Source organism: Engystomops pustulosus, chromosome 9 (genome assembly GCF_040894005.1).
Source record: "Engystomops pustulosus chromosome 9, aEngPut4.maternal, whole genome shotgun sequence".
Lineage (NCBI taxonomy): Eukaryota > Metazoa > Chordata > Amphibia > Anura > Leptodactylidae > Engystomops > Engystomops pustulosus.
In genome coordinates, this window is record NC_092419.1 from 28,826,713 (window position 1) to 28,897,179 (window position 70,467).

The 70,467-nt window shown below is 43.3% G+C and overlaps 7 protein-coding genes across 9 annotated transcripts in view; 2 read left to right on the top strand and 5 right to left on the bottom strand.

Annotated features, from left to right (window-relative positions):
* LOC140077142 (uncharacterized) overlaps positions 1–3,392 on the top strand; it is a 3,624-nt gene extending 232 nt beyond the window's left edge. Inside the window, exons 2-9 of one of the 2 annotated variants that reach the window (XM_072124051.1) lie at positions 888–983; positions 1,084–1,188; positions 1,325–1,402; positions 2,091–2,186; positions 2,335–2,439; positions 2,602–2,682; positions 2,813–2,999; positions 3,293–3,392. In XM_072124051.1, the coding sequence (XP_071980152.1) occupies positions 888–983; positions 1,084–1,188; positions 1,325–1,402; positions 2,091–2,186; positions 2,335–2,439; positions 2,602–2,682; positions 2,813–2,998 (747 nt within the window). In that variant the 3' untranslated portion in view covers position 2,999; positions 3,293–3,392. The remainder of the gene's footprint in view (positions 1–887; positions 984–1,083; positions 1,189–1,324; positions 1,403–2,090; positions 2,187–2,334; positions 2,440–2,601; positions 2,683–2,812; positions 3,000–3,292) is intronic. The other variant, XM_072124052.1, reaches the window with a different exon arrangement.
* A 14,004-nt stretch (positions 3,393–17,396) lies between these two features.
* On the top strand, positions 17,397–21,864 carry POLR2I (RNA polymerase II subunit I). Of its 2 annotated transcripts, none has more exons than XM_072123892.1 (6): positions 17,397–17,556; positions 17,892–17,946; positions 19,579–19,652; positions 20,806–20,880; positions 20,966–21,017; positions 21,726–21,864. In XM_072123892.1, exons 1-6 carry the CDS (start codon positions 17,477–17,479, stop codon positions 21,786–21,788), a joined length of 399 nt encoding a protein of 132 aa, XP_071979993.1. In that variant the 5' UTR covers positions 17,397–17,476; the 3' UTR covers positions 21,789–21,864. The 2 variants fall into 2 exon arrangements, with proteins under 2 accessions (XP_071979993.1, XP_071979994.1); XM_072123893.1 differs by lacking the exon at positions 17,397–17,556 and adding an exon at positions 17,670–17,795.
* Positions 21,840–26,262, bottom strand: LOC140077043 (putative transcription factor Ovo-like 1). Its single transcript, XM_072123891.1, has 3 exons — positions 26,186–26,262; positions 23,689–23,851; positions 21,840–22,298 (listed from the first exon to the last, which is right to left on the bottom strand). The coding sequence occupies exons 2-3, from the start codon at positions 23,801–23,803 to the stop codon at positions 21,976–21,978; spliced, it is 438 nt and encodes a 145-aa protein (XP_071979992.1). The 5' UTR covers positions 23,804–23,851; positions 26,186–26,262; the 3' UTR covers positions 21,840–21,975.
* Positions 26,263–32,720: 6,458 nt separating this feature from the next.
* Positions 32,721–39,767, bottom strand: LOC140076812 (uncharacterized). The gene is made up of 2 exons (XM_072123538.1): positions 39,599–39,767; positions 32,721–36,036 (listed from the first exon to the last, which is right to left on the bottom strand). The coding sequence occupies exon 2, from the start codon at positions 35,928–35,930 to the stop codon at positions 34,404–34,406; it is 1,527 nt and encodes a 508-aa protein (XP_071979639.1). The 5' UTR covers positions 35,931–36,036; positions 39,599–39,767; the 3' UTR covers positions 32,721–34,403.
* A 5,590-nt stretch (positions 39,768–45,357) lies between these two features.
* LOC140076431 (uncharacterized) lies at positions 45,358–47,057 on the bottom strand. Its single transcript, XM_072122961.1, has 2 exons — positions 46,949–47,057; positions 45,358–46,694 (listed from the first exon to the last, which is right to left on the bottom strand). Exons 1-2 carry the CDS (start codon positions 47,055–47,057, stop codon positions 45,934–45,936), a joined length of 870 nt encoding a protein of 289 aa, XP_071979062.1. The 3' UTR covers positions 45,358–45,933.
* Positions 47,058–47,694: 637 nt separating this feature from the next.
* LOC140076613 (uncharacterized) lies at positions 47,695–53,355 on the bottom strand. The gene is made up of 7 exons (XM_072123217.1): positions 53,224–53,355; positions 51,483–51,994; positions 51,319–51,404; positions 49,539–49,595; positions 48,147–48,288; positions 47,937–48,044; positions 47,695–47,822 (listed from the first exon to the last, which is right to left on the bottom strand). The coding sequence occupies exons 2-7, from the start codon at positions 51,982–51,984 to the stop codon at positions 47,710–47,712; spliced, it is 1,008 nt and encodes a 335-aa protein (XP_071979318.1). The 5' UTR covers positions 51,985–51,994; positions 53,224–53,355; the 3' UTR covers positions 47,695–47,709.
* A 5,328-nt stretch (positions 53,356–58,683) lies between these two features.
* Positions 58,684–59,610, bottom strand: LOC140076433 (olfactory receptor 5V1-like). Its single transcript, XM_072122963.1, has one exon. It carries the CDS (start codon positions 59,608–59,610, stop codon positions 58,684–58,686), a length of 927 nt encoding a protein of 308 aa, XP_071979064.1.
* Positions 59,611–70,467: the final 10,857 nt, after the last annotated feature.

Consider the following 70,467-nt stretch of genomic DNA (forward strand, 5'->3'; position numbering starts at 1 on the left):
TATTCTGGAGGACCCTCTTCACATTCAACTAAATAAAAGACCCTTCCAGCATCCAAATTTAGTTATCTTCCGCTGTATCTTTGTAATCCAGTATAAGGTTGGAGCCTGACCCACCGGAGGATCCTCTGATCCTCTGGTGGGACAGTCCGACACGGATCCTGGGGAATATCTGCTCCCATTTTTTGGTTCCTGTTCTACATTTGGGGCATTATTGATAGCGCTGTGTGTCCAGAGGAGCAGGAAGAAGATTTACCCCCCTGACCCCTGTCCCTAAAGGACATATTATAAAACATGGTGACATCATATCCAGGTCCTGATGTCCCCTCCACCCATTCCTGGTTATACTGAGGTCCTAGATCTGTCATTAGGGTGACATTGAGGTGTCTGGGAGGGTGAGGGGAAGATATAAACCCTGTATCTACTGTGCACTAGTTATAATATGTCACCCCCAGACTCATTCTTACACTCCTCTTGCTGATAACAGTTTAAAATTATAAACTTTATGTAAAGAAATTGCAAAAATTGTATAATTTACTCTAAAAGAAAGATGGCGGATGTGTGTACTGGTTACCATAGCAATAGAATCTTTCTCCATTTACTTTCTCTATCACTGCTGTATACAGCCTGGTATTACCCATAATGCTCTGAGAGATAGACTATGTGATATTGAAGATGTTCTAGAGCCGTCTACTACATCTTTACTCATTTCTGGTTATATCAATGTCTCTTTCCACCAATGTCCTCCTATACTCCACTAGTGGTCTCCACCATCTCCGCTCCTGAAGGTCTATGGTTACTTTGCATGATTCCTTCTGGAGACGTCTCCATCATGTGGAACCACAAATAATATCACTGACCCAAAATTCTGTTCTTCTCTCTCCCCATAGGATAAACTTACTGGGCGCACCCGAGTCCAAGTCCTGTCCCGCAGGGCACTGGAGCCGGAGGCTAAGCGCACATGGATCAAATCCTACAACGACGGGGTAAATAATTCTAGAGACGTCATCAGCCATCACCACATTATACATAACATGTGATATGTTATTGATCTGAAAGTAATGTTTCTATTTTTATGTCCCACAGCTAGGTCCTTCTCCTGCCTTTTATGATTTGGCTGCTGCTGCACAGGATGGACCAGGAGAGCTGATGCCGGAGTCACCTGAGCCCCCCTGCTGGATTGTTAGATCGGTAAGGAGGCCATTACTATATAGTCATGGACTCACCATGTCCCATAACTGCTGCTGATGCTATTGATGATGATGATGGAGGTCATGATGAATTGAGGGAAAATGATTCGAATTTGACAATTAATATGTATTGACAGGAGAGTTTCCTACCACTGGATGCGCATCCTGAGTGTAGTACAGGAAAAACGCCGCTGGACTTGGACTGCATCATCACGGTAATGTCTCTTCTCCTCTATGATCCACACACAACTTATAGACAATGGGGCAGATTTACTAATATTCTCTAATAGACGCAAGATAAACTAGAGCGTGTTATCAAGTACATGATTTACAAATTTAGATGTAATAGTTACATCTGGTGTCCGCTGTACGTTTCTTAGATCCAGGCACCGTGACTGTGGTAATCTTCTTATATTTGTTATCTATGGTCTCCTTCCTTCTAAATTCAACTTTTAAAATTATGCCAATGAGCCTATAGAACTCTTGGGGTTGTTACCAGAGACTCTCTGTGCTGCAGCTTCACAGACTATAACACTGTCTTCCCCACCTCCTTCTCCCCCAGTACTTCCCTCCTGGGAAGGAGACTGGGTAATGGTCTGTGAAGTTACAGCACAGAGGGACACTGGTAATACCCCCCCAGATCGCTTCTGGCTCATCAGCAGAATTATAAAGGTTGATTTTAGAAGGAAGGAGGCCATGGATAACACATATGTGTATGAGGAATTGATCCTGGTTTATTGGTTTCCACCAATGTCCTCCTATACTCCACTAGTGGTCTCCACCATCTCCGCTCCTGAAGGTCTATGGTTACTTTGCATGATTCCTTCTGGAGACGTCTCCATCATGTGGAACCACAAATAATTTCACTGAACCCGAAATTCTGTTCTTCTCTCTCCCCTATAGGATAATCTTACTGGGCGCACCCATGTCCAAGTTCTGACCCGCAGGGCACTGGAGCCGGAGGCTGAACACACTTGGATTAATTCATACGAGGACGGGGTAAATAATTCTAGAGACGTCATCAGCCATCACCACATTATACATAACATGTGATATTGGGGTTATCTGGGGTTCACCTCCTCCATGACATCTTATCAATAAGATGTCATTGATCTGAAAGTAATGTTTCTATTTTTATGTCCCACAGCCAGGTCCTTCTCCTGCCTTGTATAATTTTGCCACTGCTACTGATGATGGACCAGGAGAGCTGATGCCGGAGTCACCTGAGCCCCCCTGCTGGATTGTGAGATCGGTAAGGAGGCCATTACTATATAGTCATTTAGTGTGTGGTGTCCGCTGTGTGTACAATTTTCGGTGCTTTTCCATAGTAAGTCTGGACCCATGTTTATAGCTGAATGGACGATTCATTTGCTTTCTATCACTGTAAATTTCTGTGTATCCAAATTCTCAACAGGATGAACCAGAAACCTCTGGGGAGAAGAGAAGATCATCTGCATCAAGATGGAGAAAGAGACTAAGGAGCCTCTTCTGCATGGTGAGGAGATCTCAGTCTAGGACATGTATCTCAGCCTGGTGATACATGTCGTGTATCTCAGGGTCTCATTCACAGATGACTGGACTCGTGATACACACATCATCAGCTTTCTCTTATCTTTCCTCTGTAGAGCCGGGAATCAGTGATGGTGACTCCTTTCACGCCAGCTCCCAGCAGACCCGACACAAAAAACTTCGGATGCCAAGTAACAGAAGAAGAGCTCAGCCTGATGTCACATGGGCCAAAAGTCACCGTGATCCAGGTGAAACCCTATATGGTTGACGCTTCCACCCAGGTCGATAAGGATGAGTTCTGAGGTAGGTGGAACGCATATCAGTACATTGTGACAAGGACAACATCAGGGAGATCTGAGATTCTGCAGATCGGAGTCTTCAGAACTTGTCCCGTATCACACACTATTTTACTATTACACGTCTACAGCTAAGGTGATGCTACTGCTGTTTTCCTCTTAGTTTGGAAAAGTGCTTTATGGGAGCTCAAAAAATATATTTACAACATACACCGACTGATTTTTGGCTTTTGCGTTGGATTATATGACCTAATGTGAGACTTTCCAATGAAGATAATCCAGAGATTTTTTTTTTTGCAGCTTTCATTCGTGGACTTCCTGACTGCTCTGCACTTCATCCCCAAGGATCAGAAGATCTTCTAGACGACCTTTGACCTACCGAACCTGTAAGTCCTGATAGTCTATACTCTGCCACATAGATGGAAACCTATCACTTCTATACTAGTGAGCAATGTCCATAAGATATTCCCATCTAGGCCGATGTCCATGTGGTCTCATCACTGCTCCGGACACTTAGATATGGATCACTCCAGGATGGCCCCAGTCTTGTAGACATGTAGCAGCCACTTGATGAGGAATGTATGAAGTGATATATCTTTGTTCTTTCATTAGGCCAATAGACGTGTCCTCCCGCCCCGGGTGTCAGAGCTGGACGTCTATGACTGAAGATCTGAATATCTACAAAAACCTTTCTACTGAGGTTTTTGACTTTTGACCATTAAACGGATTATGTCAGTGTCAGGAGACTATGGTCTGCTGTACTGGATCCATGATAGGCTCCACTAACACTCACTTTCTGGTCTCTCCTTGTCCGCCTTTTCTATACATACACAGTACAGGGGGGGTCTCCCGAGTGTTATACACAGTACAGGGGGGGGGTCTCCCGAGTGTTATACACAGTACAGGGGGGGGGGGGTCTCCCGAGTGTTATACACAGTACAGGGGGGGGGGGTCTCCCGAGTGTTATACACAGTACAGGGGGGGGGGTCTCCCGAGTGTTATACACAGTACAGGGGGGGGGGGGTCTCCCGAGTGTTATACACAGTACAGGGGGGGGGGGTCTCCCGAGTGTTATACACAGTACAGGGGGGGGGGGTCTCCCGAGTGTTATACACAGTACAGGGGGGGGGGGTCTCCCGAGTGTTATACACAGTACAGGGGGGGGGGGGGGTCTCCCGAGTGTTATACACAGTACAGGGGGGGGGGGGGGTCTCCCGAGTGTTATACACAGTACAGGGGGGGGGTCTCCCGAGTGTTATACACAGTACAGGGGGGGGGGGGGTCTCCCGAGTGTTATACACAGTACAGGGGGGGGGGGGTCTCCCGAGTGTTATACACAGTACAGGGGGGGGGGGGTCTCCCGAGTGTTATACACAGTACAGGGGGGGGGGTCTCCCGAGTGTTATACACAGTACAGGGGGGGGGGTCTCCCTAGTGTTATACACAGTACAGGGGGGGGGGTCTCCCGAGTGTTATACACAGTACAGGGGGGGGGGGGTCTCCCGAGTGTTATACACAGTACAGGGGGGGGGTCTCCCGAGTGTTATACACAGTACAGGGGGGTCTCAGCGTTTTGTCTATGTACAACATGGCCAGGAGGAGGTTCCCTTACAGGTGACTTATTATACTATAATCTATGTAAATTATGTCTGTATGGTAATCGATCACGTGATCACATATGGCTGTACACTTTATATAATGATAAAGGGATACATACCTCCCAACTTTTGGATGAGAGAAAGAGGGACAAAAGCCACTCCCTCTTTTTCTAAACCACGCCCATTGTCCCACCCACAAGCATAGTATAATATCAACCTTGACGGTCCCCACGTAGTACAATGCCCCTTACTTTGGCCACCCCCATGCACCCCCTAATATAATATCCCCTAATGCAAATCTGCAACATATAAAACTCCTCTTTAATTTTATCCTCCCTTTACTTTTTGTTTTACACTTTTAGTAATCTCCCCAAACTTACACATAATATTATCTGTGCCCCTACCCCCACCCCTCCTCACATGGTGTGGCCTCCTGCCCTCCAGCCTTCTCCTTTAGCATCCTCCACCTGTTCTCCAGTCCCACAGCCGCCTCCTCCTCCTCCTGTCCCCCAGCCGCCTCCTCCTCCTCCTGTCATCCAGCCTTCTCTTCCAGTCATCCAGCCTTCTCTTCCAGTCATCCAGCCTTCTCTTCCAGTCATCCAGCCTTCTCTTCCAGTCATCCAGCCTTCTCTTCCAGTCATCCAGCCTTCTCTTCCAGTCATCCAGCCTTCTCTTCCAGTCATCCAGCCTTCTCTTCCAGTCATCCAGCCTTCTCTTCCAGTCATCCAGCCTTCTCTTCCAGTCATCCAGCCTTCTCTTCCAGTCATCCAGCCTTCTCTTCCAGTCATCCAGCCTTCTCTTCCAGTCATCCAGCCTTCTCTTCCAGTCATCCAGCCTTCTCTTCCAGTCATCCAGCCTTCTCTTCCAGTCATCCAGCCTTCTCTTCCAGTCATCCAGCCTTCTCTTCCAGTCATCCAGCCTTCTCTTCCAGTCATCCAGCCTTCTCTTCCAGTCATCCAGCCTTCTCTTCCAGTCACCCAGCCTTCTCTTCCAGTCATCCAGCCTTCTCTTCCAGTCATCCAGCCTTCTCTTCCAGTCACCCAGCCTTCTCTTCCAGTCATCCAGCCTTCTCTTCCAGTCACCCAGCCTTCTCTTCCAGTCATCCAGCCTTCTCTTCCAGTCATCCAGCCTTCTCCTGTCCCCCAGCATTCTCTTCCTGTCATCCAGCCTTCTCCTGTCCCCCCAGCAGCCCCACCTGTCCCCCAGCCTCCTCCTCCTGCCCTCCAGCCTACTCAAGCATCCTCCTGTCCTAAGCCTCCACCTGTCTTCCATCCTCCTCCTCTCCCCAGCCTCCACCTGTCTTCCATCCTCCTCCTCTCCCCAGCCTCCACCTGTCTTCCATCCTCCTCCTGTCCCGCAGCAGCCTCCTCCTGTCCTCCTGTAGCCTCCAGCACCCCCTGTCCTCTTCTTGTGCCCCAGCCTCTTCCTGTGCCCCAGCCCCCCTTTCCTCCTCCTGTGCTCCAGCCCCCTCCTTTCCTCCTCCTGTGCCCCAGCCCCCCCCTTTCCTCCTCCTGTGCCCCAGCCCCCCCCCTTTCCTCCTCCTGTGCCCCAGCCCCCCCCTTTCCTCCTCCTGTGCCCCAGCCCCCCCCTTTCCTCCTCCTGTGCCCCAGCCCCCCCTTTCCTCCTCCTGTGCCCCAGCCCCCCCCTTTCCTTCTCCTGTGCCCCAGCCCCCCCTGTCCTCTATGCTCCTCCTGTCTCCCCTCCCTGTGGCCCCATGTCCCCTCAGGTTCTTACAGTCATTCCATCTTCTTCCCTGGAGTCCAACTGACTCGCGGAGACGGCGTGGCCAGCCGGGGGCGGAGCTACCTCCTCACATGATTGGTGCATCCATCATGGGAGGAGGTAGCAGGGGCTGGTTCTGCCTCCTCCCGGCCCCCATGACTCGTCTGCTCTGCAGCTCTAAACTGGAGTCTGGAGGAGGTGGGACAAAGTGGGCAGGGCCCGGAACATTCTTCCAGCCTCCCTTGGCTGTGTGACAGAGCCTAAAAACGGGACTGTCACGCTGAAACCGGGACGGTTGGGAGGTATGGGGATACACTTAGGGCCGTATTTGCCATGAGGCAAGATGTAAATCTTGCGTCAGGCGGCAGATGGCAGCTTCCTGTAGGGGGCGGCATTGCACAGCCAAGTAACCTTAGGCAGACCCACAGCCCGCGCTTCTATAGCCAGTCCTGCTGCCCCACAAGAAGAAGTCCTTGCTGGAGAGCAGGGGAGCGTCACCACAGAGGTGATAATGCTGCTGTGCAGAAGATTCATCAATTCCCTGCCCGACCCAGAGCAGGAGAAGCCGGTGGCTGATACAGTATGTAGTATATAGGAGGATAGTGAGAGATCAGTTCCTGCCTCATTACACTGTTTGCCTCTCCCCCGAAGTCCTTACCTTCTTGCAGAACAAGCAGACACTGGCCCTGGAGACAGTATACTAGAGACTGGAAGGTATGTGAGGACTAGAGGATTAAACAGTCCATGACATGCAGGTCCCCAGCATACATATACATGCAGGGCCGCCGATAGGGCAGTACAACTGGTACTGCCCTATGGGGCCCGGACTCTAAGACACTAGGGGGGGGCCCGCAGGGCCGCATCTGCCATGAGGCGAGATGAAAATCTCGCCTCGGGCGGCAGAATGCGGCCCTCTTTAAAAGCGGCATTTTGCAGCTCCCGCTGGCGCCCGAATCTCCCTTCAGATAAATCGCACCTGTCTCTTTAAGAAACAGGTGCGATTTACATGCGGAGCGGCGCAGCGCCTTTACGGCTGCTGGCGTCGCTCCGTACAGTGCAGTGACACAGGCGGCTGATGATGACGTAACGCGCCTGTGTCACTCAGCCAGAAGAGCCGCTGCCAGAAGAGCCGCGTGAATATGGGAGCCGCGCGCCGTGGGAGCACCCTGCCGTGAGGTAAGTACAAGTTTTATTATTTTTATTGTCCAATTATTAATTAAATATATATATTAGGGGGCGATTACTACTGTAACGGGGGGGGGGGGGTTTGTCTTCGATATATACTTTTTTACTAGGGAGGCTGTGTATAGTTAGAAGGGGCCAGATCCCATTTTTCCTGGGGGGGGGGGGGTTGTATATATTTATATGAGGGGCCAAATTCTTATTACACTGGGGGTGGGGTGTATATATTTATATGGGGGGCCAAATTCTTATTACACTGGGGGGGGGGGGGGCTGTATATATTTATATGGGGGGCCAAATTCTTATTACACTGGGGGGGGGGGGCTGTATATATTTATATGGGGGGGCCAGATTCTGTTTATTCTAGGGGGGCTGTATATATTTACATGGGGCCAGATTCTGTTTATTCTAGGGGGGCTGTATATATTTATATGGGGGGCCAGATTCTGTTTATTCTGGGGGGCTGTATATATTTATATGGGGGGCCAGATTCTGTTTATTCTGGGGGGCTGTATATATTTATATGGGGGGCCAGATTCTGTTTATTCTGGGGGGCTGTATATATTTATATGGGGGGCCATACTCTGTTTATTCTGGGGGGCTGTATATATTTATATCGGGGGCCATACTCTGTTTATTCTGGGGGGCTGTATATATTTATATGGGACCAGATTCTGTTTATTCTTGGGGGGGGGGTATATATTTATATGGGGCCAGATTCTGTTTATTCTGGGGGGGCTGTATATATTTATATGGGGCTGGATACTGTTTATACTGGGGGGCCTATAAAAATAAATTATATATATATATTCATTAGGAGGTGCTATATATTTACTTCAATCAGGGTAGTACTCTATATAAATTCACATGTAACATAATAACTGGGTGGGATATATTATTCATAAGATACAATAGATTACTTTGCATCATGTAAACCAAATATTGGGGGGGGGGTCTGTATTAATAAATTAGGGGTGTTGTATATTGATTGGTGCTGTACATGCTATAATTCCAGTAGAATATTTATATATAATGAGGGGATGTGTTCTATGTGGGGTAGCGTGCGGTCACTTGTGTTGTGAGGGTTATTTAGGAGCGCAGTGTTGTTATCCAGGAGACTTTATACTGTAAGTGACTGTGGTATTTTTAGGGACGCCGGGTGGAGATGCTGCACGGAGCTGAAGATATCCAGCTGTGAATTCACCTGTGATACGTCATGGATTGGAGAACCCGGAATAAAGTCCTCCTGATGGAAGAGATTGTCATCTATAAGGTACTAGATGCCACTAATGACTCCCAGATCCTGTAGTCAGTCACACAGTGTCAGGGAGCTGTCTGTAGGGATGTTAATTGTTAGTAAAGTTTTCAGCATTTTCTGAACAGGTAGCGGAGGGGTGGGGGGGGCAGCATTTTAATATTCGCCTCAGGCAGCAAATATGCTAGAATCGGCCCTGGGGGGGGGAGTGCGCAGTGCGCTGCGTACAGTTCTTTCATGCTTACCCTGCCGCCAGCGTCGCGTCGGTCTCTGCGCGCTTCCTCCTGGGCTGGCTGTGTGATCCCGCGAGATCCAGTGCTGGGTCACAGCCTGGTCTCGCGGGATCACACACTGTCTGCAGGAGAAGAAGGCGCGCGCAAGAGAACGAGAAGAAGACCGGAGCAGCCTTTTCCTTTTTGTAAATATATTTTGTGGCTGGGGCCCCGGGGGGGGGGGGGGGGGGGTTGTGGATAGGTCTGATGGGGGCAGAAACGGCTGACCTGAGGTCTGATGGATAGGGGCAGAAACGGCTGACCTGAGGTCTGATGGGGGCAGAAATGGCAGACTTGAGGTCTGATGGATAGGGGCAGAAATGGCTGACCTGAGGTCTGATGGATAGGGGCAGAAATGGCTGACCTGAGGTCTGATGGGGCACATTAAGCTGACCTGAGGTCTGATGGGGCACATTAAGCTGACCTGAGGTCTGATGGGGGCACATTAAGCTGACCTGAGGTCTGATGGGGGGCACAAGACGCTATTTGAGGTCTGATGGGGGCACGATATGCCGACCTGAGGTCTGATTAGGCCACGAGACGCCGATCCCTGTACTGTGACATCACTGTGTTTATTATCCCTGTACAGTGACATCTCTGTGCTTATTATGTCTGTACTGTGACATCACTGTGCTTATTATGTCTGTACTGTGACATCACTGTGTTATTTTTATAGTGTGGTACATGAGTATTTTGTCTTTATATATATCCCTTGTTTAAAGGGAATCGAGCACCAGGTGCACAGCATAGTACCTGAAGGTATCATGCTATGCACCTGATGACCCTGACTTCAGCACTGTAAGTTCCATCAAAATGGCCTCTATGGTTATCCTTTAATGCTTTTATAAAGAATTATGTTAATTACCAGCTTAGGAGCAGTGGGAGTGCTCCAGTGCACCTAAGGGCTCCTTATGTCACCCAGCGGCCAGTCCTGCGGACTGCGGTGATCCGAAATCCCGATACCTGTGCCTGCTCAGCAGCCTCTGTGAATCAGTGTGCAGGTGCAGGGACTTTAGGTTTCCTTGGGGCATGCAATGAACGCTCCTTCTTTTCCTTCCCATTGGTTCTGAGGAAATATGAAGTCCTGACCCTTATGCAGTGATTCACAGAGGTTGCTGAGCAGGCACAGGTACCAGGACTTCAGATTACCTCAGGACTGGTGGCAGGGTGACGTAAAGAGCCCTTAGGTGCACTGGAGCACCCCCACTGGTAATTAACACAATTCTTTATTAAAACATTAAAAGATAGTGGCGGCCCTAGCAATTGCACTTTATAATGTTATATTTGTTATATGTTGTCTGTTAAACACTTTTATATGTTTACTGTTCACCATGCTTTAGTTTTTGATGCCATATTTGCACTATAATAAATATACTTGACCAAAAGTATGACTCCTATTGGCAATCTACCAGAAGAGTGTGCCTTGTCGTAGCAACAGGCCTCAAACCCTGTTTGTGAAAGGTCACTGCGGGGGGCAGGAGGCTTGTTCGGTTTTGGGGTGTGTTGGGGCCCAGACACTTTTGCTGTATGGGGCCCCGAATTTCCTGATGGCTGCCCTGTATACATGTATTACTCCGGGTGACATACATGTCACCCCCACCGCGCGGACGCACAAGCCGCTGACCATGCGCCCAATCTATTCTACCTTATGTCCACCTCAGCTGGCGCAGGTGCGTTCCGCCTTTTTTATTGGTTGGCTTCTACTACGTTTTATATTTCAAGTATAATTTGTGATCTGCCTTTTAGCGCTCTAACCACTTGTGTTCACTCAGTATGGATTGTTTCTTTGGGCTTTGCACTTTATGATGTTACATAATATTATGCCCAAGAGAACCCGTCATGCAAAATAACCCCCTAAACTAAATATATTTTCATAAACTGCCATTAGAGAGCATTGCCTCTATCCCTTCATTGTCCCTCTACATGCCTGTAAACCTAAGCAATGAGGTCCTAAAGCTGTATGCAAATGACCTGTGAAATGTCCAATGAAGCATTAGCATATTCAAGCTGTCCAGCTTATTAATGAGTGGGAGGCACAGCCACACCCCCAGTGCATGACTGACAGCCTGTATAATGATGTGAGGCTGTATAATGATGTGCTTCCTGGTGCTGGTGCCCCCTGCAGCCTGTGTGTGCATGTGTGTGTGTATAGGAGAGATACAGCAGCTCCAGGCAGCCATGTTACAGCAGAACATGTCAGATTCATGTGTAGCTGATGTCTGTGTCTCTCACCTGTATATTAGGAGGATGCAGCATGTCAGCAGATGACATACACACACTAGCAATGCTTTACTATACATTACACACAGACATGAGCAGGGGGAGGAGAGGGGAGGGGTAACAGGGGTGACATCACTGCCTCTGACCATGTGACCAGCCTCATTTACATAATAAAAAATAGATGATTTTACAATGATTAATCTATGAAATAACAAGATAAAGGCTGGGATGGGATCCTTGTGAGCTGCTCCAACAGGTAGAGGTGACAGGACAAGTGACACAGACCTGATGACAGGTGTCCTTTAAATATTGATGCTGCCCAGCACCTTGTTGGCTTTTGCCTTGCAACTACCCAGAATTATGTTCTATTTTTAATGTATACCAATAAACTTTACATTTTTTAGAAACGCATTTTTTTTTGTTGGTTATTCGCTTTCTGAGTGTAGCATTCTTTATATTTTTGGTGCCCTATTCTCACTATAGCAACATTGCTGGGATTTACGTTACGAAATTAGTTCATATTTTGCTCTAATAGGATTTTCTTCTTAGCTGTCTATCACAGCCGACACCGTGCTGTAACACCCGGAGCGTGTTAGGGTGAAGATACACGTGGCGTTTTTGGGCCGTTTTTAGTTAGTGCGTTTTCAGATCGCAAAAAACGCATGCATTTTTGAAAAACGCATGCATTTTTTGAAATGCATGCGTTTTTGACAGGTTTGACCAATTATGTTAATTCAAACTGGTCAAAAACGCATGTGTTTTTTACGATCTGAAAACGCACTAACTAAAGACGGCCCAAAAACGGCCTAAAAAGGCCCCGTGTGTCTTCACCCTGAGGGCGCGTTCACATGTTGCGTTTTGACCTGCGTTTTCATTGCATTTGAAACGCATATACAACAGCTGAGGAGAGGTGATTTGCCTAATTACATCACTGTTAACGTTTCTGTTTACAAAATGCATCGTAAACGTGATGCTAACGCACACGTTAACAAAGCGTTAACGCATGCGTTCTGTTAACGCACGCGCTAACATTGCGTTTACAAACGTAAACGGTAATGTAATTAGGCAAATTACCTCACATCAGCTGTTGTATATGCGTTTCAAACGCAATGAAAACGCAACCAAAACGCAACGTGTGAACGCGCCATAAGGGTGTTCCTCTTCTGGGCAGCCCCGAGGACTGCCAAGTGCCCTGGAGCTGCACAATCTCCCTGGAAGTCGGGCCTCTTTCAGGTCTGACTGTAAACTGTCTGCGCATGCGTCTGCACGTTCAGACAGTTTACACTGCTCTACAATGAAGAAGTATTGTAGAGCAGTGTATTGGACTTGAACGGGTGATCAGAGCATCGCTAGTTCAAGTATGGAAAAGTAAAAACATATATAAAACACTAAAGTTAATACATTAGAATAAATAAAAAATACATAAAAATATAAGCCCCTAAAATGTCACTTTCCCATAAAAACACTTAATAAAGTGTAACACACACAAAAACACAAAACCCTCCCACATATTTGGTATTGCCGCATCTGTAACAATCTGTATAATAAAAAAGAATCGTTAGTGAACCTGCACGGTAAACGCCGGAGAGAAAAAAAACGCAAAAAACTTCAGAAAAATGATAACTTTTAATTATTACCTTTATAAAATGCTCTAAAAAGTGATAAAAAATGTTCTGCACTCTAAAATGAGACCACTAAAAAGAACAACTCTTCTCGCAAAAAATAAGCCCCTAACCAGATTTGTCAGTCGAAAAATAAAAAAGTTCTGCATACGAAAAGATGGTGATGCAAAAATGAACAAGATTTTCTCCAAATTAGTTACTATTCAGTAAAATGGAATAAAATAGACAAAACCCCCACATATTTGGTATCGCTGCGTCCGTGACAATCTGCATAATATAAAACAGAATTGTTATTAGTTCCGCAAAGTGAACCCATTACAAAAAAACCGAAAAACGCTCCAAAAAAAGATAATTTTTAATTAATACCCTATAAAAATGCTCTAAAAAGTGATTAAAAAATGTTATGTACTCTAAAATAAGACCACTAAAGAGAACAGTCCTTCTCGCAAAAAATAAGTCCTTAACCAGATTTGCGACCTTACACGCCGCAGTCCAGGGGGAAGGGGGTGCCGCTCCAATGGTTGCATACTCCTCTCCGGGAGCTGGGTCCTACCTCCTAGCAGGACTCTGCTTTAACAAAGTGGCTTCTGCGGCCGAGGGTGTATGAATGGGGCTCACGGGCTGAGCTCGTTGCATACAGACATGGGGTTTGCTGCATATTGCTGCAATCACCCATCACTAACAGCTGTAATTGTTGCTTGCACCACTGATTGGTGCTGATAGTTAAAAAAAAAAAAAATTAAAAATTCAAATCCCCCCTTTTCCCTAGAACTGATATAAAACAAAATAAACAGTAAAAATCACAAACATGTAAGGTATCACCATGTCTGAAATCTATCAAAATAATAACAGTTATTTCCAGAGTTTAAACCCAATAGCGCCCAAAGTGAAAAATGACACTTTTTGTTGCCATTTTGCAAAATATAAAAAAGTAATAAAAAGTGTTCAAAAGGCCGTACTGTCCTAAACATGGTAACATTGAAAATGTCATCTGATCTCGCAAAAAATGACACCAAACACAGCTCCGTACACTGAAGTATGAAAAAGTTACAAATTACAAATTTTTGTAAAAGTATAAAAACATTATAAAACCTATAATTTTGGTATCCTTGGGGACAGGAGGAGGGGGCTGGAGGAGGCTGGGGGACAGGAGGTGGCTGGGGAACAGTAGGCGGCTGGGGGACAGGAGGAGGAGGATGGAGGAGGAGGATGGAGGACAGGAGGCTACAGGAGGAGGATAGAGGACAGGAGCTAGAGGAGGATGGAGGACAGGAAGCTACAGGAGGAGGATGGAGGACGGGGCTACAGGAGGAGGCTGGAGGACAGGGAGCTACAGGAGGAGGCTGGAGGACAGGGAGCTACAGGAGGAGGCTGGAGGACAGGAGGCTACAGGAGGAGGATAGAAGACAGGAGGCTACAGGAGAAGGATAGAGGACAGGAGGCTACAGGAGGAGGATAGAGGACAGGAGGCTACAGGAGGAGGATAGAAGACAGGAGGCTACAGGAGGAGGATAGAAGACAGGAGGCTACAGGAGGAGGATAGAGGACAGGAGGCTACAGGAGGAGGATGGAAGACAGGAGGCTACAGGAGGAGGATAGAGGACAGGAGGCTACAGGAGGAGGATAGAGGACAGGAGGCGGATAGAGGACAGGAGGCTACAGGAGGAGGATAGAGGACAGGAGGCTACAGGAGGAGGATAGAGGACAGGAGGCTACAGGAGGAGGATAGAGGACAGGAGGCTACAGGAGGAGGATGGAGGACAGGAGGCTACAGGAGGAGGATGGAGGACAGGAGCTAGAGGAGGAGGATGGAGGACAGGAGGAGGCTGGAGGACATGAGGAGGATGGAGGACAGGGGGCTACAGGAGGAGGATGGATTGCATTAGGGGGTATTATATTGGTCCACGGGAAGGGGGGGCAAATTAAGGCACGTTGTACCATTGGGGACCACCAAGTTCGATTTTATACTATGTCTGTGGGTGGGACAATGACAGAATCATTAAAGGGAACCTACAACACAGATTCTACCTATAAAGGTAGAAGGGGGGGTAGGTGGATGGATGGGACGTGAGGATAGCCCTTTTTTGGGCTAATCCTCACGTCCCGGTTGTCTTTTACAAAACTTTATTACATATGCAAATTTTTTTATGTGGCTACTGGGGCGTGGAGTAGCCGGACATTAGGCTACTAGTCGCGGCTACTCCACGCCCCAGTAGCCGCGTTACTCCGCCTACCAGGAAATCTTCGGCGCGCAGCTCCTGCATGCGCAGTATTTCCAGCCCCGGAGCCGCGCTCGCGCAGCTGAAGGCCTGCGTTCTGCGCATGCGCCCGGACGAGGGAGCTGCGCGCCGAAGATTATCTGGTAGGCGGAGTAACGCGGCTACTGGGGCGTGGAGTAGCCGCGACTAGTAGCCTAATGTCCAGCTACTCCACGCCCCAGTAGCCGCATGAAAAAATTTGCATATACATGTAATAAAGTTTTGTAAAAGACACCCGGGACGTGAGGATTATCCCAAAAAAAGGGCTATCCTCACGTCCCATCCATCCACCTACCACCCCTTCTACCTTTATAGGTAGAATCGGGGTGGTAGATGCCCTTTAAATGGGTTTTCCCACGAAGACAAGTTAGGCCTTTCCACAGGATTGGGCCTACCTTACTGATCTATGGAGCTGACGGAAATTGCCAAGCACTGCATATAGGTATATGTAAAAAATACAATGAAGGTGGTTAAAAAAGCTTTGTTTTTATAAAGTGAGTTTATTGAATAAAAAAAGTATATACGGTATATATATATTCGCACTCAGAAAAGTTAAAAACCATATTAATGTCAATTTTTAAAAATTTTTAATCCTACCCGAACAAAAAAATGATTATAAGATGTAGTTTAACCCCTTAACGCTCTGCGCCGTAGCTCTACGGCGCAGAGGTATAAGGGATGTATGAAGAGGGCTCACGGGCTGAGTCCTCTTCATACAGAGGTGGGGGTTTTTGCATATTGCTATTAACCCCTTCAACGCCGCCGGCAAAGTCGCCGGCGGCGTTTAAAAGACGGCGGCGCGTGGGCGCCGCCATCTTTTTTTCGATCGCCACGCCCCCGAACGTCATCGGGGGGCCGCGATCGGTTGCCATGGTAGCCTCGTGTCTTCTTTTGACACGAGGCTATCTGGCAGCTGCAGATTCGTTACAATGAGCCAGTGGCTCATTGTAACGCATGTGCTGCAAAAATGCCATATATTGCAATACAGAAGTATTGCAGTATATGGTAGCAGCGATCTGACCATCTAGGGTTAATGTACCCTAGATGGTCTAAAAGATAGTGAAAAAAAAAATAAAAAAAAAAGTTTAAAAAATAAAAAAAATTAATAAAATATTAAAAGTTCAAATCACCCCCCTTTCCCTAGAACGGATATAAAACATAATAAACGGTGAAAATCACAAACATATTAGGTATCACCGCGTCCCAAAATGCCTGATCTATCAAAATATAAAAACGGTTACAGGCGGCGGTGACCTCCGAGGCGGGAAATGGCGCCCAAATGTCCGAAATGCGACTTTTACACCTTTTTACATAACATAAAAAATGAAATAAAAAATGATCAAAATGTCGCACAGACCTCAAAATGGTAGCAATGAAAACGTCGCCTCATTTCGCAAAAAATGACCCCTCACACATCTCTGTGCGCCAAAGTATGAAAAAGTTATTAGCGTCAGAAGATGGCAAAAAAATTTTTTTCTTTTTTGTACACATTCGTTTAATTTTTGAAAATGTATTAAAACACAATAAAACCTATATAAATTTGGTATCACCGCGATCGCACCGAACCAAAGAATAAAGTAGGCGTATTATTTGGAGCGAAGAGTGAAAGTCGTAAAAACTGAGCCCACAAGAACGTGACGCACGTGCGGTTTTTTTTCAATTTTTCCACATTTGGAATTTTTTTTCAGCTTCGCAGTACACGGCATGTTAAAATAAATAACATTACGGGAAAGTAAAATTTGTTACGCACAAAATAAGCCCTCACACAGGTCTGTACACGGAAAAATGGAAAAGTTATGGATTTTTGAAGTTGGAGAGCGAGAAATGAGCCGGAAAACCCTCCGTCCTTAAGGGGTTAAAAATGATAAACAGTCACCATTGAAAATACAATTCCACTTGCAAAAGAACAAGCCCTCAAACATCTACTTCAATGGAAAATAAAAGTCAACGCGTTTATTATGTGGCTGTAATAATGTGTTTCCCGCAGTAAAGCTGTCTGTTTATACGTTAATACTTCAGACATAAGTTTTAGCTTTTTAAAATGCAATTAAAAAAAGAGAAAAGAATAGCCCCGCCAACAAAATGGCCGAAACACGAACGTAACGGCGACACTAATCAGAGTCCTGGCGCGGTTTCCGGCGTAGGTGTGTTCCGCTCTCATGGGCGGAGCGTTTTTCTACTACTCAACAGCCAGTTTTAGCGGCATTGGGCGTTGTCTGTATGTAAATATCTAAAGCTGGGCGTGGTTACTGTTTCTCATCTAAAAGTGGGCGTGCCTAGGAGCGCGCGTCCTCGTGCCCTGGCAGTAGTAGGTGGTTGGCTGCGCTGTGTGTGCACGTAACGTCCGGCCTCGTCATGTTGTTTCCGGAGCAAGGGATGGAAGCGGACGGGACGTACGAGCAGGGCTTCGTGGGGATCCGTTTCTGTCAGGAATGGTGAGGGCTGAGGATGTGCCGGGGCCATGGATTAGTGGGTCACGTGCTGCGCTATGCAGGAGGAGGGTCACGTGACTGCTTTGCTGCTTTACAAGTCACCTGTAACCGATGCTGCAGTTGTGTAGTGTGAACAGAGCCATAGACGGTGCTGTGTCATTAGTCTGCAAAGTAGATCATCTATGACCTGTCTTAAAAGTTATGGCCTGCCCTCACAGTGAGGAGGCAAACTTAGAAAGCTGGTACAACCTCTTTAAAGGAGTCTCCTCAGTATTACGTCTGCATCTTGTTTAATAACCTTTGTTAAAAATGTATTTTTCTCATCATTTCCCCTTTAGTAACAACATGTTGTATCCTAAAGAAGACAAAGAGAACCGGATTCTCCTTTATGCGGTAGGTGATGTCATTCTCTGTTAGTAATAACCTCTTAGTTCTGCTCAGCCTGGGTTCACATCATGTTATTTGCCATACATTGTCCTCACAACATATGGCACTGACATATCCCACCTCTTATACATCGGTATAGGTCCCAAAACACCCCACCTGTAACCCCCTGAATGCAGGGGAGGAGTGTACATTTGGCAGCAGCCGGAGATTGGCTCCTGCTATGTATGGGGTGTTTCCCCGGTGATGTGACTGTCCTTATATGGACAGTGACCTCCCTGGATTCCCCCTGCCTGCACTCAGCAGAGGCTAGAGAAGGGGTGCAATACTCTGCATCCGCTCCTCATAGGCGGTTACTCTACCACTCAGTCGGCTGGAGCAATGAAATGACAAAGCTGCGTCTTTTCATCCTGCCTTTATGTCGGATAAGATGGATAGTAGTCAGAGGCAAAAACTATGTAGGGAGTTTCCCCGACGTATATGCTGTGCGTATGCAAAAACCGTGATGTGAACCCCGCCTCAGTATGACATTGGTAGGGGTCCCAACATCAATCAGCAGAGCCCAAAGCGGACAGCGACCATTCTCTGTAAAGTGCCTGTGACTGCAGCAAGTGAATAGGAGCAGGTACAGAGTACGGCCGCTATCCTGAGCAGGATTTAAAAGAGAAATCAACCTTCCTCAACTTTTTACTACTTCCGGATACAGGAAGACTATGCTTCTCCTCATTAGCGGGACATTTCTACATAGATACGAGCATACTCGTCCTGCAGATCACAATGGAACTGTCTTTGTGCCTGTACAATCCGATACACAGCCTGGACTTGGCTTAACCCCTCGTTGTGGCAGCTAAAGAGAGGGACCAAGGAAACAGGGTTCCCTCTGTTGGGCCCCTCACAGTGAGATTGCAGGGTTACAATATGAGAAGTCAGATCAAGCTATGGAAGCCTATTAGGCCCAGCCCTGGGTCTAATTAGCAAACTGTCAGCTAGTATGAGGGATGCTGCTGGATGAGGGATGCTGCTGGATGAGGGATGCTGCTGGATGAGGGATGCTGCTGGATGAGGGATGCTGCTGGATGAGGGATGCTGCTGGATGAGGGATGCTGCTGGATGAGGGATGCTGCTGGATGAGGGATGCTGCTGGATGAGGGATGCTGCTGGATGAGGGATGCTGCTGGATGAGGGATGCTGCTGGATGAGGGATGCTGCTGGATGAGGGATGCTGCTGGATGAGGGATGCTGCTGGATGAGGGATGCTACTATTCCAAGTGTAAGTCCTCTAGTGGGAAAGCAGAAAAAAAAAGTAAAATATTTTTTTAAGAAATAAACACTCCGAATAGCAACCATTTCCCTGTTTACAATTATGTTCTGCTGAAAAAAAAAATGGTATTAACAAGTCCATAGCGTCCTTGGCTAAGCAGATATTATTATTAATATCATTATTATTATTCCTGTATTGAAAAAGGTATAAAGAACCAATTCAGAATTGCCATTTTAGTGCTTTCTCATCCCAAAAAGACCCTAAAGCAATTCTATTATGATTTGTAAAGTGCAGTGGTGCTATATAAATAAAGATTATTATTATATGACGAAATGTTGCCGCATTAGTAGTTTTGTTTTTTTTTTGATTATTATTTCCAGTGTCGAAACTGTGACTACCAGCAAGAGGCGGATAACAGCTGCATCTATGTCAACAAGATCACGCATGAAGTAGAGTGAGTACCTATACGGAGCTTCCATCCGTTCACAGCATTGTCATGTTTTATATCCTACACGATATTTAGATATTGGGGATAGTTTCCTCCACTCCCGTCTACCTGTCTGTATAGATCAGTGCTTCACTTTCTCCATGCTCTATGGCAGTACCACAGGGTGAGTGTAACGACTCGCTGCTCCATTCAGACAGAGGACAACCGACATAATGGTGATCAGTGGGAGAACCTATTCCTCAGACCTGCAGCCATCAGCATGTTACCCACTATGCAGCCTCATGAAAACCAGTATAGTCATCCCATAAGTGGGTTGTCTTATTAAAGATGATTAACTCTCAAATTTGGTTGTGTGGGGGTTAATGTTGCTCTGGCTCCTAAAGGAGGATCTGAAGTAGGGAAAAGAACCTCTTCCATGATGTTCATTTGCCATAATGGGGTTTAGGGCCAGAGGTTGTCATAGGGTTAAAAAGCTTCAGTAAGTGATCACTGCAGTTTAAGTGGTTTCTGTAAACTGCTCCATCCTGGTTGACTTAATAAGTGTTCACCTAAGGATACATTCACACAATCAGATCCTGGGTGAGCACAGGGCCAGGTGGAGAAGGTAGGGGGAGTGAGCGCTCCTCGCCCATCCCCTCACAACTGAAAGACAAGTGGCCGCAGTGCTGGCGCCACGTGACACTGGGGGGAATTCACAAAGACTGCTGTTTAGAACCTCAGACTTAAAATTCCTCCCCCATGGGTGTTCTGGTCCAGCCTTATAGTGAATTTGGGCGCAAGCTCTGCCAGTTCTGACCTGTAGACCAGATTGGAACTGGTGCAGTTTTCCACTATAGTCTCTGCTGGTTTTCTGGAGGAGACTATAGTAAATGTGACTCGCCCGCTCTCTGCCCTGACAAGCCCATAGTCTCTTTGGTAAATTAGCATATTACCACAATTAAAGGTTTGTTAAAGATAAAGGGGACTAAAGGATTAGCCCTTAAAAGGGTTATCCTTGCATATATTAGAGGCACCTACCAACAGATCTACCTTAATAGGTAGATCCGTGGTGATAGGTTTCCTTTAAGGCTGGTCGTTGACAAACTTACTTGATGCGCATTCTGGATTATCAGGACCAAACCTAGAACAACTGAACTGACTTTCATGTTTGTTTTTCCAGTGAGCTGACTCAGATCATCGCAGATGTATCACAGGACCCCACACTGCCTCGTACAGAGGATCACCCGTGTGCCAAGTAAGTGATGCTATCCCGCATGCTGTCCCCATAATGTGCTATTTCTTTCCTCTCCATCTCACTTCACTATCTCTCTCTCCTACAGGTGTGGACACAAAGAAGCTGTATTTTTCCAGTCACACAGTGCTCGGGCTGAGGTACACATTAAGTTACATTTTTCTTTTACTGCATTATTGGGTCTTTTAGTCATCCTCTGTCCTCGCTAAGATGCAGTCAAGCCACCCCAACTACTGAGGATGTTTGCACTCCCAACCCTCCCCTGTCGTTGATGTCACTCTCTTACTGAAGTACTTGCACTTGCATATGGCTCCTCTTATCTAGGTGATGGCTCAGCCCACATCTGGCTGCATCATTGCTGGCTAGCTGAGTGAGGCTTGGCAATTGTTGAGATCAGAGGGTCCGTGTGCAAGTGATGTTGGGGTGGGGGGGGGGAGCAGCCTCAGGAGGTGGGGTGGCTTGACTGCTCCTCAACCTCCTTGACTGCATCTTGGCAAGGAGAGCGATAAACAAAAGTGCTTCTTACAGACCACCTACAACATTGAGAAACTATAAAAACACGTTTGTAGACTTGAAAACTGAAAGGCCGGTTACTATTTGGGGTTTTGTAGCGGAGGTGATGGATTCACTTTAATGTTTGCAGACAAGGGAGGTTTCTGTGCCAACCATTTGTCTTACAGCTGGAGGAGTGGAGACTGTGCTGAGGTCCTGGATGCAAAGGAGAGATTCCTGCATGTATTTCATTTATTTTGGTTGCTGAGACAGAACCAATCTTTTCCCTTTTAGTATAAAACAGATCCAGTTGTGCCTTAGTGCCTAAAACTAACCCGGCTCTGCTTTCCTTCTAGGACGCCATGAGGCTGTATTATGTTTGCACTGCTCCTCACTGTGGCCATCGCTGGACAGAGTGATTTTTCTGGGAATGCACAGTTTCTGATTCTTTGTTGATTTTTGTAGTTTTAAATAAATTAATTTTTTTACTTAAAATGTAGCGGATTATTTCTTTGTTTGTGCAGCCCTGATTTACCATTAAGGGTTCCTGGCTCAGAAAGGAGAGTCTTGAAGTTGTGGCGATCAGTCTTTAGTCTGTATTGTCAGTCATCTGGTGGGGACAAGATTTGAGAGGTAACAAGGAGTGGGATGGATCAGAACTCCCATTTCTCCCCTCAGAGCCCCAGATCCTCTTTTCCTCAGGTGTTTGGAGAGTAAGGGGTTGTCTGGGTGCACCTGAAGAACATGCAGGGTGTAGGTGTCAGAATTTGGTGAAGTAAAGCCACACTCCTCGCATACATAGATCTTGGATCGGCGCTGGCGGTAGGCATAGCTCTGTAATACACCATGGATCTTGCGCAGGTGAGACTCGAGTGAACATCGCTGAGTAAAGGACTTGTCACAGGCCGGACACTTGTATGGTCTTATTCCTGTAAGGGGAATTTACAGTGTGATCTACTTAATACAACAAGCAACATTTACATCCAAATCTAATTAGGAAACATAACTAAAGGCTCATTAAGGGCAAGATGGGAGGCCCTCTTCATAAGATAAAAATATACACTTAAATTTGGACATTGATCCGGCCCAGTGCAGTTATCTTAACCCATTCAGAGGTGGGGTTTGCTATATATTGCAGCAAACACCCACCACTAATACCCACAATAGGTTATAGCGCTGATCGTGGGTATTAACCCTTCCATGTGGATGCCACCATTTTTATTCCGGTCATAGGTTACCATGACAGCCTCGGGTCTTCGTCAGACCCCATGCTGAATGGTATCTGCAGTGGCTTATTTCCATGAATACGATGTAAAAATGCCATATACTGCAATATAGTAGTATTCTAGTTTATTTGAGGAATGATTAGACCATCTAGGGTTAAAGTATCATAAAGGGTTTGAAAAAAAAAAAAATTTAAAGAGTAATAAAAAGAATTTGAAGTCACCCCCCTTTCCCTAGAACTGATATAAAACATATTTAGCAGTAAACATCACAAACGCATTGGGTATCCCGTGTCTCAAAGTGCCCGATCTATCAAAATATAAAATCTATTATTCCCGGCCGCGAACCCCATAATGGAAAATAGCGCCCGGATACCCGAAATGCTACTTTTACAAGATTTTACATCGCATTAAAAAATGTAATAAAAAGTGGTCACAAGGTCTAACAGTCCTCAAAATAGTAGCAATAAAAACAGCTCATTTTGTAAAAAAATGACACCTCACACTGACAACTCCCTACACAATAGTATGAAAAAGTTCACCTTCTGAAAAAGCGTCAGGTGACTTGAAACTATTTTTTTTCATACACATTCTTCTCATTTATTAAAACGCATACCTATAAATATATATCCTTATATAAATTTGGTATCATTATCCTGTCCCTAGTGAGAGTGGGGTTTGTATACAGTAATGAGTGCATGGGCCCCTCCATTCCCTGGATGTTCTGGAAACTTTCAGGGTCAGTAATAATATTGATAACCATATTAAGCTCTTTCAATTTTAAATTTCAACACAGTAAACCTCAGGGTGCGGTCACACGTCGCGTTTAACGCATGTGTTTAAAAACGAATTGCAAAAGCTAAAGAGAGATCTGCCTAATTAAACAGCTGTTAAAACTTGTGTTTACAAAATGCAAATTTTATCACATGCGTCAACCATTGTGTTTTGTAAGTGTTAACAGCTGTTTAATTGGGTACATCTCTCCATCTTTTGCAATGCGTTTTTTTTAAACGCGATGTGTGACCGCACCCTTAGTGGCCAAATCCTTTAAGAAGCTGTAAGCAATAAAATGTAAGTATACATTGCACACACTTACCTGTGTGTGTTCTCATATGGCGCTTCAAGTCAAATGTGTCATTAAACCCTTTACCACAGCAGGGACAGCGGTGTCTCTTTTGGATGCTGTGACATTTCAAGTGACGGGTCAACATGCGCTGGAGGGGGAATGTCTTCCTGCAAGCCCGGCAGGGGAACGGACCCTAAAAGTAAAGAAAACTGCTTCTAGTGGAAGGATTTCTACTGCTTGAAAATTTTTTGACCACCTTCTTGTGGAAAGTGGCTTTATAGACAAACTATCCTACAAGCTGTATTTACGGTACATACGCTGGGATGTGCTACATCAGCTTTACCTATTACTCGTACTCGGTTTCCTTTAAAACTATGACCGGGTGCATTGTGTGGCAGTGATGATACTCTCAAACATCACCACCCCAGTTCCGATGTTGCATAATGCACCTGATATACAATGGACAGAGAAGAAGGAATTAATCGTCGATGGCCATACTGCGGAGGGACACATTCCTTTTGGCATGGAAATGGTAATACCCAATCGTGAAATTGATTCATAAATATGACAAATAGTACGATGCAAAGTTACAATTGGAAAATGATCCACTATTGCCACTGCAGTGGCAACATTAAGCCAGACAAGGCTGCTCATGGCCTCCCCTTTAAAGATTTACAAATCTGCAGTGATCAGATGATGCCCACAATCGAGGGGATATATCTGATGAGACAAAGGTATGTAACATCAACTTCCTACACTCTGGCATCTACCAACAAGTTGTTTTTTTTTTTTTTGCCCCACTGTAGACTTCTATTTAAAGGGAACATGTCACCAGATTTTCACGAATCAAACTAAGGGTACATTAACACACGGTATGCCCACCTTGCGGGCATGCCGCCTTGTGCTGTAGAGGAGGAGGAGGTGGCCCCTCCTCCCTCCATAGAGAATAGCGGTACACGGCCGCACACAAGCCGAAAGATAGAGCATGCTCTATCTTTTTGCGGTGTGGCACCGTATCGCCGCCGTGCCGCTATTGCCGTCTATGGGGACGTACATGCTGCCGCATGTACGTCCCTGCAGACGGCCATGTGAATGAGCCGTAATGACAGGTTCCCATAGTGCTATGCTAACTATTGCCCATACTATTCTTAGCTAAAAAAAATGTCATAGTTCCTGTCCCCAGGAAATGAATGAATGAAAGCCTACTTGGCACCCTAACAGAAGGAGCAGCAAGTCAAAAGGGTAAGGTCACTGTGGGGGTCATTTATCTTAGGCCACATGCACACAACCGTATAAAAACAGCCGTATATACGTCCGGAATACGGTCCCATGCATTCCAATGGGCAATGCAGCCATCCATGTACATGGCCGTATTGTCCACCCTACGGTAAGCGAGGTGTATAAAAATATAGAGCATGTCCTATTTTCCACAGTACTCCATTCAGTATGGCCCATAGAAGTCAATGGGAATGTATAAAATACGGGCTAAAATCGAGCATCAGGTGGTTGTGCTCCCTATGCTTTGTACACAAATCAGGTTCAAAAAATAGATTCACGAAAGCAGCAAAAATAGCTCAGAGAAAGGGGAAATAAGATAAACGACTGTCCATGTCTCTGTCAGCCAAAGGGACGGAGGAAGAGGAAAATGCCGGGAAGAGGAAGAGACTTGGGCTGAGTCACACAGTTACTTTTTAACTAAAAACAATGCGGGCAATAGTTAGCATAATGCAATGGAAACCTGTCATTAGGTTCATAAGTGAAAATCTGGTGACTGATTCCCTTTAAATACATTATGTATTAATTCTTGCATATTTTTACGGGAGCAGGCTAAGCAATGCACAGAAGTAAAATTATACAATACAGAGGTCCAACTTTGACTTATGCGTTCAGCGTGCAGTCATGATGCTACAATACTTTAGTGGTAAAGCAGCAGACATATCTTAGGCCTCTGCACACAAACGTTGTTTGAATGGCCAATGCACGTCCCAATTTATTTCTATGGGCTCATACACACGGCTGCAGCTTCCATAACCCACTGTATGAACCAACTGCAGAACCAAAAAGAAGAGTAGGTCCCATGAACGGTCCTCACACTACGATGACACTCGCTGCAGTCTGTAGTTTGTGTAACTCGCATCAAACACTCATTGTTTACTCGCTGGAACGTCCGTCCCGAAGGCTCAGAAACTGGAACTGAACTGACATGCTGGGGCAGATTTATCAAGCTGTCTAAAAGTCAGAATACTCTTAGTTGCCCATGTAAACCAATCACAGCTCCCCTTTAAAATATTTATGAGCACTGGTAAAATGAAAGCTGAGCTGTAATTGGTTGCCATAGGCAACTAAGAATATTCTGACTTTTAGACAGCTTGATAAATCTGCCCCGCTGAGTTCAGTTCTGTTTCCTGAGCGTTTGGACCGAACATTCCAGTAAGCACATGATCCGAGTTAATCTCATCAAACCCGCTCATGGGCAAAAGGCCTTCGAAGAAAAAATAGCCTTAACAGTAATTTACAAACTACTTACCTCAGATGCTGCTGAAGATTGCGCTGGTCTTGGAGTGGAATGAGGCCAAATAATCAAATCTATAGGGTTTAATGGAACTGTTAATAAAGTTTGGAAAACTGAAAAAAAAAATTTCTTTTGCGCTATGAATATAATATGAAAATGGAGCATACGGTTCTGCTAGTTGCATCATCTTATAAAGAGAAGGAATAAAACTAGAAAAAAATGAAAAATGATTAAGGGGTTGGCCATTTTACCTCATGTTTTTTGTAATGTGTGGAGGGAAATATTAGGTAATTTACCAATATATATCTGTTAAATGTTCTGATATTATGGATATTAGGTATTTTGCCAATATACTGTACATCTATTACACCACCTTAGTTAATTTACCAATATACATCTATTAAAAGTCCTGTTTCGCTTGCTTGATATGTAAAGTGAAGTTTCCTGTCTTTTACCTCATTAGGCAAAGATTTCTGTCCATAAAATGGCCGCAGATGGACGGTCATTTGATCTCTCTGTCCATGAACAATCGCCCTGGCAGGACGATTCCTCGGAAAGATAGAGATCACATGACCCTCCATCTGCCGCCATTTTATGGACAGGAATCTCTGGCTGATGAGGTAAAAGACAGGAGACTTCACTTTACATATCAAAAAGCGAAACAGGACTATTAATAGATGTATATTGGCAAATTACCTAAGGTGGTGTAATAGATGTACAGTATATTGGCAAAATACCTAATATCCTGCCCCCGAGACTTACACACACTGTATTTTACAAAAACATGAGGTAAAGCGGCCAACCCCTTTAAACTTGTACCCCCTAAGTGTCAATTCAGAAATAACCCTGACTTCATTGTTCATTTGCATAGTATTAGCGCAGCAGGAAGGGGCACGGGGAGCGCTGCGCGGAGCGTTGACACAGATTTATCATAGTTAATCCCTCTATATAAACAGCAGTCTGTGAATACAATATTGTGTCCTGTTCTTTCTTTACAACTTCAAGGGCCTGAAAGACGCAAAAGAAAATAATACAGAGGATTGATCTATTGTGAAGGTGATAGAACTGGATTTGAGCTTATTTGACTGTAACAGAACATAATGTCCCCCGGCTATGAATGGCATCTGCCTCCTGGAGGTGGAAGGATCAGACCCTTCTCTATACATTTAACCAAACTGGAGGCAGTTTCAATGATTCAGTGCTAAAAGATAATGAATAAATTTATTTTTTTCTTTAATACGTTTATTGTATTTGACCTTTGGGTCCCAACAAATGTTACGATAATATTTCCTTATGCACACCTAAAATCTTAATGAAATGAATGCACCTAAAATCTTAATGAAATGAATGTGTGAATTCTGGTCTGTTATTGTGTGCAATTTTTTTTTAACCCCTTCCTGCCGCAGCCTTTTTTCGTTTTTGCGTTTTCATTTTTCACTCCCCACCTTTACAAATCTATAGCCTTTTTATTTTTACATGTACAGAGCTATGTTATGGCTCATTTTCTGCGTAACAAATTACACTTTAAAATGTTGGTATTTAATATTCCATGGCGTGTACTGGGAAGCGGGAAAAAAATTTACAAATGCAGTGAAATTGGTAAAAAAATCGCATTTGTGCCATATTCTTGTGGGCTTGGATTTTACGAATTTCACTGTATTCCCCAAATGAATTTATTCTTTGGGTCGGTACAATTACAGGGATACCAAATTTGTATAGGTTTTATAATGTTTTCATACATTTACATAAAATTAAAACCTCCTGTACAAAATAATTCTTGGGGATTTTGCCATCTTCTGGCGTTAATAACTTTTTTTTATACTTTGGTATACAGAGCTTTGGGAGGTGTCTTTTTTTGCTGCTTTTGATGACGTTTACAATGTTATCATTTTTAGGACTGTACGACCACTTTTTATAGAATTTTTTATTCTCTAAGTGGCATTTTCGACTTTGGGCGCTTTTTTCCATTAAGGGGTTAAACGCAGTAAAACCGTTATTATATTTTGATAGATCGGGTATTTTCGGACGCGTTGATACCTAATGTGTTTATGAAAGGGGGATGATTTGAGTTTTTGGTTTTTTTATTTTTACAATTTTTTTAGGGTACTTTAACCCTAGGTTGTCTGTAAGATCCTATCATATACTGCCATACTACAGTATGGCAGTATATGGGGATTTTCCTCCTCATTCATTACAATGTGCTGATAGCACATTGTAATGAATGGGTTTACACGAAGCAGCCTCGGGGCTTCCGGAGAACCCAATCAGCACATTGTAATGAATAAGGAGGAAAATCCCCATATACTGGCTATGGATCGCCGCTCCCCGATGACGTCATGGGGAGCAACGATCCTCGGCAAGATGGCGATGCCCATGTGCCGGTGGTGATCAGCGGGAAAACACCCGCGATCGGTTCTGGCACCGATTGCGGGCAATATGCAGCAAAGACTTACTGGCTATAGAGAGGGCTCAGCCCATGAGTATTTTGTAGTATTATGTCACATGTCGGTAAGGGGTTAAAGTTGCAGATTTAGGGGAAAATCTACTCCAGTCCCCTTCTAGCGGGGATATAGTTCATAATTGTTTCCCTAGTTTGGGCCAATTAACCCTTGTATGTTTTTTTTTTTTTTTGCCTTCCTCTGGATGAACACTGTATAATATAAGATTAATAGGTTGGACTTGCTGGACTGATGTCTATTTCCAAACTTATTTAATAGGATACTATGATACTACTCAAAGGGAAGAAATTTGCTTCTCCAGCACACAAAAAATATGGTAAAAGATTTTGGTTCCTTTATCCATACTGGTACAAAGCTAAAATCCAATAATTGATAAAAAGTAGGCAAATGTGGCCCTTATGATACTATACTATGATACTACTACTGTCTATGGAAGCATGTATTAAAAAAAACAACAACAACAAACTCAATCCCTATAGTTAGATACCACTTTCATTTGGTGAAAAACTTACCTGGGACATATAGATCCCCTCTTTCAGCATCCACAAGATGCCCCCATCCTGTGGCCCCCATAACCATTCTGTGTCTCTTTACCAAGAACGAACGAGGCATATCCCTGTTTATTTAAAAAAAAAAAAAAAAATTAAAAAAAAAAATAATTGGTCCACAAAAACATAGCTGCTCCCTCCCAAAAACAGCTTCAGCAGGTTGTGTATGATATCGCAGCTCAAATCTATTCTCTTTTGATAAAGCCAAGCTGTAGCACCACACACAACCCATAGACATATATGGCACTGTCTTGTAAGCTTAAACAACCCCTTTAAAATAGAAAATCAAAAAAATATTTTTTTTTTCTTCAATGGGAAGAATATGATATGGTGTTAATCATGGCCCAAAAGGCAATGTGCACAATATGGTGCCACCAAAATTAGATATAAAGACATGGGAGTTCCTCAGAAAAGTTTGGTAACCTACCTGGCGGTCGGAGCAGTGCTGAAGGTCCTCAATCAGAAATCAGTGCAGATGCTTCTAAGATGAGGTTGTATATATCTGTGTCGGATATTAGGACCTACATGGGCCTTTTATTAACTTCTAGTCATTTGAATGTCCCAGAAGTTTGCATATGAAGCTGAGCAGCTCTTGTCACATATACAGAGAAAACGGCTCTTCCTTCCCATGCAAAACAATCAGACGGACACAGAAGAGGGAGCGGGGGGGGGGGGGGCTTTTTTTTGTGATGGGACAGTTCATTTTCTAAAGAGTTTTGCAATTCTGTATTAATTGTTCTCCTGTCATCGATACAGGTGTCCTATTACCTCCATGCTGACTATTCTCCTCTCCGGCCGGGTGTGTGTTTATCCTTGTTTGTATATCTTGTCCTATACACAATCCAGGAATTAACGGGAGGTCATTAGCCGCCACTGTAGACTCATTTGACTGCCCCGTTGCCCCACTGCCTCATTTGGTTAACAAAGCTTGTTAGCTGAGATTTGCACCATTTTAACCTCTTTGAGGCAACCTTTCGATTCTAGAGTAGAGACTGCACAACATATACACGGACAGTGCTGCATCTGGGGAAAAAAAATGTCACCGGGCCCCAAAATGCAATAAAAAAAAAATCTAAAAAGGACCAAAAAAAAATTTTCAAAATGTCATTGTTATCTTTAAAAGTTCAGGCCACCAGATTTTTTTTTTTATGAGAGTAAAATAAATACAATCTAGTAAAAAATTTTTACGTTTTTTCTAGAAATAAAGTGCGACTCTCCAATTGACTGTCTTTCATGCTAGTGAGACTGTTCAACGAATCACACAAACTGCCAAAAATTGCACCCGTTGGTAGTCCATGTGTGATCCATGTGTATTCATGCCCGTTTCTTCATTTCTGAATGGTTGCCTAAAATTAAATGGCAAAACAGCTGGTTTTCCAGCATCATCTGAAAAATAAAAAAAGGGACTACACACTGATAATACAGGCGGTCCCCTACTTCAGGACACCCGACTTACAGACATCCCATAGTTACAGACAGACCCCTCCTGGCCTCTGGTGAAGCTCTCTGGATGTTACTATAGTCCCAGACTGCAATAAACAGCTGTAAGGTGTCTGTAATGAAGCTTTATTGATAATCCTTGGTCCCATTACAACAAAAATTTTAAACTCCAATTGTCACTGGGACAAAAACTTTTTTTTGTCTTGCCCTACAATTATATACCGTAATATACAATTTTGACTTACATACAAATTCAACTTAAGAACAAACCTATGGAACCTATCTTGTACGTAACCCTGTATAATTCTGTTGTCCGTTTTTTTGTGGATCTATTATCTTCTATCATCAACTAAGGAAACACAAATGAGAAAAAAACAATGAGGGGATTTATCAAAGATCGTAATGAAGTACAAGCCTTGGTAAAGCTGCAAGAAATTGCTACTTTTTTCCCCTTACAACACTTCGATGCCAAGTGGGCTCAGAGGAGCATGTAATGGGTCGTGCTGGACCGCAAAGTTGGCTGAAACAGGGTGGGGGTGCCCCACAATGGCTCCCTAACTGTAACCTGCACCCATTCTTGGTGCAGGTTGTAGCACAATTCAACATCAAATGGGCCTGCTGTCGAATTGCCCAGCCGCACATTGGGTCTAGAGCCAACAGATAGCATACAGACCTAAATTACAAAAGACAGAACAGAACCAAGGGGTGTGGGTGGCCACCAAACATTACTGTTTGGTGGCAACCCAAACCCCATGGTTCTGCTCTGTCTTTCCAACAAATAAAAAAAAATGTATTGAAAAAAAAAAAAATAATTTAAATAAAATGTATCTACTCCTTTTCAATACAGACAGCCCCCAGGTTACCTACAAGATAGGTTCTGTAGGTTTGAACTTAAGTTGAATTTGTATGTAAGTCGCAAATGTATATTTTATAATTGTAACCCCAGCCAAATTTCTTTTGCTCGCTGACAATTGGATTTTAAAAATGTTGGGTTGTCACAAGAACCAGGATTAACAATAAAGCTTCATTACAGACACCTGTGATAACTGTTACAGCTGATTATTGTAGCCTAGGACTAAAGTACAAGAAATTACCAATATCCAGAGGTCCGTTTGTAACTAAGGGTTGTCTGTAAGTTGAGTGTTCTTAAGTAGGGGACCGCCGCCTGTATTTAATGAATCTTCACGATCAATCTTTTTGGATTTTTTTGTTTTTGATTACAGAAAATGAAACTCCACATAATACAAACTAGCAAATAGTCAGTTTATTAAAACAGGAGAACAAAATTCTAAACTCTTAAGAACAAAATTTTACAACTTTCATCCTAGCACATAACGAGATGTAAGGAACTTACATACTTACAGGCTCTCAGCCTTGATTTTCTTTTACAAATATCAGCTTAGTAATACAGGATGAGATGGAGAACGGCTTTGTTTGCTTACTACAAGCTGCTTTTCCTGTATCTGCAGTCAGAATGGAGCCAAACCGGTTATAATAAATGAAACAGACTGGCTGCTAGGGATGTACTGCCTAAGGGTGATGCCACACATGGCGTTTGAACCCGTTTTTGGTCTGTTTTTAAGCAGTCCGTTAAAAAACGCATGCGGTTTTTGAAAACGCATCAGTTGTTGACAGGTTTTCCCAATTATCTTAATTAAAACTGGTCAAAAACAGATGCGTTTTCAAAAAACATGCGTTTTTCAATGGACTGCTTAAAAAACGGACCAAAAACGGGTTCAAAACGCCATGTGTGGCATCTCCCTAAGGATTACTTCAATCGCTGTGGAGTTGTCAGTCAGGATGTCTACCAAATTCCCTCTTTGTCATTAGTTTTCGATTAGCTCTGATTAGGCTGATACCTTTCTGCAGCCTAGCTGAACAGAGATTTTGCAACGCATGCGCTTCCACTCTCCATTCAAATCTAGGATAGACATGAAAATAGACAAGGAGAACTGAAGGCTGCTGACCCTCTTCATCTGTACGGGATGTACAGAGCTTGCAGCTCTTCCCATGGCAGGAAAATACAGAGAGTTTGCAGCGCATGCGCGGCACTCTCATTCAGGTCTACAACCCCTGACTCTGCAGCCAAGTCTGTAGGCTTGAAAGAAAATCGGTGTGCGTGCGCTGCAAACTCTCTGTATGTTCCTGCCATGGGAAGAGGGTCAGCAGACCCCAGTTCTCCAGATAGGTTATAGGAACCACATCGATCATGTATAGATGACATTACCTTACCCTTTTAATGACAACACCCTTAAATGGAACTGAGCTGCATTAACAAAGCCCATCTAAAAGAGGGCATTATTCTTGGATTCCTCAGATAATAGGTGGGAATGACAAATACTACCTGTATGATACTGATCTTCTATCCTATGACTAGATCTTCAAAATATATCAACTGAAAAAAATAACCTTTATTAGCTTAATGGACACTATTAAATATTTGCTAAAAATATTTAATTAGCTTGAGTCAAAAATAATATAAAAACATACCAAGTTAAAATAAATTAGTAATATTCCATAAAGAAGTGTGTTAAACTTGCAGTAGCCCGGGAACAACTGAATCCCCAAATCCCCAATTAATTCATGTACACATTTTAAGGCTTTCCGCTTCTTTCCACAATATTTACAAAATAAAATTTTCCATGGCATTTTGACCTACAGGGAAGCAGGGATTCCTTGCATCATATACTAATACGATGCTCGGAGTCCCGTCCTTGGCACAGTTTTAGTCTGCTTTCACATGAATGAAGGATACAAGGATTAGGCACACATAAAAAAAACAAAAAAAATTGTGGAGTGCTTAGCCACACCAAGGTTCACAAGCGTTTACATCACCTAAGTCGCAGGTGCAGTGTTTCTTATATTTTAGGCTTAAAATGTCAAAATATAATTTTAGCAGAAAATTTCCTTAAAAGGTGCAAGAAAGTCTACTGACTCCAAATCAGTTCACAAGTAAAACCAGCATACTTTGTAAGGTTTCCATACCTTTAGATAAAGTACCATAAAAGGTCAATGAGCTTTATGGTGCAAGGGTGTGCATTCCCTTGCCTGCTGGTACACCATATGTTTCTTTCTATGCTGCCCATCATTCCTAAGCATTGCCCATTTAAACAATTCTATTTCTGACATCTCCAACCGAAATAGGGTTCAGAAATAAGGAAACAAGTGCTGCCCCTCCCCTCCAGCCACAGCCCCACCCCCAGTGCACCCACAAGCTTATTTGCATTGGAGAGATCTTTGGAACAGTAAAAGTATAGGGTACCCATCATAAGGCTTGTAGAATAACTTTAATTTGGTGAATGTCAACCGATTCAACCATGCAAAAAATTTCTAAAAAACAGTGGAAGAATAAAAAAAAGACACTGGGTGAACAAAGTGTCTTTTAATATAATACTGTAAGCAATGCTAAAGTGCTGAGGTTCCAAAAAATATTATTTTTGTTCAATTGCTACACTGCCAGACTGGGGTCTCACATATGGTGAATGCCAAAGACTGTACACTGTAGGCCGTGTACCCAAATGAAAAAATTCTCAATGTAAATACCTTGGGAACTCACCTAAAATGGACACTAGAAGCCCAGCTTGATTTCTACAGGGTGGACATTTTACCAACGACGTGACCATTTTTTATCTTATGAAATTCACCACTTCAACAAATACATAAATACATTAATCTCACATCCAAAAAATCTAAGGTTTTTGGCCTTCAAACACAAATTCTACATGGACCTTTTCAAGCAATATGAACAAAGGAGAAGTTAAAAGTTCAATAAAACGAGGTTCCTTCTCATATAATGACAACATTTTCCCAGTTGTGGATTCTCCCATGATGAAGGAGATGTTTTTTAGTCGAAAACCTTTTGCCACAGTCAGAACACGTGAATGGTTTGGACCATACATGAACCTTTCTGTGAAGGAAAAGATTAAAATAGGAGCAGAATCTTCTACCACATCTAATGCAACCATACAGCTTCGTTCTTATGTGTATTTTATGCGGCTTCCCCGAAAGAGATATAAAACAACCGTCAGGACTTGGCTGGGCAATTTCTCTAAACCTCGTTTGAACCATTTTGTTTGCAATGGGACTGATCTTCTTGTAGATCAGAGTTGACCTGTTCTGAAGACACGCAGCAATCCTTTGTCCTAAATGGATTTTCACATGTCTTCTGAGATTCGAGCTCCACAAAAATTTCCTACCGCATTCTTGACATACGAAAGGCTTTTCATTGGCGTGAACCTTCAGGTGCCTTGTAAGATTCGACTTCCACCCAAAACATCTTCCACATGTGAGACACCTAAATGGTTTCTCTCTTGTGTGAACTTTTTGATGGCTGCGAAACTTAAATTTGCAGGAGAACGTCAGCCCACATTCATCACAAATGAGAGGCTTGTGTTTGGCGTGGACCCGATGGTGCTTTTTAAGTTGCAACCAACTATTAAAATATTTTCCGCACTCTAAACAGGGAAAGAGCTTCACCACGGTGTGGATTTCGTCGTTGCTCACATAGTAGACGTTCTTGGTAAATAGCTCCGCGCATTCATTCAGAGTTTGAGGGTCCATGTTGGAACTTGAAGGACCATTGAATGGGATGCATCCTTTTCCTCCGGCGTGGACCCTTTGGTGTCTCTTTAGATTAGAGTTCCAGCCGAAACGTTTGCCGCATTTCATACACTGAAATGGTTTTTCACCAGAATGTGTTTTTAGATGGCTCTTCACCTTGGAACTCGAAGAGAATTGTTTCCCACATTCGGGGCAGGCGTACGCCCCCTGTGACGTGTGGAGCTTCTGGTGCTTCTTGAGTGATGTGATGCAGGCAAATCCCTTCCCACAATGAGCACAAGGAAATGGTCTCAGTTCAGATTCAATTTCCTCCCACGTTTCTCCGGTAACACATCGAGTGATCACGAGGTCTTCCTTCATGTGAATCTTTAAATGTCTTTTCAGATTCGACTTCCAATTGAAACGTTTCTCACATTTTGTACATGGAAAGGGGCGCTCTTTTGTGTGGGTTTTAAAATGCACATGAAGTTCAAAAAGGGATGAAAAATATTCTCCACATTCGGAACACTGGACTGGTTCTGTTTTTGCCAAAGCCGGAGGTGAATAATCCTGATCCGTAACATGGGTGGGAGAGGACTCTTCCGTTTTTATGGTGTGTGTTAGGTGATGGGATATATAGGCAGATTCTCTACTGAAGCTCTCCCCACATTCGTTACAGTGATATTTATGTAAGGTCAGGTTCAAGGGTCCTGGAAAATAGTTTTCATTCATTTTTGATGGGTAAGAATATTTTTTCATTGATCTTTTTGTCATCAGTAATATAGTCCCTCAGTGGGTCAATGGTCCATTGGCAATTAAAACTTTTGCCGACGACAGGAACAGCGGGATCCAGTGTATAAACAACAGCAACATCTTCAATCTATTAGGAAAATAAAATCCACAAAAAAATGTAATATTAATAAATACATAAAAAACTACTTTACCATTCAAATAATGTTTGTTACCTACAAGTAAATTTGATTTCGACAAACTTTGTCCATGCTGGATTTACTAGACCAAAACTAAAATTACTGAACTGACCTAAAATGCAGAGGTCAGTTCAACAGTTTTAGATTCGGTCCGATAAATCTTGCAAATGCATAGAGGGAGTAGAAAGTCACTCGTGTGCAACAGGGTTAATACAGAACTGGTTCGAAACAATAAACCTGGGAAAGGGCTTACACTGATGATGTGGAAGTGAAGGGGCACACTAAGGTTTCATTCACATGATCAGCAGTAGATGTGATGGTAGATTCCTCCTGCTGCCTCTGCCCTAATCTGTAATTTAATAATCCTGGAACCTAACTTGTTAAAAACTTTATTTTAGTAATATGTAAATAAACTGCAGAGGCTACTGGGGTGTGTCCTAGCCTGGCCGGGCACTGTGAGCTAAGGCTACTCCACGCCCCAGAAGCCTCTGCAGGTAATTTACATATTACTAAAATAAAGAAATTAGGTCCCAGGATTATTAAATGACAGATTAGGGCAGAGGCAGCAGGAGGAATCTACCATCACATCTACTTCTGATAGCAGATTCCTCATGGGAGGTTTTCTTAAAAGAGTGGAGTGTGTCCTAATCTGAACTAATTTTCAAGGATCGGAGGATAGGGTGAAATGTATCAGAAGTGTCTGAGAGCAAAAGTATTTAAATTTGCTCATGGCAACCAATCAAAGCTCAGATTTCATTTTCTCACAGCAGTTTAAAAGAATGAAAGCTAAGCTTTGATTAGTTGTCATAAGCAACATGGAACAGTTTTGCTCTCAGGCACTTCTAATAGTTGATGAGGATTTGTAAAAAAACGGATGCCAGACAGTAGCTAATTGGGCGTGAAAAAACTGATTTTTACGTCTGTTTTTACAATGTTCATGTGAAGCTCCACCTATAAGGCAGCCAATCAGGCAGCTATACTCCCCTACCAACTAGTCATGGCTGTGGCGGTATCCGTGTCCGCTCATATCGACTAATTTCAACCGAGATCAAAGGAAGGCTGATTGTATGCATTTTTGTAGCCGTATACCGTATACCGTATTTTTCGGACTATAAGGCGCCCCGTATTATAAGGCACACCATCAATAAATGCTAAAACGTCTAGGTTCATATATAAGGCTCCCTGGATTATAAGGCGCACCTGATTCTAAGGATGAATGACCAGGTGGCAGACCTGCGCAACACAAAATTCTGCACTGAAAGGGGCCTCCTGGTGCACAGTCGGACAGTGCACCACAGTCAATGGGGCTGATTACCATGCCCTGTGTGCCAGTCTCTTATGCTTGTTATCCATTTTATGACGGATATGGCCAGCGATGTCATGTACATCATTCGTCACATGGCCAAGTGCAAGGATCTGAGCTGCAAAATCCATACACAGACACTATACTATGTACGGCTGCTTGGTGGGGGGTAAAGAGTATGCAGTGTTTATCTGCTATGGAAAACCCCTTTAAAAAAGTTACATATCTTGGGTTTATTTGTACATCATGCATTAGTGTCATGTAATGTAATACTTAATAACCATTACTCAACAGTAATCTAAGCCACTTGGTATTAAGAACACTTATGTTGCAGGAAAAATGGGAGGAGCCTTATAACCATCCTCAATGCAATTCTGCAATGTGTCCCAGGTGCTGAACGGTGACAATCATATACATGGTGATACAGGCTGCAGATAGATACACAGTATATACGTGCAATCATATACACAGTGATACAGGCAGCATATAGATACGTAGTATATGTGTATCATCATATACATAGTGATACATGCAGCAGACAGATACATAGTATATGTGTGCACTCATATACATAGTGATACAGGCTGCAGATAGATACATAGTATATGTGTATAATCATATACATAGTGATACAGGCAGATAGATACATAGTATATGTGTGCAATCATATACATAGTGATACAGGCTGCAGATAGATACATAGTATATGTGTGCAATCATATACATAGTGATACAGGCTGCAGATAGATACACAGTATATACGTGCAATCATATACATAGTGATACAGGCTGCAGATAGATACACAGTATATACGTGCAATCATATACACAGTGATACAGGCAGCATATAGATACGTAGTATATGTGTATCATCATATACATAGTAATACATGCAGCAGACAGATACATAGTATATACGTGCACTCATATACATAGTGATACAGGCTGCAGATAGATACATAGTATATACGTGCAATCATATACACAGTGATACAGGCTGCAGATAGATACATAGTATATACGTGCACTCATATACATAGTGATACAGGCAGATAGATACATAGTATATACGTGCACTCATATACATAGTGATACAGGCAGATAGATACATAGTATATACGTGCACTCATATACATAGTGATACAGGCAGATAGATACATAGTATATACGTGCACTCATATACATAGTGATACAGGCAGATAGATACATAGTATATACGTGCACTCATATACATAGTGATACAGACAGCAGACAGATACACAGTATATACGTGCAATCATATACATAGTGATACAGGCAGATAGATACATAGTATATACGTGCACTCATATACATAGTGATACAGGCTGCAGATAGATACATAGTATATACGTGCAATCATATACATAGTGATACAGGCAGATAGATACATAGTATATACGTGCACTCATATACATAGTGATACAGACAGCAGACAGATACATAGTATATGTGTATAATCATATACATAGTGATACAGACAGCAGACAGATACATAGTATATGTGTATAATCATATACATAGTGATACAGGCAGATAGATACATAGTATATACGTGCACTCATATACATAGTGATACAGGCTGCAGATAGATACATAGTATATACGTGCAATCATATACATAGTGATACAGACAGCAGACAGATACATAGTATATACGTGCACTCATATACATAGTGATACAGACAGCAGACAGATACATAGTATATGTGTATAATCATATACATAGTGATACAGGCTGCAGATAGATACATAGTATATACGTGCAATCATATACATAGTGATACAGACAGCAGATAGATACATAGTATATACGTGCACTAATATACATAGTGATACAGGCAGATAGATACATAGTATATACGTGCACTCATATACATAGTGATACAGACAGCAGACAGATACATAGTATATACGTGCACTCATATACATAGTGATACAGACAGCAGACAGATACATAGTATATGTGTATAATCATATACATAGTGATACAGGCTGCAGACAGATACACAGTATATACGTGCACTCATATACATAGTGATACAGGCTGCATATAGATACACAGTATATACGTACAAGTGCCCCCATATAAGGCTGTGGTGTGATTGGCTGCAGTGCCCTCCATCCATCAGCACTGCCCATCCCCATATACATCCATACCCACCCCCAATACACGTATAACCGCCACTCACATCAGCAGATCATCACCGATCCCATCATCGGACACATTTCCAATACAAGTCACCTAAAAACTTCGATCACAACAAGTCAGCAGCTGCTGCACCTCGCTGAGGATCATGGGTCATGTAGTGCAGGGGGAACGCATCCAGCACAGACAGCGAGGAGCCGCCAGCGCGCATGCGCCCGGCGCGTCTACTTCCTACAGCACTGACCTGGTTCCTGTTCTCCTGCTGCTGCTGACCAGTGCACAGGAAGGGGGGACCCGGGGGCACAGAGCACTGTGTGTGCCGACAGCTCCTCACTATACTACACTATAAGGAGACCATCTACAAACACTAATCCTGCCATTTTATACTACAGACTTTAGAATAAACTTTACTTCAAAAGGAAATCTACCCTCATGATAAAGCAAGGATAAACCAGGGACACTTACTAATAGATCCAGGCACCATGACTGTGGTAATCCTCATTGTGTTTATCTATGGCTTCCTTCCTTCTGAAATCAACTTTGAAGATTATGCTAATGTTACCAGAGCCCCTCTGTGCTGTAGCTTCGCAGGCTGTTACACTGTCTCCCCTCCCCCCAGCTACTTCAGCACTTCCCCTTCCCTCTGCCTGATCTAATAATTACTGCAGCAGAGGAAGGGGAATTGCTCATGCACAGTGTAACACCCAGAGCCTCTCTGGCTCATAAGCATCAAAAGTTGATTTTAGAAGGAAGAAGACCATAGATAAAACATATAAGGAGATTACCACAGTCACAGTGCCTGGATATATGAGTAAGTAATTCTGGTTTATCATGATTGATGTTGATGGTAAATTTCCTAGGGTATGACACAATAGCGACTACACCACCTCCACACTATGTGGGCGTGAAGGAAGCATAGAGGGGCACAGCGGCCAGTGAAGTGAGCTGGCATCAGCTGTTCCCACCCACGTACCTGCATTGTTTTGTCAAACAATGCCAGGTCCGACCTAAGCCACTTGATGTATCCTGCGCAACAAGGGGAAGTGGCCACAAATCTCCCCCTATTAGTCCCTGCCAATTATCCATAACATAATACAGTACAATTCATATCTATAAGAGTTCCACAATCTTGTGTACACACCTATAGATGGGCAATCATTGCCATCAATGCAGAAACCCCTGTAATAGGACACCTTCCACGGATTGCAGAATATTTAGAATTTTATCTCTAGCTGCGCCATTACTGAGCAAATGTCATTATTATTAGTGCTCTACTAATAGCATATTGAGTTTCCTATCAGCATATTGGGTATAAGCCGGATGCACACAAACGTGCTCAGCTCATGGAAACAGACGCGGATGCTAGCTCAATGAACATATTGCACAGGATGGGAGTCCTTGCATTATATGGAAATATTTTGCAAAGAACTCTCTACCTGCAGGAAAGCTGTATCAGGCAGGGAGTCCTTGCATCATATTTCTGTGCAGTGTGTTCAGTTTATGGAATGCGACCTTTATATGGATCCGTTTCCACAGGATGAACACGTTTGCGTGCAGAAAACCTTCAGCCAGTTGCACACAAGCGAGTGTGCATCAAATTTGAAGCAAGTGCTGGCTGGAACATCCATCTCCGGCGCTGAGCAACCGGCACTGAAATGACATACTGAGTTTAGTTCTGGTAGCTTAGCATTCGGGCCAGACGTTCCAGCCAGCACACGCTGTCAGTTTGATAGATCAAACTTACTTGTGTGTAACCAGCCTTGAAATTATATATATATATATACAGGCGGTCCCCTACTTAAGGACACCCAACTTACAGACAACTCATAGTTACAGACAGACCCCTCTGACCTCTGATGAAGCTCTCTGAATGCTTTACTATAGTCCCAGGCTGCAATGATCAGCTGTAAGGTGTCTGTAATGAAACTTTATTGATAATCTTTGGTCCCATTACAGCAAAAAATGTTTAAACTCCAATTGTCACTGGGGCCAAATTTTTTTTTGTCTGGATCTACAATTATAAAATATACAGTTTCGGCTTACATACAAATTCAACTTAAGAACAAACCTCGGGACCCTATCTTGTACGTAACCCGGGGACTGCCTGTATGTATATATATATAAAGGGGTTTTCCCATCTGGGCATTCACATTTAATTTAATGCATTTGCTATATGTTAACATTTCTTCAATTGGATGTTATTAAAAAAAACTTGTTCCTGTGTGAAGATAATTTCTCATAAATGTAGTCATGTTGTCCCTTAGAAACAAGATACGACCACCTCACATTTTGGCAGTGGTGACCAGTTATGCGCGACTGAGCCATGCCCGACCACGTGGACACAGTGTTTATTACCACAGGATGGCTGTAGGACCTGGAGTAACTCCTCGGACATTTAATATTCAGAAACTTTTTGTTTCCTTGTGCAATCCCTCCAGCAGAGGTGGCCGTATCCAAGGACACAGTCTTGTTTCTAAGGGACCATATCACTACATTTATGAGAAATTATCTTCACACAGGAACATTTTTTTTAATAACATCTAATTGAAGAAATGTTTATAAACGGCAGATTAATGAAACTGAATGTGAATTCCCAGACGAGAGAATGCCCCTTTAATGAAGCATATATTAGCAGGCTACAGGAATGAGGCTCTTGCTTGGCAGATGGGTGATCCTAGGCTGGAGCAGTCAATCAAAACCCATTGGACAATAAAGATCCGAAATCATGACATTGATTGCTTGAGAGAACTGGGAACGGCAAAGAAAATTCGAAACTGTGGAGTGACCCCCTTATGAAAGACGCCATCTTTAAAGAGACATCCAGGGAGAGTAGAACTCTTGATGCTCAAAATAATGGGAAATTATTAGTATTATTTAGTGATCAGGTTATTTTGGAACCAGTTAGTTTTCCCGATTTATAAAACTAGAACGCATGAATGCAAACTTCTATAATTTACAGGCCCCTACTTAAGGACTCCAGACTTACAGACGACCCCTATATAAAGACGGACCCCTCTGCCCACTGTGACCTCTGGTGAAGCTCTCTGGATGTTACTATAGTCTCAGGCTGCAATAATCAGCTGTAAGGTGTCTGTAATGAAGCTTTATTAATAATCCTTGGTCCTATTACAGCAAAAAAATGTAAAACTCCAATTGTCACTGGAGCAAAAAAAAAAAAAAATTGTCAGGAACTACAATGATAAAAATATACAGTTTCGACTTGCATACAAATTTGACTTAAGAACAAACCTGCCTGTATATTTATTTTTTTCCATCATAACACAGAGCTCATAGACATATATAACAACCTGCAAAACAAAAGAAACACTGACAGGTATTGTGAATATCATTGACCTGGTGAGAACGACAACCCTCAGGGCGCGTTCACACGTTGCGTTTTGGTCGCGTTTTCATTGCGTTTGAAACGCATATACAACAGCTGATGAGAGGTGATTTGCCTAATTACATTACTGTTTACGTTTCTAAACGCAATGTTAACGCATGCGTTAACAAAACGCATGCATTAACGCGTTAACGCATGCGTTGACATCGCGTTTACGATGCGTTTTGTAAACAGAAATGTTAGCAGCGATGTAATTAGGCAAATCACCTCTCATCAACTGTTGTATATGTGTTTCAAACGCAATGAAAACGTGACCAAAACGCAACGTGTGAACGCGCCCTCAACGTGTGAAATGAGGGGTGTAGTGGAGGGGCGGTGATTTGAGGCTCAGTGGCCACAGGAGGCAGAGGGAGCTTGACTGGATAACAGCGCTCTCCCCGCCTCCTTGACTGCATAGCCGAAATACCAAAGAAGGAATACAAGTCGATTGTACAGGAAAGGTGTTGCATAGAAGAGTAGGAAGATCATCAATTGGATCCATATATACCAATGTATAGGTATATAGTGTTTTAGGTGCATGGCCCATGGCAGAGGTGACATGTTCCCTTTATGGCCAAGTAGCTGTTGACATATCAGGGTACAAATGTTGACCCGGTTTACTGTTATAATCATCCATTATGGGCACATTGATATCCGAAGTGGGTCATGGAAGAAAGAAAAGACCGAGGCCTGTTCTATAAGTCATATCTTACACCATATGGATACTGTACGTGTGTCACATACATGGGGGAAGAGGTAGCAACAGGATTTGCTATGAGAAGACAGGTTGTAAGAATGTAAGCAAATGAACCTGAGGGGCTCCAGGCTCCATTAACACCTATGGAGCCTAGAGCCCATCAGGCACATTTGCATAAAATCCTTCATCCTGGTGGTAGATGCCCTTTACCATTTGGAGCTACAGAACCACTACACTAAAATATGGCAATATCATGTTTAATCATTACACACTGGGGGGAAAAAAAAAAAATATATGAGGACTATTTTGAGAAAAAGGTGAAAAAAGGTACAGCCATAGGCCAGCTGCAGCCTGTGGAAATAGGCCTGTATATTGGTCCGATCCCTCAGACTGCACAGGAATGTGCATTATACCGAAATCTTCTAGCCAAACCTCGGTGCTGGTACTATAAAACCTCTTAGTGTCAGGGCTGCAGTTTGGCTGGCAGACAGGGAGTCCTTGCATCATTTTTTTTTGTATGATGCAAGGATTCCCGTTCTGTGCAATACCTTCAGTTCATGGCATCAGACCAATATACAGGCCCCCGTCGCACACATATTTGGCCTTACCCTCCACATCTCAGTCCAAAGGAGCTTTTAATGGAAGCGCTGGCTAAAAACAATTGGATAAATACAGTCCAAGAAGCCCCAGTTTGTAGCTAACAGGATTAAAAGTGTTGTTTCTAACATTTTGGCGTTAGATACCACAGCATTATAACAAAATATAACAACCAAAGTTTCCATCTTACCACAAACTGTAAACTGCTCCTGCCCTCCTCCAAACTTTATTGTTCACTGGAGAATAACTATGCAAGCATACACTTACAAGAGAGCCAAAATGTATTCCTTTAGGATATTAAACAAGTTTAACAATGGCACATGTAATATTTGTGTGCAGCAGCTGTGACTAAGGGTTGAATCTCTTAAAAGGAAATTTACCACAAGGATGAAGGATTGTAAACCAGGCACACTTACATGCTGGTGCATGCCCCCTCTGGCAGGACCAGCTCCTCTTTTAGCTTCTTATGCATTTTTTTTTAAAGGCTGTTAAAACTATGCAAATGACCTTGAGGGGCTCTGGGCTCCATAGGTGTTAATGGAGACTGGAGCACCTCAGGCTCATTTGCATAGTTTTTAAAGCCTTTTCATTCTGAAATGAATAAAGGGAATAAAAAGCTTAAAGAGGGGTGGTAGATGTTCTTTAAGTAGAGTAGCAGATATGTAGTTGGGCTGGCTCACCAGAGGATCCTCCGGTCGGCCCAGGCACTAAACCAGTTCTGGACCCCAGAGGTACAGCAGAATAACCACTAATTTGGAGTCTGTTTTCTAGAAGCTGATGGAGGGTGGGCCCAAGGAACCCCAGTCTGACACTGTATGTAGTCCAACACTTCCTACAAGGTCATTGAAGCAATGACCCACAGACTTTTGGCAGGGGGAGACCACATGACCTGGAGTTAAATGCAACTGCTAAAGGGTCATATATAAGGAAACAGAGCAAGGAGGCGATAAATTAACCATATTTAGAATACATATTCTACATGTATTCATATCTGTTGCTATATTCTTACTAAAAAAAAAAAAAAAAAATTATGTAATCTGTGTTTTTAATGATTTTTTTTTTAAATCAAAGATCAGTCCTCAAACATCGAACATAAAAAAAGCAGAAAAATAGAAATAAAGCCCAGTCTATGATAAAGACCTTTACGTGAGGACAATTGTACAGAGTGCGCACTTTTTGATTGTTACATGTGAAATGGAAAATTATTTATAACATAGCTAAAGAGTCAACATATATTCCAACTTGGTAGCATATGGAAAATACTGTGATACAGCCAACTAGTGGTGGATGATGAGAGTCCATGCTGTATGCTGTGATGACAAAAACAGAATTATCAAACAATAATATTATTTAAGCCACAAAATAAAACGAGTCCACAATGAAGAAGCCCAGGAACAGACACAGGCAGGAAACCTTCATACGGACGTCAGAGCCGTCTGTTTATGTTCTTTACATCTTGAATGTAACTCGACAATTTTTGGGAAGCCATAAGACCCAATTTTTTGCAATTTCGGCTTCCAGAAGAGTCATTTTTTCTGTAAATGAAAATGCAATTTTGCAGGAAGTCTAAAAGATTTGTGTCCCACCAGCTCCTACAGCATCTTCAGGAGCACAACACAAGTCCTGCGTACAGCTCCATCACTTCAGGAGATACAAAAGGTAGAGGTGATAAGTCTTCCAAACCAAGAAGTGGCTCTCCCAATCACGGCACGCTCAGCTTTTCTATTCCATGAGTTCGTAGGTGGAAGTTTAGGTACGACCACTTTGAGAAGCATTTCTTGCACTCGGGACAACTGAAGAGCTTATCTGAAGAATGCGTCCTTTGATGCGTCACCATGTGCGAGCTCTGGGTAAAACGTTTACCGCATTTCGGACAAGCAAATGGCTTTTCTCCAGTGTGTGTTCTGTAATGCGTTGCCATATTGGACCGTCGACTAAATCTCTTCCCACAGTCCGGGCAGGCATATGGCTTCTCTCCTGTGTGAGTTTTAAGATGCATTCCCAGGTGAGACCTTTTGGCAAACCGCTTGTCACAGTGGCTGCAAGCGTAGGGCTTGTCTACTGAAGACGACGGGCCATGGGACAGCTGATGTACAAGAAGAGAGTTCATGGTCTCAAACAGCTGATTTTGTTCTTCACAAACACGGGCAGGATTCGGATCGACATATGCTGGTTCTTCATCATATATATAGTTAAATTGATCGGTTTCTTCTTTAATCTGTGGATGTTCTGTGAAACTGGAGTCTCCAACGTACCTACCGTAGGCCGTCCATGCTTGTTCCTCACATTGCTCTGATGTAGATGTATAGGCGAGATTGTCCACAGCATGATTGGGTGACACAATTGGAAAATTTTCTCCGCTGTCCTCTAGTTGTGGGCCGTGAAATGAGGTTGCGGTTTGCTTCGCTAGGTTACTTGATGAGGAGGAGGACAAGGTGTAAGAATCTTCTTGCAGATCTTCCTCTAAAAGAGAGATCCAGAAGTATAAAGCATAGCTTCAAGCGTTTCATCACATCTTTTAAATTAAAAAGCTGAAATCATGGCGTAAATAAAAGTAAAAGGAATCAAGGTGAAAGGTCTCCAAAGCTCCCACTCATTCTTTATACTTCAGCCATACCTTTTACTGAAAAAACTGATATATTATAAGCAGTAACACCGGGGGAAGACAATAATTAGCAACTATTGTATATAAATTATATAGGACCGTGGTAGCGAACCTATTGCACAGGTGACCTCTATGGGGGCACCCAGGTCTTCACAGAGCACAGATTTCACTAGACAACACTCAAGGCCTCCTGAAATTCCCATCACCCAGACCAGTGCCATTTTCAAGCAACAGGAGTGAGAAGAAGTGGACAGATCTGGATTATCATAGGAGATCCTGCTCTGGGTCCCACAGTTCTCCAGGGGACCCTGGAGGGAAGCTACAATAATCTGAATTTCTCCCCCTTCTTTCTACTATATTGGTGTCCACAGGATGATGTTGATACAATTGAAAGCTGTGACAAAGCAGGGTACAATTAAGGTGCTGATTAAATTGCTAATGTTGGCACTTTGCGATAAGTAGTTTTTGTTGTAGTTTGGACACTTGGTCTCTAAAAGGCTTGCCATCACTGATCTAGGAGAACCACTTCATAAAATTAAAGGGTTTCCCAAGAATTCTGGAAAAACCATTAGAGACAAAAGTTTACCAACCCTGCTTTCAGTTCCCAAGTTGCTCCAGGGCTGAAGCACCAGAGGGGCATGAGGCCACACAGTGGCCTCCTTGGATCATGGGAGATCAATTAAGATGTCCGAGGAAGGAGACCATGGACTGACTGAAGCAGGTCCTGTGCCTCGTGTGCAGGTGAAGCAGTAGACTTTTTCTTGCCCCCCCAGGGGCTTTCCAAAATGTTCCAGGGGCAGAGTACAATGAATGTTCAGACACATTTGTACAGTCAATGTTGCATTGATTTTACCGGCAAACCCCAACACATTCTCAAAACTTGCCTGTGCAGGTGGCCTCATGGACAACTGAAGTTTCCCAGGAATTCATCACATACGACTCTTCTGCTACATGACCAATCGATACAGCGTCAGTGCAGAAGTCACCTATGAAAGCGACACACACATTGTAACCCAAGAATAACATTTATCCCATTGGCTAGTATAAAATAACAGGTGACTGGTAAATGAATCCAAAAAAAATAAATAAAAATCACTTACCTGCATAGGTGTTGGTCGATTCATCTACTGGTTCAATTTCAGATGTGCTTTGGCAGCCATCTTCTTCCTCAGTGACCACAACAGCCTTAATCTCTTCAGTGCACATCTCTAATACATAAACCAAAAAAATTCTCATATTAGCATTGGGACAGGCCCTGTGCACCAGTTCCCCGATATGTGAAATATAGCCCAAATTTAACCAGCTCTTACCTGGTTCTTCTAGGGGAGGGGTGCTGGATCTCTGAGGACTCTCCATAACCACCTTCTGATAAAGGTCTCGGTGTTCCTCTATATAGTCCCACTCTTCCATGGTGAAATAGACCGAGACATCACCACACTTTAGAGGTACCTGCTATTTAAACGTTTTATTTTTTAATAAGGATATCACTCCAAAATGGTGTGCAAAATGTGTACGTATTTAGTAGGATTAGGACACTTCTGAAAGTGAAGATACAGTTCCCATAAATTGGTCAGTGTTATCTTTATCCTGGAAACCTACCATCAAAATCCATTGGGATAAACCAGGGACACTTACATAGATCCAGGCACCGTGACTGTGGTATCTTCTTATATTTGTTATCCATGGCCTCCTTTTTAGAATTGAGTTTTAAAATTATGCTAATGAGCCCGAAAGTTTACTGCAGCGGTTCCCAAAGTCCCTCCGGGCTTCAGATTCACAGGCTGCTTCGCCCCTCTCCCTCCGCCTGCTGTAATCTCACTGCATTGCAGAGGAAGTTTCAGCACACAGTTTGGAGTGCTCCTGCGCAGTGTAACAATCCGTGAATCTTCAGCGCGGAGGGGCTTTAGGAAGAGCTTAAGTAGTCCTTCAGGCTCATAAGCATAATTTAAAAAGTTGATTTTATAAGGAGGATCACAAAGAAAAGAAGATTACCACAATCATGCTGCCTGGATCCATTATTAAGTGCCCCTTCTGTATCCAAGCTTGATTCTGATGTTGGATTTCCATTTAGGTAGATACGATTGTAGGTTCCCCCCTTCTGGTCTCAGCCTTCAACTAGCCCCCTATAATCCTTTTATATTACCCAACCTGATATAAACTTTATCTTAATAATATGCAAATTATCAGCAAAGACTACTGGGGCATTGAGTAGCCTGTCCAAGTTTTAGGACCAAAGGCTACTCCCTGCTCCAGTAGCCTCTGCTGTCCCACCTTCTTAGTATACTCACCTCTGTGTGCACCATCCTTTTGGACCCCAACAATAGACCACTTCCACCTTCTTACATGTCCTACTTGCACTCCTAATACAGCTACTGTGTTATGAAGTAGCCTTTGATCCCAAAGCACAGACAGTCTACTCCATGCCCCCCGTAGCCCCTGACAATAATTTGCATACAAGCCAGATAAAGTTTAGATGAGATTTGGCAAAGATCAGGATTAGATAGTTTAGGTCTGAGGACAGAGGGAGGAACCTACCATTGGATCTACCTTAATAAGTTTATTCCTCACGGTAGGTTTATTTTAATGGCAGCTGGATATTCATAGGCATTATTCAACATGGACATTGGCTATAACTTTTCCTATAGACCATTTAGGTTTGGGTACTCCATTTCCTTACTGCCGCTACCTACGAAAATACTCACCTCTCCAATTTCTGTACTGCTGGGTGGGTAGGAATTCTTTTTCACCATCACATATTCCTACAGAAGAAACAGATGTGCTTAAGAATCAAATCCTGACCTATAGCCTTATGTATGACAATACCAAGTGCAAAATAAAATAAACTGCACCAGTTTGTGAATTTAAGTGATTGCAAGCAAGTACAATTATAGTGTTGAAAGACCAATCCTTAAGAATGAACTAGGATCTGCTTTCTAAAGTAAGCAGCTCCTAGCGCTACCCCATTTTTAGCACTGATAAACTGGTAGCTTTATCGGTACCCTCCTATAAAGCTAGCAGACACTGCTGCACAATACCCTTCATGAGGGGATGGTCCGAGACGCTGCTTCTGCCCTTGACTGCCCCTCCCACACCATAGGCCAGCGGTGACTGACGAATGAAGCCCGGCAGTCACCACCGGCATATGGAGTAGGGGCAGAAGCAGCGCCTCGGACCGCTCCCTCATGAATATCCCAGACCGCTGTAAGCTTGGTCCGGTGTTCCGAGGGTATGGCGCTGCAGTGTCTGCTAGCTTTATCCTAGGGTTCCTATAAAGCTAGCAGTCCATCACTGCTAAAAATGGGGTAGCACTAGAGTGACAGGTCCTCTTTAAAGGTAATTTATACATGATGACAGGTTCCAATAGCCTCTGGCATGTTGATTTAAAGAAAGTTGTGCATCTAAATAATTTGACTGCTTTTTAATGGTTTCTTTAAAGGAAACCTACCATTTGATTGGATGCATTATGAAGCAAACATACCTTGAGAATGCTGTGGCTACACTGATGCAGGATCATATCTTGGTTAATCCCTGAGCAGAGTGGTTTTGCTGAAAAACCAATTATAACATTATGATAAAGAAGCTGTGTTGCTTCTATGGCTCCTTCAGCTTGGTTCAGCACCTCTCCTAGCAGGTTTTTCTCTGCAGGAGAGGATGATGTAATCACTGGGTTGTGCCTGAAGGCAGACTAATCAATTGCTGCACCATCCACCAACTACTGTATATGAGTGATCCAGCTCAGGTTGATTAGTCATGCTTGACTAACATCCATTTGTTTCCCAAGGTCCTGAATGTTATAATTTTTTTTTTTTTTTTTTTTTTTTTTTTTCAGCAAATCCACTGATCTCAGGGATTAACCAAGATATGATCCTGCATCAGTGTAGCTAGATCATTCTCAAGGTATGTTTGCTTCTTAATGCATGAAATCAAATGGTAGGTTTCCTTTAACATTACCTGGCTCCCTGCCAGCAGCATGTGGAGAGTCCCGATGAGGGAGGAGGCAGGGCAATTCAAATGAGCGTTGCTTGTGGTGGTAAGCTGATGCAAGTGGAGGGAGGGACAGGGTGATGAACGAGAAGGTCCCGTGGAGAAGATGATATGTGCCATTATTTAAAAGGCCAACTTGCCTTACAGGCTACTGGAACCTACCATCATTTAAAAATGACCTTCCTGATGACAAGTCCCCTTTAAGGTTCCAATATGCAAATCCTGCAGCAAGCAGTTGTTCCACAAAGCAGAGGCAGATGACACCATTCACCATTTATTGGCGGTGCAGATGTACTATAACTCAACTCCTATTATAAAGTGAACAGGGAGCCAAGTTGCAATACCTTACTATGGCCAATACACAGTGGATGGCGCCATTTTGTACTGACTCCCTGGAGGTTGTATGGAACAGCTGGTTAAATATGGATAGTGCACCATTCCCACATATATTTAATATATACCATCATTACAGGAGTCTACTGGGAAGACCTCTCTCACCTCTCCCGTCAGCAAGGAGATAATTTCCATGGCTAAATTTAAGAGTCTTTTATTCATTAACTTTTCTTTCTTGTTTTCTATGAAATCTGAAAAAAAAAAAAAAAGTTAGAAAATTATAGCAGATATGGGCACATAACACTACTGAATGGGACCACCCTCCTTACCACAGTGCGGATCAGTGCCAATGGCCTTGTCCACCATTAGCTTGCCAGTCAACGTCAGCTCATGTTGCATTTCCTCAGACTCCATCAGACCTTTTAAGGATGATGGAAACGCTTGTGCAAGAGATTGCGAAATGGAAGAGTCGACACGAGAAATGTTTTCTGTTTGTGCTTTAGTGCAGGACGGAGCCTTGGAGTCATCTTGTACATCTGAGAGGTCTGGCACATCCAAGAAGACCATAGGGACCGCATCCGGTTTAAGGATCATTTTGGTGCCGTTGAACTTATAACTTTTTGTCGAGAAATGTTTGGAACAGATTTGATAAAGCCCGAGTCTGCTGGACTGCAGTACATTCAGTGCCATTGTATCGATGTCAGCGAACGTGTTGCCCGTCTGTTGGAGCCACAGTCTTATCAAGTGGAGGGAGCTCGGGAAGCTGTGAAATGTGACGTCACCGTCACATGCAGAATCACTGTGACAATTCTTCACGATACACTTAGTCATGGTGATTTATCTAGAGACAAAGAGTTCAAGATCACAACAAGTGAGAAGACCAAAAGGTGGCGAAATTTTATAAAATTTTTAATTCCGAAAATTCCTTTATAACCACTAGGAGAGCAGCACAGATACTCTAAGATTAAAATACGATAATGGAAATAGTAGGAAATCTAAAGGTTTTAAATAACATTATCAGTGCAGTTTATCTTGTGGAAATTTGAAGAATCAGTTATGTTGAAAATCCTCAGATAGATATATCTCTGCTTGGATCTAGTTCCTCCTACCGACGCGTTTCAGCTTGACCTAAAGAGTCTTAATCATAGATAGTCTATTATTAAGGCTTATAAGGTCAAGCCAAAACGAGTCGGTAATCAAGTTCCTACCTGACTGTACTTCTGGCTTTTATCTTATGTCCTAATAAATAAGAGTTTGTCTGCTTCAACCTTGCCAAAATATTGATTTGTAAAGCGCTACGGAATTTGATGGCGCTATATATTATTATATAAAAAGGTACAACCGCTTAAAGAAACATGGTCTGCAGCAGCCTCATAAAGCTACAAAAGGAGCAAACCTGCACAATCACTGTAGGAGGAACTAGATCCAAGGGGTCCCAGTAGCCAGACCCCCCCCCCCCTATTCTGTGTCTAGTAGAGTAATTGTAGATTTAAAGGGATGTACCAAGGTTACAATGACATGTATGTACGTTTGTGCGTATGTCTCGTATATATAAATATGAGACGCACAAACATACATACATACATGTCATTGTAACCTTGGTACATCCCTTTAAATCTACAATTACTCTACTAGACACAGAATAGGGGGGGCTGATTACTGGGACCCCTTGGACTTAGTACATATATGGCCCAAATACCTAGCTTGTCTTTTGCTTTCTACTTTCGGAATAATGGTGGCTGAGTTTACAGATTTAAAGGGAATGCGATCACATTAAGTATTTGGGATATATACATTCCATACTATAGGATTATAGTGGTAGTGAGCTGTGACAGCAAAATTTAGTGGTGTAGCAGTTTCCCAGTGTGATAATCCCACATCCAACACATGAAGCTACATAAACAATTTCACTGTGGTCTGAGAGTACAATACACAAGTGACACTATACACAGAATATAACTTGTGCCCTGCACAGTGACACACAGATGCAGTGATGTTGCACTTTATGGCCAACTGCTGCAATGTGACAACATAACAACATTCCCCCACAACACACAATTCATCTCCTACCTTATTGTAATCAAGGACTCAGCCAAGGCTTGTGGGCGGAGGGATCTGTGCTGGAAGGCGGAGTGATATGGTAATCCGTCCACGTTCATTGGTAGTTGGGTTGTGGACGGACACAGGGCGAGGAATGGAGACTTCTGGGAAATGTAGTTTAGTTTCCTTTATCTTATACAGGCCTGGATTACTGGAGGACTACAATGACCATCATGCTGCTGTGCTGGTGACTTGCAATGAGGCTACCAATGAGGCTTCTCAGGTGCGGGGAAATGACACTTCCTGTGATGATGCGTCTTCTAGTCTTTCCTTACTGATCTGTTATCTACATTTATCACATGGAAAAGCTTTAATTCTGCATTTGTAAAAGTGCATCAGCTTGGCAGCTAGAAGGGAATGCTGGGACTTGTAGTTCTGGGCAGAAGCTGCAAATCCATAAAGCAGTTTTTAGTATAAATTCACACTACCATTGACATCAATCATCCATTGGGATCAATTAGTGAAATATCTGTTATCCATGCGTTTTTTGCAAACACAAGGAAAGTACTTGCAGCCTCTGTCATTTTTTCTGTCCAAGGAAATCATGGATAACGGATCGCTGCCTCAACAGAATATAACGGATATCATCAAATTTGTATTGATGTCAATGGGATTTTTAATAGATATGTTAAACCTCTGTTCTTGAACGTTAGTGTGAACTTAGCCCTGCATAGTACAATGACACTGGGGTGATATGTTGTGGTAAAATATTATAAACACAACCAATTTTGCCTGGGTGCATTTTTAATTTTATGCAACTTGAATTCTGGAAGTTGTACTTTTTAGGATTGTTAAATGTACTGGAGATTCCTCCAGCCTTGTTTTTCTTGGATTGGTTGTTGTATATATTCCATTTATCCTTGAGTATAAGCTAACCCGATTTTTAGCTGAGGCACCCAATTTTACCACAAAAAACTGGGAGAACCTATTGACTAGAGTATAAGCCTAGGGTGGGAAATGCATTGGTCATTGCCTTCTCCCAGGATATAGCCTGCAAGCCAGCCAGCCCCCAGTATATAGCTAGCCAGCCCCTGCCCCCTAGTATATAGCCAGCCAGACCCCTGCTCAATATATAGCTAGCCAGCCCCCAGAATATAGCTAGCCAGTCCCCTGCCCCAGTATATAGCCAGCCTCCTACCCCTAGTATATAGTTAGCCTCCAGCCCCAGTATATAGCCTGCAAGCCAGCCAGCCCCCTGCCTCCCCCAGTATATAGCCAGCCTCCTCACCCCAATATATAGCTAGCCAGCCCCTGCCCCCTAGTATATAGCTAGCCATCCCCCTGCTCAATATATAGCTAGCCAGCCTCCAGAATATAGCTAGCCAGTCCCCTGCCCCAGTATATAGCCAGCCTCCTACCCCTAGTATATAGTTAGCCTCCAGCCCCAGTATATAGCTAGCCTGCCCCACAAGTAGATAGCTAGCCAGCCCCCTGCTCATCAGTATATAGCTAGCCAGCCCCCTACTCCCAGTATATAGCTAGCCAGATCCCTGCTCCCAGTATATAGGTTTGATTCTCTTTAAGGATAGGGCTATCCAGCCTTGGACTTCCCATATCACGGCTTTGTAATGAAGTGTAATAAAGTGAATAGTATTTTATTGGGAAATCCATAATATAATTCACTAATATGCTGCTGTACCAAACTGTATTAGTCTCTATATGGTGTCACTGTACTCTAGAGAAACAAATTACAATGCCTATAGGGTTGGATATGTGTCCATAACAAGGACAGACACAGGTAGTCATGGCCTTCTGGTTACACAGTAGTAGTTTGGTTGAATGATCTCTCGTACCGACATCATGGGGCTGCCAGTTTGGTCCTAATGCTCTGTGGACTCATTATAAAATCTTTTGTAGAACAGTAGCTTCACATAAAATTCTTTTGTTCTCAGGAGGCTAATTATTATGGCTTAATGAAAATATGTATAAAAATATCTTGTGTGAATTAAATATAATTACTAACTCTCCCATTAGGGAAAGGTCTTTCTATTAAGGATAAGTGTTGTTTACATCAATATTCTTTTTGCCTAGATAGCTGTCGCTGCTGTCTAATTGTAGTGATGTTACTAGTTGGATTAGCAAATTGGCCCAAAAATCATACATGTGTGACTCCCCTTCCCCTATCTACTTTTATAGTGTGGAGATTCTATATCACCAGACATTGATGGCTGCTGTCAACAACCTGTCTTTGGCAGTAGCCAATCAGTACTTCCTGTCAGAGGTCCTTCATAGTGGTGCTGCCAAAGTGATCGCTGTGATTGGTCAGTCAATACAATCTGACCAATCGCAGCATAGCATTGTGAAGAAGGCAGGTATAATTGTTTCCCCTCTTTTATCGGTTTAAATGTTGGAGAGTGGAGCTCTGAAAAAAAAGAAATATCACCCTCATCATCATCTGTGATCATTGGGACAATTCATTTAAATCCCTAATTGGCTGTGTCTTTAGCAGGTTAAAATACACTCTACCGTTACATGTACGTGACCATGTGCTCACTGGGGTCGGAAACCCGAGAGCAGCAAACGCCCCATGTGTCTCAAAAACACAGGACAACATTTTTAAGGTTGTACAAAAAAATAAAGAATTTACGGCCTTTAAACCAATATGTATGAAAATTTGTTAAAACCTAAATGCTAAAACCTTTTCAGGCCTTGTCATTAAAGGGGTTTGGCCATGAAATAAAACTCTCAAATTTCAATACCCTAGTGATGTTTACACAGTAAAGATATTTTTTAACCCCTTACTTTACAATTTTACTCAATTTTATTGCTGTTTAAGCTCCTATCACTCAGTGATGTTCAGTGTTAAATTCCAGGGTGTGGTCAGGGACTCTTTAAGCAGACACTTCATGATCCCTCTGTGCTATGTGATGCTGTGAGCTGACAATGGGCTTAGATTGTAAGGCTACAGATTTATCTACACCTTTATTTAGCTTCTGAACATTGACTAGTGTCTGGCACATAGAAATAGAGAGAGGAGAAAAATCAGAGATTGGAGATGACGAGATCCATGAGATGCAAATTATAAATAACATTCTCAGCTCTGTTATCACAGCCATAACATACAGCACTGTCAGCACTGCTATATGCCTCCCTCCCCCTCCCCTGGATAAAGACCTTATCTGTCTGTAGCTTTGAGCCTTACTCTCCTCACGCTGCTGATTGCCGGCAAGAAGTCTGTGTGAGCTCATCTTGGAATGAATCTTTGGCTGATGCATAGAGCAGATCAGTGCAGTATCAGAGAGGAGAACAATGTGTCCTGCCTGACCCTAGGCTTCTGATTTAGGATTGGATCCTTGGGCAACCAAAATTGCGTACACTAGGACTGATAGTGACAGGTTGAAATTATATCTGTGAAATGCTGTATTTTTGTTAATAACAGTGAATTAGAGAATGTGTTATTTTATTATTCTGAGTATATTTAACAATCTTATCTTCATGGAAATGCCACTTTAAAAGTTTAAATTATAAAAAATTGATATAATTGGTATGACCGTGTTGGTATAGCCTCATGTAGATTTTAAATATTACTTATTCCACTTGGTGAACACATCAATTAATTAAATCCATTTCTTTCAATCACTGCTCCTTCAATAGTAGTAAAAAAGCAGATTTTTGTCAAACCCAAAAATCACAAAGATATGCTTTTCAGAATGCACCAGCAATATACTACAGCTTTCAGTGCCAGTTCACAAAGCTGCTGTAAATTTATGATCCTTCTTCACTCAGTGACCCTGAGGTCATTTCTAGGAGCCGAGCACTGACATTGTGATTGATTGCGTTCTCAGTGTCCTTGATCCTGGCAGCCAGAATTGATAAGCAGGTGTAATAAATCCCTGTAAAGGCCCTTTCTACATGAACTATGATTTCTGTAGTCACGATTTTTAGTGCTGTATGAATACATATATACATGGCATTTTTCATCCCTATGTACATGTATGTCATCCATATGTCTTCTGTATCTGTCCTGTATCCATATAATAATACGGTGGCTGGCAACCGAAAGAAAAATAAAAAAGTTATGGCGCTCGGTGGTAATTCAAACATTCTTAATGCAGCAGCCAGGCTTGTCTTTCAGGCTAAACGCTACATGGATGCCTCCAGTTTCTACTAATCACTGCACTGGCTGCCCGTCTCCTTCCGTATTCACTTTAAAATAATAACCCTCATCCACAAAGCTCTGAATATTGCTGCACCTCCCTATCTCTCAACTCTTATCTTAGTCTATCGCCCTTCTCATGCTCTTCGATCTACTAGTGATATTAGATTACTCTCTACCTTAATTTAATTTGAACCTCTCATGCACGTCCCCAGGACTTCTCCCAAGTTGCTCCACTTCTCTGGAATGCCCTTCCCTGGACTCTCAGATTAATACCCACCCTCCAAAGCTTCAAATGTTCTCTTAAAACCCGTCTCTTTGGGCAAGCCTATCACACTTGCTAACTCCATGAAATGTCACTTCTCCCTTTACTGATCCATCCTATGTCCTATCTCCCGCCTGTTATTCGGCAAACAGCAGATATATACCGAGCTCCAGGCTTCTCTGCACCTTGGACCTTGTATATAAGATGGCGCGTAATGGCTGGTTCAAGCAGCAGAATTTTTAGTTATTAAATTATTTATTAAATTATTTGATATTGTTCCCTTATAAAGAATGGCTGGACCATTCTACAAGTTATTTTACCTCTTGTGTCAACCCCCTCACCCTCCTAGTCTGTCTGAGCAGGGCCCTCACTCCTATTGTTCCATATGACTGATTGTTCTTTGTAATGTAATATTATGTTTATTCAACTCCAATTGGTAGGCAACGGCCTTAATAGTAGCAGCAGAATCAATAGGCTGGAAGTTTGATGGAGATAGCTGGTCTATAGGAAGAATTTCTCATAGCCTCGTAGCAACTTCAGGCTGGGCTGGTAAAGATGAAGCTGAGTGTGGATGGGGGACCTCTGCTCTGGGGCTTAGTCTCCTGACTTGCCCTAAGAGTGTCAGGCAGTGGCACATCTGCTTCTTTCTTGTGTCTGGATGTCAGTTCTGTAGGAGCTGCACACTGGACCTGCTTCTCACTCTGCTTACTAAAACTCAAGACTAAACTGCAGGACCATGTGCTACCACCCACCAGGGGTTTTTATACTCCCTTGGTCAGGTGGTAGCACCCTCCAACCAGCTTATAGTTTGCTTTACAATGGTACAAAGAATATAATTGGATAACAACATTTAACATGCTTAGCTCCTGTCTTACCAGGCAGTGACTTCAAGTTGCAATTACTAAGTTTACCCAGCAGTAGCTTGTGAATGAGTTGCGCAGACTCAACAGATCTTGACAAGGAGTGGGCGCTATTCACAACAACCACCTAGCTTATGCATTGGCAGGGGTGTTGCAATTGTATACATTTTTTATGCATCCACATGATAATGTATCATTCTACAGCTACTTTATCTTTGAAACCATCTGTGTTTCAGGGCAGCCTTTACGTCTTTATTTTTCAGGCTGTAGATTAATGGGTTAAGCATGGGAACTGCCGCTGTATTGAACAAAGAGAAAAGCTTGTTGGATTCCAAAGAGTTCATTGAAACGGGTCTAAGGTACTGGCAGACAAGTGTCAAGTAGAGGAGGATGACCACGGTTAGGTGAGAAGAACATGTGTAGAAGGCTTTACTCTTCCCGCTGGTAGACTGGATGCTCATTATAGTACGGATAATAAAAATATATGGGATGAAAGTGAGAAGAAAGGGGAAGGTTGCGAGGAAGAGTCCACAGATAAAAATCAAAAAGTCAGACAGGGACGTATCATTACAGGAAAGCTTTACTACAGGGATAATGTCACAGAAGAAGTGATTTATCTCTTTAGATTTATAACAAGTGAATCTAGATATTAAAATAATATGAGGAACAGATTCTAAAAAGCCCAAAACCCAGCAGACGACGGCCAGCGAGGAGCATACACATCGAGTCATGATCGTGGTATAACGTAATGGGTTACAGATTGCAACATACCGGTCATAGCTCATGGCCGTCAGTATCAGCAATTCATTGCACACCAGAGACGTGAAGACAAACATCTGAGCGAAACACGACTGTAAAGAAACCGTCCTGTCACCAGATATAAAACTAATAAGGAGTTTATGAAGGGTAACGGTGCTGGAGGACATGTCCAGGATGGACAGGTTACATAGGAAGAAGTACATGGGAGTATGGAGGTGAGGGTCCGAACACACCAGTAAGAGGATGGTCATATTACCACCAATAGTAAGGAGATAAATAAGGAGAACCAAGAAAAAGATTAGAATTTGTATCTTTGGAACATCAGAAATGCCCTTAATAATGAAGAAGGTCAAAGCTGAATGGTTTGCTGCATCCATGCGTCCAGATTACTAATACAATCTGCAAACAAAATGCTTATAGATTATTGGTAATACAAAAACCATCAAAATTATAGTCATGGATGTAGTACTTTATCAACCTATAGGAGTGCAGACCAGACATTAACACTGAAGCCCATGTGTCTGAGGGGTTTAAAAAGACAATAACATATATAAACACATATATTACAAATCTGCGATGGCATAAATGGCATATGTAAGGTATTTAACGGGGTTTCCGACTATAACAAAAAAATTAAATTTAGCAGCTCGGCTTGGGAGAGCTGCTTTTTTTTTGTTTTTTTTTGTTTTACTCTCCTCCTGTCACAGGTGCCCCAGCGACCCATGTCTCGGGAGAAGCATCTTAGGTGAGAGCAAAGCTTCTACTCGTCTGAAAGTTTTGGAACATGTGACCTAGTTCAAGTTTCAGTCTTCTTGGACTTGTGGGATTCCTGGACTCCTGGAATTTCGTGGATGGTGCCTTGGGCTCCCAGCATCACTGGGAGTTATTACGGCAGTTCATACCACAATTCTCTTCCCCTGTATCTCCTATTGTGGCGCTGACCAAGAAGAATGCCAATCCTAGACTCTGGTCCCCGGTGGCTGAAGAAGCTTTCACTAAGCTGAAGTCTGCCTTTGCCTCTGCCCCAGTTCTCACATTGCCTGATACGAAGAAACCATTCGAGCTGGAGAATGTTGTTCCAGGTGTCTCTGATGTTGTTTGGGAAAAACCGTCTCCTTGTCATATCGTTCCTTCAAAATGCCGGGTTGTTGCTGCTCCTGTGGACGTACAGCAGCTTCCTCCTGGCAAAACCTATGTCCGACCAGCTCTTCGGAAGAGTATACTAACTTGGGGACATTGCTCTCGTGTAGCTGGGGACCCTAGAGTCCAGAGATCTATCGCTCTCATATCTCGTTACTACTGGTGGCCAGATCTGGTCAAGGACGTTTGAGATTTTGTGAGTTCCTGTGTTTCCTGTGCCTTTAACAAGTCGTCAAGACTCATGGACTCACATAGCCATGGACTTTATCTCCCACCTTCTTCCGGTAATACAGTGATCTGGGTGGTAAGGGATCGGTTCTCCAAGATGTCCCACTTTGTGCCTCTGCCAGGTCTGCCGTCGTCTCCACGCCTTGCCAGCTTGTTCTTCCTTGACATATTTCTTCATGGACTTCATGGACTTCCTCAACACATCGTCTCATATTGAGGGGTCCAGTTTGTTTCCAAGTTCTGACAGTCCCTGTGAAGCCACCTGCAGGTTAAGCTGGACTTCTCTTCTGGGTATCATCCGCAGACTAACGGGCAAGTGGAGAGAGTCAACCAGACTCTGGGCTATCTACAGCCCTATGTCAAGATTGGTCTACTCTCTTACCTTGGGCAGAATTCTCATATATTCTCTGGACTTTGAATCTTCCGGTGCCTCTCCCTCCTTTGTTGTCTTCTTTGACTACATCCATGCCCACCTCTTCCTCTGTCAGTGCCTTCTGATGTTCTCTGCCATGGAGGAATTGGTTCAAGACCTCAAGTCCATCTGGGCGCAAACACGGCAGTCTCTACTCCAGGTGTCCGCCCGCACAAAAAAACCCAGGCCGACAAGAGACGCAAGTCTCCTCTAGTCTTCTCTCCAGGTGTGGCTGTCTTCTAGATACGTTTGGCTGAAGATTCAAGCTGAAGCTACAAGCTTAGTCCTCACTATCTGGGTCCATTTGAGGAAACGCATCAACCCCATGACCTACAAGCTGCGCCTTCCTCCCATCACCCCAAACTCCTTCCAGGTCTCCCTTCTGAAGCTTGTCATCCTGTACGGCAAGTACTGTCTCCAGCTCCTGAGGCAGATTCCACCGATGTCTATGAGGTATACGAGGTCTTGGGCATGAAGTTGGTCAGAGGCAAGCGGTTCTTTCTTGTCGACTGGAAGGGGTTCAGGCCGGAGGAGAGGTCTTGGGAGCCAGAAGACAACATTCTGGATCTTGGTGTTCTTCAGAGGTTCCTTCATGCCAAAAAAAAGCGGTAGGATGAAGGGGGGGGGGGGGGGTTCTGTCACGGGGGCCCCTGCGACCCATGTCTCAGTTTGCAGGCGTGTGTGCTTCCGTGTGCATCTCTTCAATCCCAAAATCCACTATGCCACTGTTACTAACACACAAAGGTATAGATACACAGCTCTCCGGGGGTTCTACCTATTGCCTTGTATGGTGAAAACTGATTATGAACTCCTTTTAAATGGAGCAATACCGTAGCTCCATTTAACAGGACTTTTCTTCTTGGGACCAGTATCTAGTATTGATTATTTCACTCATGGAAACTGAGTCCTATAAATGTTTCCAGTGCTGACTTTATTTCCTGGCTGTTGAAAATTGTTTCTGTTCAATTAATTGTATTGTGATTTTGGCAATGCCAGAAATATAAGTAATTACAACAATCTGTAATTGTAAAAGGTGATTAGACACATATCACAGGTAGTAACGGAAGTAAATATACAGCACAGACCAAAAGTTTGGACACGCCTTCTCATTCAAATAGTTTTTTGTATTTTCAAGACTATAAAAATTGTAGATTCACACTGAAGGCATCAAAACTATGAATTAACACATGTGGAATTATATACTTCAAGAAAAAGTGTGATACGGAAAATAAGTCTTATATTCTAGGTTCTTCAAAGTAGCCACCTTTTGCTTTACTTTTCACACTCTTGGCATTCTCTTGATGAGCTTTAAGGGGTAGTCACCAGAAATGGTCTTCCAGCAGTCTTAAAGAAGTTCCCAGAGATGCTTAGCACTTGTTGGCCCTTTTGCTTTCATTCTGTGGTCCAGCTCACCCCAAAACATCTTGATTGGGTTCAGGTCTGGTGACTGTGGAGGCCAGGTCATCTGGCGTATCACCCCATCACTCTCCTTCTTGGTAAAATAGCCCTTACACAGCCTGGAGGTGTGTTTGGGGTCATTGTCCAACAAAAGGCAAACCGGATGTACTAGCATGCCGCTGCAAGATGCTGTGGTAACCATGCTGGTTCAGTATACCTTAAATCCCCAACAGTGTCACCTGCAAAGCCTCCTACACCATCACACCTCCTTCTCCAAGCTTCACGGTGGGAACCAGGCAGGTAGTCCATTCATTCACCTTTTCTGCTTCGCACAAAGACACAGTGGTTGGAATCAAAGATCTCAAATTTGGACTCATCAGACCAAAGCACAGATTTCCACTGGTCTAATGTCCGTTCCTTGTGTCTCTTGTGCTTGTTGCCTGTCCTTAGTAGTGGTTTCCTAGCAGCTATGTTACCATGAAGGCTGCTGCACACAGTGGGGGTCATTTATTAAGGGCCCGATTCGCGTTTTCCCGACGTGTTACCCGAATATTTCCGTTTTGCGCCGCTTGTACTTAAATTGCCCCGGGATTTTGGCGCACGCGATCGGATTGTGGCGCATCGGCGCTGGCATGCGCGCGACGGAAATCGGGGGGCGTGGCCGAACGAAAACCCGACGTATTCGGAAAAACCGCCGCATTTAAAAACCGAAAATGTGTCGCATAAGGACCGCTTACCTTCACCTGGTCCAGCTCGGTGCATTCCGGCGCGATGAGTTTACTTTCAGCGCAGCAGCGCCACCTGGTGGACGGCGGAAGAACTACCTTATTAAATCCCGGCCGGACCCGAATCCAGAGCGGAGAAGCCGCCGCTGGAACGCGAATGGACCGGGTAAGTAAATTTGCCCCAGTATCTTCTTACCAGTTGTTGTAGAGATGTGTCTGCTGCTAGACCTCAGTTTTTTTCTAGCCATAATACAAATTCTACCAGTCTATTCAGTAGGACGATCAGCCGTGTATCCACCTGACTTCTGCACAACACAACTAATGGTCCCAACCCCATTAATAAGGCAAGAAATCCGACTTATTACACCTGACAGGGCACTTGTGATGTGAAAACCTTTTCAGGTGACTACCTCTTGAAGCTCATCAAGAGAATGCTTAGAGTGTGCAAAGCAGGAATCAAAGCAAAAGGACCTAGAATATACATATAGACATATATAGACATATTTTCAGTTGCTTCACCCTTAAGTATATCATCCCACTTGTGCTAATTCATAGTTTTGATGTTTTCAGTCTGAGTCTACAAATTTTATAGTCATGAAAATGCAGAAAAATCTCAATTTTAAGGGAGGCCTCTGCACTATGTAAAGATGAAACAGAGATTTGAGGCTATCCCCCACTAAAGGTAACAAAAAAGATATGAAAATCTTTGTCCGTTGAATAACATACAGTAAACCACATACAACACAATAGACGATCAGAGAAGGGAGAAACATAAGGGAAACACAAATAGGGAAGGGTGGGGTTAAAGGGAGGGGAAGAGAGCACATAAGGTAGAACACAGGGTGGAAAGGGGCCAAGGGGATGAGAATAGAGACGTCCATCTCGGAGAAAACTCCACGTGGAGTCACTAAAATGGATCTTCAGTATAACTTTTTGCCTGTGAAACATACACGACTGTCTGGGGAACTGAAGCACAGATTAAAGGAAACCTACCATGAGGAATCTACAATCAGAAGTAGATCTGATGGTAGATTCCTCCGGCCGGCCTCTGCCCTAATCTGTAATTTAATAAACCTGAACTGAACTTGTTAAAAACTTTATTTTAGTAATATGTAAATTACGAATGATAGCAGATTCCTCATGGCAGGTTTCCTATAATGATGCCTCTCTCTGTACGGCTGGTGCGCAGGGTTGTCCCTTTAGTCAGTGTATCCGGGCTCATCAATCAGAATTCAGGGCTCCTTAGTCTGTGAATTTACCATGTTAAAAGCTACAGAATGTATGGGGTGTTCTGTACTGTATGGGAGCGGCTCTGATAAAAACAAATTTACTTACGCTGATATGAGACTGCCTGTTTCATGGATCAAATTGGACAGGTTATATATGATCATACAGGAGGAGTTTTTTTGATCATGTTGAAATATACAAATGAAAAGCAACTATTCTGGAAAATGGTCAACTTCTATCTCAGTATGAAATGAGTCCTGGAGACAATAATTGATTGTACAGATTCCATTTACATATACACAATGTACATATTACAGGAATATTTATAAGAACGGAGAAGGCAGAGAACACTCCAGAGGGAAATTCTCAGTAGATTAGATTTTTTTTTTGCACAACATTAATAAAAAAGGAAAACATATAATAACTCATTAATATTAAAGTAATTTATACTTTTATTGTGTTGAATTTAATTCTTATTTAAATGATTTAGTGGGAAAGCCAAAAATAAGCAGATTTCACTTCTAGTGCTATTGTACATCTACTCACAATGTATATTCTTGAGTATAAGCCGAGGAGAGTATAAGCCAGACCCCTAATTTTAACACAAAAAAACTAGAAAAAACTTTTTGACTTGAGTATAAGTCGAGGGTGGGAAATGCATTGGTCACAGCCCCAGTATATAGCCAGCCAGCCCCCTGTAGTATTTAGCTGCCCCCTGTAGTAGCCAAATAGCCTGCCAGCTCCCTGCCGTAGCCTGCCAGCCTCCTGTAGTAGCCTGCCAGCTCCCTGTAGTAGCCTGACAGCCCCCTTTAGTAGCTTGCCAGCTCCCTGTAGTAGCCTGCCAGCCCCCTGTAGTAGCCTGCCAGTCTCCTGTAGTAGCCTGCCAGAGTAAAAGGACCTGGAGCAATAACTCAAATGATAATCCAGCTAAATCCACGCCTCCTCTTGCGGTTTCAGGCAGCCAAGAATGCAGGATAAGGCCTTGATTCCTGTCAGGCAAATGGAGTGGAGGGTGGAGGACTGGGTGCCCACAGAGAGGAGTGCCCCCTTTCATAGGTTTTGCGCCACTGACATATAGAATGTACATTGACATATAGCAATAGCAAATTTAACATACCATGACCTATAGTCCCTTTCGGTGCTGGGACGGGCTCAGAAGCTAAGCTTGTTTAATAGGAGCAGGAACTCGGAATACAGTGACAGAAGGGCTACTTCTGCAACGGCCATGATTGGAGTGAAAAATTGATCACAGACATTTAAAATAAAACACCAGAATTTGTATTATTTTTAATCCTTTTTAGTAGGCACCCTAAATGGACATCACCAAAAAGTACAATATGTTTCACAAATAAGAAATAAGCCCACAAATCATAGGAAAAAAATCTTCTGGAATTTGACTGGAAAAAGTGCTGCATCCTTGTGTTTTTGGAAGAAAGCAGAAAACTCCAGACAACTCCTTTAAATTAGTTTTATTTTTACATTGATGGAATTGGTTGAGATTTCCTTTCCTTTGGCTTCTTTTCTTGCTGAAAGAGTTTGTTCGTCCCACTTTTTATTGATACTGCTCTGAAGAACATACAACTTTTGGATCACTTTTTATGCCATTATTTTTGTGCGTCGAGAACATTACTAGCACCTTGTTTCTCTTATACCTTTCACCGTGTTGTATTATTTTTATTGTACAGGTCCATACAAAAGCAGGAGTATTTAACAGGTAACATTTCTTGTTATTTCAATACAGTAAAAAGAATGTGTTTTTAATATACTGTATATACTCGAGTATAAGCCGACCCAAGTATAAGCCGAGGCCCCTAATTTTACCACAGAAACCTAGGAAAACCTATTGACTCGAGTATAAGCCGAGGGTGGGAAATGCATTGGTCACAGCCTCCCCAGTATATAGCCTGCCGGACCCTGCCCCATAGTATATAGCCAGCATCTGCCCCCCAGTATATAGCCTGCCAGCCCATATCCCCCAGTGTATAGCCAGCAGCGGGGGAAGCCGGAAAGGTGAGTTTTGATATATTTTTTTACTCGAGTATAAGCCGAGTTTGGGTTTTCAGCACATTTTTGTGCTGAAAAACTAGGCTTATACTTGAGTATATATGGTATTTATTTTTACCCCTTACTTCCACACCCGTTTTCCATCTTAATGACCAGGATATTTTGCTAGGTTTACAGTATATCCGCAACTCTGACATTATCTTCATTACCTATGTGCAGTCATTTCTATGTTATCCTCCTCAGTTTAGCCTGGCACTGCGCTAGCTTTGTCTCCTGGCTATTACTGATTTCTCTTATGGTCCGTTGTTTACAGATACAGACTCATGGAGGGGTGGGGCTGCTGCACAGTGGTGCTCCGAATGTATAAATACTATACCAACAACACATTCATATTTAGCCGTATGGCTGATTCTTTGCAAGTTTGTCTATGAACAAAGACAAAGACTTGCCCAATGCCACATACATAGCTTTCAAATACAACTACACTAAAGCTAAATATTACCACCACATCATGACCACCACTACCTTGCTGACACTTGTGCATAGTTTCACACTAGAAGAACAGCTGAGTGGCGCTGCACCTGCGGGCAGCGAGGGCCCCGTGCCCCTCGCTGCCCGCAGGTGCAGCGCCACTCAGCTGTTCTTGCTCCCGAGTAGCGGCTTCACTCCATCCATGCGCATCCCCATGCCCTAGGGCGCGCACGCAATGGCTTCATGAAATTTAAAGGGCCAGCGCAACAATAATTGGCGCTGGACATTTTCCCATAAGGCTATTTAAACCTGCCTCTCCCAGCACACCCTGCTGGATCTTTGTGCCTCAAAGCTTTAGAAAAAGCTCCCTAGCGATTCTCCTGCGTTCCTGTGTTCCTGTGTCTCCAGTGTTCCTGTGTCTCCTGCGTTCCTGTGTCTCCTGCGTTCCTGTGTCTCCTGTGTTCCTGTGTCTCCTGCGTTCCTGTGTCTCCTGTGTTCCTGTGTCTCCTGCGTTCCTGTGTCTCCTGCGTTCCTGTGTCTCCAGCGTTCCTGTGTCTCCTGTGTTCCTGTGTCTCCTGCGTTCCTGTGTCTCCTGTGTTCCTGTGTCTCCTGCGTTCCTGTGTCTCCTGCGTTCCTGTGTCTCCTGCATTCCTGCTCTCGTGGGTTCCTGCTCCTGAGTTCCCGTGTCCCGTGTGCCTGTGTTCCCGTTCCCATCTGCCAGGACCTCCTGTTGTTGGCCTGTGAAGACCAGGTGCCACTTAGACTACAGTCCCAGGTGACGGCTAGTACCACCTTCCGCGGTGGTCCAGTGGATCCACGCATCCCGAATCTTGACAGGGACAACCCGCAGAATGATTTGGGGTGTTTGTCTAAAGTGGCATGAGTTGGGCTAAATATATTTGGCACTAAAATGGCATATTTAAAATTTAATTTTTATTTTGCACCATTTATTTTGTATTAGATTTTGGCCAGCATGTTGGGGGTTAAAATGTTTACTATAGCCCTAGATAAATTAATTGAGGGGTGTAGTTTCCAAAATTGTGTCATATTTAGGAGTTTTCTATTGTTCTGGTACTTCAGGGGCTCTTCAAGTATGCTGTGACACCACAAAACATTTGTCGCCAAATTGCTGTTCGGTGAAACAGCAGTTGACATCCACATGACAGGTATTGCCATTCTTGGAAGAAACATGAGGCCGGACATGAGGCACACAGGCCGGCCAGGCATGAGTTGTGCAGGCCGGACGCGAGGTGTGCAGGCCGGCGCAAAGGCCGGACCTGACACGAGGTGCGGGACGCGCCGCTTCACAGGAGAGGTGGGTAGGTTGGGCAGGTCACATGTGAGGTGGGTAGGGCAGGGGGCCCGTCCCACTACCTCTCCGCCCACCTCCTATGCGGCCTGCATTCAGGGGAGATCGGCCCACGGGCAAGTAATAGACCGTGGTGGGTGGGCCCCTTTGGACCTCTGGCACTTTCCCGGGTCAGCCGGGTGCTGACGCCGGGCCTGTCAGGGGTCACAACAGGAAACCACACTAATCACAAAGGTCATGGGAAACAAGTTTGTTCTAAGGCTGTGAGGCACAAAGATCTGGCAGGGAGTGCAGGAAGAGGCCAGTTTAAATAACATTGTGGGAAATAGACAGTGCCAATTAATGGTGCGCTGGTCCTTTAAATCTGCTGAAGGCGGCGCATGTGCCCTAGGAGCCCGGAGACGCGCGTGCACGGCCAACGGACCAGAAGCAGAAACAGGGGAGACGCGCGGGCATTGCAGGGCAACGCAGGGCACGTGACACCTTTAAACATCTGTAAAAGACCGGCGGGTTGAAACGCGCTTTGGGGATCTCACAATCCAGGTAACTATGGTTCCAGACACTCGGTACACAGCAACACGTGTTGTGTTACCAATACACACTTCAACAGCTGCCATGATTGCAGCAACTGGGTTACTATTACTGTGCACCGGTTGGGCTTATATAACACTGTAATATCATGTATGATAAGTACTAAATATGCCCTATTGCCAGTCATTGATTATCTGCATACTGTGGTTCCTGGCTGTTGTAAACTTCTGTCCCTCCTGTAGCCATTTTTCCTTTTATATGGACACATTTTAATATGTAATCAATAAAGTTTATTCATTTTTTTAAACATATTGCATTTGGCATTTTGTTCCTCCTTTTTCTTGTTTGGTAGACTTTATAACATTGTGCAAATGAGCCAAAGGCGCTCAGGCCTCCGCTAGCCGAGCGCCTCCTGGCTCTGTCCGAAGATAAAATATGCGCGTCCACTCATTGATATTCGCCCACGTCGGCAGGGTGTGTTGCTCACGCACATGCGCGAGATTAGCAGAGAGCCTGGTGACATCACCGCCTGTCTGCAGCGCTTGTGGCCGACCAAATATTATAAATGTACTTATTCCACTTGGTGAACACATCAATAAATTAAATCCAGTTCTTTCAATCACTGCACCTTCAATAATACTAAAAAAGGCAGTAGAAGGCATATGTCAAACCCAAAAATCTAAAAGATATGGCTGCGTTCTCTACCAGAATAGACATACAATTTAACCCATTAGTCTAAGCCATTTTAGGGCCCGATTTTTTAAATTTGCCCTGCGTCATTATAGGAGGTTATAACGTTGTGACGCTTTAACATATCCAGAGGATTTTGAGACTGTTTTCCCGTCACACATTGTACTTCAATGTAATAGAAACATTTTGATGATATCTTTTGTGTTTAGTTATGAAAAGAATGGAAATTTGGCAAAAACTCCAAAAAATTATTCATTTTCAAAGTTCAAAATGTACTGATTTTCAGGCAGATAGTCATAGCACCCAAGTAACTTTATAACCAACATTTCCAAAATGTCTGCTTTACATCGGCTTCTTTTTGCATCCTCTCTATTTTCTAGTTCGTTTGGAGGTTCAAAATTTTTGGTGCAATTTTTCAGATTTTTATGAAAATCATTAAAACCCTTATTTAGAGGCACCAGCTTTAACTGACTTTGAGAGGCCTAAACAGCAGTAAAACCCTGTACATTATGCAAAACTATAGATATATAGAAACTGTACCCCTCAATGTGTGAAAAATCTACTTTAAGAAGTGTGTTAACCCTTAAGACGTTTCACAGGGGTTAAAACAAAATGGAGGTGTAATTTGCAAGGTGGTGTCATTTTTTTAAGCCCATATAATTTTTTGACCAAAAATTAAACCGTCACAAAATATCAAATGACGAAAAACTCCACAAAGTTTTTTCCCCAATTTCTCCGGAGTATGAGGATGCCCCATATGTGTTGGTAAACTTCTGTATGGGCGCACAGCTGGGCATAGAAGGGAAGCTGCGCCATTCAGAGCAGATCTGCATTGTCACATTTTACAGGCTATAAAGTGTTTATTTTTTTGTAATTTGGACATATGGGGGATTATTTTTTTGTGTGGATGAGATCCACTTTTTAGGTACATCATTTACGGGGGGCTCAATAGCTAATAATCAGATTTTATTCTCTTTCTTGGTAGTGGTTAAAAAAATCATTAATTCTTGTTTGTGATTTTTAGCATTACTTGTTCCGGACTTTCACCATACCATAAAAATAATGTGTTATCTTTATTCTATGGGTCACCACGATTACG

What these genes read in the sequence shown, in the direction of transcription:
- POLR2I (XM_072123892.1), top strand. Translation starts at nt 17,477, where the DNA reads ATGTTGTTTCCGGAGCAAGGGATGGAAGCGGACGGGACGTACGAGCAG. An exon ending in ATCCGTTTCTGTCAGGAATG is followed by an intron (nt 17,557 to 17,891) that starts GTGAGGGCTGAG and finishes TTTCCCCTTTAG; the next exon opens with TAACAACATGTTGTATCCTA. An exon ending in ACCGGATTCTCCTTTATGCG is followed by an intron (nt 17,947 to 19,578) that starts GTAGGTGATGTC and finishes TATTATTTCCAG; the next exon opens with TGTCGAAACTGTGACTACCA.
- LOC140077043 (XM_072123891.1), bottom strand. Translation starts at nt 23,803, where the DNA reads ATGTTGACCCGTCACTTGAAATGTCACAGCATCCAAAAGAGACACCGC. An exon ending in CCATATGAGAACACACACAG is followed by an intron (nt 22,299 to 23,688) that starts GTAAGTGTGTGC and finishes TTCCCCTTACAG; the next exon opens with GAATAAGACCATACAAGTGT.
- LOC140076812 (XM_072123538.1), bottom strand. Translation starts at nt 35,930, where the DNA reads ATGACAAAAAGATCAATGAAAAAATATTCTTACCCATCAAAAATGAAT.
- LOC140076431 (XM_072122961.1), bottom strand. Translation starts at nt 47,057, where the DNA reads ATGGCACTGGTCTGGGTGATGGGAATTTCAGGAGGCCTTGAGTGTTGT. An exon ending in AGAGGTCACCTGTGCAATAG is followed by an intron (nt 46,695 to 46,948) that starts GTTCGCTACCAC and finishes TCTCTCTTTTAG; the next exon opens with AGGAAGATCTGCAAGAAGAT.
- LOC140076613 (XM_072123217.1), bottom strand. Translation starts at nt 51,984, where the DNA reads ATGACTAAGTGTATCGTGAAGAATTGTCACAGTGATTCTGCATGTGAC. An exon ending in TGGCACTGATCCGCACTGTG is followed by an intron (nt 51,405 to 51,482) that starts GTAAGGAGGGTG and finishes TTTTTTTTTCAG; the next exon opens with ATTTCATAGAAAACAAGAAA. An exon ending in GCAGTACAGAAATTGGAGAG is followed by an intron (nt 48,289 to 49,538) that starts GTGAGTATTTTC and finishes ACGTTTAAATAG; the next exon opens with CAGGTACCTCTAAAGTGTGG.
- LOC140076433 (XM_072122963.1), bottom strand. Translation starts at nt 59,610, where the DNA reads ATGGATGCAGCAAACCATTCAGCTTTGACCTTCTTCATTATTAAGGGC.